The sequence below is a fragment of the Muscardinus avellanarius genome, assembly GCF_963383645.1.
Source record: "Muscardinus avellanarius genome assembly, chromosome: 21".
Taxonomy (NCBI): Eukaryota; Metazoa; Chordata; class Mammalia; order Rodentia; family Gliridae; genus Muscardinus; species Muscardinus avellanarius.
The window spans coordinates 7,925,616-7,983,802 of NC_137807.1; the positions used below are offsets into that span (position 1 = coordinate 7,925,616).

Sequence of the window (58,187 nt, forward strand, 5' to 3'; positions counted from 1 at the left end):
CTAATTGCCACACACATTCTGGTTTCTATTTACCAACATGTGATGATTTACAAGCTAAAGAATTCACACAGCCCAGGAAGGAGGGGGAGGAAGAGGAGGGGGAGGAGGGGGAGGGGGAGGGGGAGGGGGAGGGGGAGGGGAGGAGGGGGAAGGGGGGAGGGGAGGACGGTGAGGGGGAGGACGGGGAAGAGGGGGAGGGGGAAGAAGGAGAGGAAGAGGAGGAGAGGAGGGGAGGAGGGGGAGGAGAGGAGGAGAGGAGGAGGGGGAGGAAGAGGAGGAGGGGAGGAGGGGGAAGAGGGGGAGGAGGGAGGGGGAGGAGGGGAGGAGGAGGAGGAAATGAAACTGAAATCAGAAAGAAGGAAGAAAGAAGGAGGAGGGGAAGAGGAAGAAATGAAACCGACCGAGCTGGGAGGAGGCGCGGCCGCGGGGCGGCTCCCCTGCCCTCGGTCCTCGGTCCTCGCCCCCCCACCTGCCTCGCCCGGGCGCCATGGACGCGGCGCTGGCCCGCACCCCGGCGGCCGCGCTGGACGGGCTGGCATCGGGCCTGAAGCTGCCGGCCGGGTTCTCGGGCGCCGCGAGGCAAGCGCTGGGCGCCCTGGTGGCCGCCGCCCGGGAGCGCGGGGCGCGCAGGGGGGCCGCCGGGCCGGCACCAAGGGTGCTGAGGACGGCCAAGGTGAGGGGACAGCCCCGGGGTGCTGAGGACCACCAAGGTGGGGGGACAGCCCCGGGGTGCTGAGGATGGCCAAGGTGGGGGGACAGCCCCGGGGTGCTGAAGACCACCAAGGTGGGGGGACAGCCCCGGGGTGCTGAAGACCACCAAGGTGGGGGGACAGCCCCGGGGTGCTGAGGACGGCCAAGGTGGGGGGACAGCCCCGGGGTGCTGAGGACGGCCAAGGTGGGGGGACAGCCCCGGGGTGCTGAAGACCACCAAGGTGGGGGGACAGCCCCGGGGTGCTGAAGACCACCAAGGTGGGGGACAGCCCCGGGGTGCTGAGGACGGCCAAGGTGAGGGGACAGCCCCGGGGTGCTGAAGACCACCAAGGTGGGGGGACAGCCCCGGGGTGCTGACCGCCAAGGTGGGGGGACAGCCCCGGGGTGCTGAGGACGGCCAAGGTGGGGGGAGAGCCCCGGGGGCGGCCTGGTGCTGCTCGCCCACCCAGGCCAGGGCTGGGCACCCCAGGACACAAAGCTCCCCCTGAGCAGGAGCTGCTCTCAACTCCTGCTTGACAGGTGGGTAAACTGAGGCACGGGGAACGCAGCCCGGCCTGGAAGCAGTTCAGCAAAGACCCCAATCCAGGGAGGCTGATTCTTGGCCCTGTGCCAATAAATATTTATTTATTAATATTTATTTATTTATTTATTCGCGGTACTGGGGATGGAACCCAGGGCATTCTACCTCCGAGGGACACCCCCAGCCCTATTTCCCTATTTTTTATTCTTTATTTGGAGACAGGGTCTCACTGAGTTGCAGAGGGCCTCACTAAATAGTAGCTGAGGCTGTCCACAAACCGCGATCCTCCTGTCTCGGCCTCCCGAAAGCTGGGATGACAAGCGTGCCCACCACGCCCAGCTGTGATTTCTTTTTAAATCACGTAAAAAGAGGGAATGGGGGGGGGGCTGGAAAAATGGAGCAAAAGACGATCTTTTTACATTTATTTTTATGGTGCTACAGACTGAATCCAGGTGCATTCTATCTCTGAGCTACACCCGGCCCTGTTTATTTATTTAATTTGTGCGGTGCTGAGGATGGAACTCAGAGGCATTCTACCTTCAAGCTACACCCCCAGCCCTATTTTATTTGTTGTTTGGAAACAGGGTCTCGCTCACTTGATGAAAGTCTCACCACTTGCCAAGGCTGTCCTCAAACCTGCGATCCTCCTGTCTCGGCCTCCCAAGTACCGGGAGTCCCCCACGTGCCACCTCGCCTGGCCTCATTTTAAACTTGGAAACAGGGTATTGCTAAGTTGTTGGGGCTGGCCCCAAACCTGCGATCCTCTTGTCTCCTAAGTACCGGGATTACAGCCATGCACTGCCATGCCTAGTACCAAAAGACCTCTTAAACTCTTCTTTTGCGTAGATTTGAACATATTCCTGAAAAGTCTTTGAGCCGGGTGTGGTGGGGCACGCTTGTAACCCCAGCATTTGGGAGGCTGAGTCAGGAGGACCGCGGTTCATGGACAGCCTCAACTATTGAGGCCCTCTGCAACTTAGTGAGACCCTGTTACAAAATAAGGAATAAAAACTAGGGTTGGGGTACAACTCGGAGGTAGAATGATCCTAGGTTCAATCCCCCCCAAAAAAAAACCCCATGCGCTTGCATATTAAAATTGTTTCTCTTAAAAACCCAGACCTAGCTGCCCAGACCTGCCTTCCCGCATGGTGCTAAATGCCTAGAGCTTGCCGGAGATGGTGGCGCACGCCTGTAATCCCAGTACTTGGGAGGCTGAGACGGGAGGATCAAAGGTTCGAGGACAGCCTTAGCAACTTAGGCCCTCTGCAACTTAGTGAGGTCCTATTTCAGAATGAAAAATAAAATAGAGCTGGGGGTTGCAGCTCAGAGGGAGAAGGTCCCTGGGTTCCAATCCCCCGTAACACCTACACACACACACACACACACACACACACACACACACACGCCTAGAGCTGCGTGGCCACCGTCCCCACCCAGCCCAGCCGCCTGCCACTGACACTGGCGACAGCAGGATCCTGTTATGTTATTTTTCCTGCAGGGAGGCGCCTACGGCCGGGGCACGGCCCTCAGGGGCGGCTGCGATGCTGAGGTGGTCATCTTCCTTGACTGCTTCGAGAGGTTTGAAGACCAGAGGGCCCGCCGCGCGGAGGTCCTCGAGGACATGCGGGCGCTGCTGGAAGCCTGGCGGCGGGACCTGGACCCTGGCCTGAGCCTTCAGTTTCCTGGACAGGACGAGGCCGCGGACCTGCGGTTCCGACTGGCGTCCGTGGACCTGGAGAACTGGCTGGACGTCAGCCTGGTGCCCGCCTTTGACGTCCTGGGTGAGGCCCCGCCGGCCCGGGCTTGGGCAGGAGCCCTGGGAGCGAGGTGTCGTCGGGTCCTGGCCCGCGTCTGCCCGCCGTGTGGCCCGCCGAGCTCCGGCCCGCTCTGGGCTTCAATTTCTTGACTGAACATACTGGGCTCGGACGAGATACAGGCCAGGAAGACCAAGGTCCTGCTGTCCAGAGCCTTGGTCCCCAGCTAAGCATCTCCAGCCCAGCCTCCTCTCCCTCCTCCTCCCTCTTCCCTCTCCTCCTCCTTCCTCCTCCCCTCCTCCTCCTTCCCCTCTCCCTCCTCCTTCTCCTCCTCCTCCCTCTTCCCTCTCTCTCCTCCTCCTTCCCATCTTCCTCCTCCTCCCTCCTCCCTCTTCCTCCCTCCTCCCTCTCCTCCTCCTTCCTCCTTCTTCCTCCTCCTCCTCCTTCTTCTTCTCCTCCTCCTCCTCCCTCCTCCTCCTTCCCCTCCCGCCTGGCTAACCATCTTGGGCGCCCTCCCGCCTGGCTAACCATCTTGGGCGCCCTCCCATCTATCTGGCTAACCATCTTGGGCGCCCTCCCGCCTGGCTAACCATCTTGGGCGCCCTCCCATCTATCTGGCTAACCATCTTGGGCACCCTCCCGCCTGGCTAACCATCTTGGGCGCCCTCCCATCTATCTGGCTAACCATCTTGGAAGCCCTCCCATCTGGCTAACCATCTTGAGCGCCCTCCCATCTGGCTAACCATCTTGGAAGCCCTCCCACCTGGCTAACCATCTTGGGCGCCCTCCCATCTTGGGCTGCTGAGCTTCAGCCCTAGGGCCAGCTGGCCCCAGGAGGAAGGAGGGGCGCCCCCCTGTTCGGAAGCGGACTCTTCCCAGCCCCCCAAGTCCCAGGCTGAGCTCAGCTCCAGGCCGCCCCATGCTGCGACCTCAGCATCCTTCCTGACCCCCGTCTCTGCCCCCAGGGCAGCTCAGCCGCGGAGTCCGGCCGGAGCCCCCCGTCTACCGGGCGCTGCTGGGCAGCAGCTGCCAGGAGGGCGAGCACGCCGCCTGCTTCACCGAGCTGCGCAGGGACTTCGTGAACCAGCGCCCGGTCAAGCTCAAGAACCTGATCCTGCTGGTCAAACACTGGTTCCGCCAGGTGAGGCCGCTTGCGAGGGTCCTGGCCCCGGACATTTGACTGTTGGGTTTGTGCCTCATGAGAGTGAAAATATTTTCTCCTTGTTCTGCTCGATAGTGAAAATAATTTCTTATGTTTAGAAGCCCTGTGGGGCCTTTTCCTGGGAAGTGCCTGTGTATGGTCTTTTTCCTTTTTTTTTTTTTTTTTTTTTTTTTGGTGGTACTGGGGTTCCTGGAAACCCTTCTACCTCCAGGCTACATTCCCAGACCTATTTTATATTTTTATTTGGAAACAGGGTCTCACTAAGTAGCTGAGGCTGGCTTTGAACCTGCGTGATCCTCCTGTCTCTGCCTCCCAAGCGCGGGGATGACAAGCGTGCGCCACCACGCCGGCTGTCCGTTTTGTTTTTTTTTAACTCTCTTCTTGTTGTTGATTTGATGGGGCTCTTTATATATTGTGGATGCTAATTCTTATGGACGTGATAGAAGGCAGACGTGATCTCCCAGCCTGTAGCTTGAACTTCTGTTTTGTTAAAGCATTTGAATTTAGTGTGATCGCCTATGTTAATCTCCTCCAGTGATTTGTTCTTTGAGTCCCTTCAGAGGTCTTTCCCTATCCTGACTCCCTAGAATGAATTTTCCCATGTTGTCTTCTAAACCGTTTGCCTTTTATAGCCTGTGCTGTCTGCGATCGTTGATAGACTCTTGTGCATTCGGGGAGACGCGCCCAGCCTGTGCTTGGAGATGAGAAAGCAAGCCCCCCTCAGATCTCGGGGTGCAGAGCTTGGTCCTGCTGCTGGGCCGTGCGTCAGAGGCAGGCCTGGGAATGTGGAATTCTGAATTCCATTTCTGGCTCTGTACTGACTTGCTGTGTGACCCTGGACAAGTGTCTCGCCTTCTCTGGGCCTCTTCTTCCTCCAGTTGTATATAAAAGGAATATAAGAGTCTGTCTTCCTCTGGTTCTTCTCACATAGACAGGATTCTCCAGGGCAGGGAGTAGTAGTAGCTATTAAAAGGTCAAACTATGGAGCCAGGTGTCCTGGGTGCTAGGAGGATTCTGGCATGACGTTGTGCCGGGTACACATGGTGCCTGGGCTTGTTTCTCGTGCACACAGACGGGGGTGGGCAGCGTTAGAAGGGCTGCTGGCCCCTCATGCCAGCGGGCCACCTCTCCAGCCAAGGCGCCCCTTCCCGGCCAGCCCAGAGGCGGCGACTCTTGTCACGGCACAGAGTGATCCGTTCGCCACACGGAGCTGGGTATATGTTGCAGAAACTCGAGTTCATTTTGTGGGTGGGGGGCAGAGGCTGGAGGGAGGGAAAGAGCCCTGGTCGGCTGCCCCGCTCCCACTCCAGGGAAGAGAGGGCGACCCGGCCTTCGCCTTGCCTGGCGCTGTCCCATCTCCAGCCAGCCACCTGCCAGGGTGTCCCCCCTTTGCTAGGGGGTAGACAGTGGCTTCAGGTCTCCCCACCTCCCTCTCTGCCTCTGCCTCCTTGGGCTTGAGCTCCCCCTCCACTCTCTCAGAAAGTGAGCCCATCACTTTGCTGAAGCCATCGGCAGTGGGCACAGGTGAGAAATGCCAGGTTCCCCTGGGGCAGGTGTGAGCAAAGCATCTTGTCCCGGCCAGCCTGCGGGCTCCCCAGCTTGGAGCCCAAGATGGCCAGTGGAGTTGTACCGAGAGCAAGCTCTCTCCCGCTACCCGCTGACCCCTCCCATCCTCCCACAGGTGTGTCCACAGGAGGCCAGGAGGACGACGCTGCCTCTGGCCTACGCCCTGGAGCTGCTGACCATTTTTGCCTGGGAGCAGGGCTGCGGGAAGGAGGCCTTCAGCCTGGCCCGGGGCCTCCGCACTGTCCTGGGCTTGGTCCAGCAGTACCAGCACCTGTGCATTTTCTGGACCGTCAACTACAGCTTCGAGGACCCTGACATCAGGAAGTTCTTGCAGAGGCAGCTTGAGAGACCCAGGTACTTCCTAACGCCCACACCTGCTCTCCTTTCCTTTCCCCAGGCCACAGGGAGCTAATTGACAGCAATGAGGTAGGGCTCGGGCCGAGCTGCTGAGCGGTGATGAGGTAGGGGCTCGGGCAGAGCTGGTAAAAAGCGATGAGGTAGGGCTCGGACCAAGCTGCTGAGCGGCATGAGGTAGGGCTCAGGGAGAGCTAGTGAGCGGCCATGAGGTAGGGCTCAGGCAGAGCTGGTAAAGAGCGATGAGGTAGGGCTTGCGTACCTTAGAATCACCTGGTGAGTTAAAATTAATAACAGTGTTCAGGCCACACGTGTTTTGTGTGAGTGTTTTACTAATATATAATACATACATCTTGATGACTGTCTAGTAATGTCTGCAAAACTCAACCCAGAATGGCAGAGACTATTTCCAGCCTTCCCAGTCAGCGATGCAGCAAAGGCTCTGTTCTGTTCTGACTTTGGTCATCAGAGGTTCCCCTGATTTTAAATCTTACTTGAATGGGACCATAGAGAACGTCTGTTTGTGTCTGGCTTCTCTTTCTCAGCGTTCAGCCTCTGAGACCCATCTGTAGAGTCGGCATAGCTGTTGATTCTTTCTCATGGGTACATAGTATTCCTCTGGGTAGATTTATCATGGTATGATTTTCTTCCATCGATGATGGATCTTCGGATTGCTTCCGGTTTGGGGCTGTCACAAGTAGAAGAGTCTTTGTGTGTGGTTTTCTTCATCTGCGTCCGTGAAGGTAGAACCTGGGGATGAAATCGCCAGATCGCACGGTATAACTCGAGAGTCCCCAGAGCGAGTGACACCAGAGTCCCTGGTATCTCGTGATACCATCGTGCAGCCGGGATTCAGGACCACTGCTCACAGTTAACCTCTACAGTTCCCATCAATGTAGGCACTGTCGTCCTCATTTCGCAAGGGAGAAGTCTAGACCCAGAGCTCTCAAGTCATCCGGCCCAGGACACACAGCTGGCACGCAGCAGAGGCGGGACGGACCCAGAGCTGGGTCTGGAGCCCCGACCTCGACCTCCCTGCTCACCAGCACCTGTCGCTGTGCTGCAGGCCTGTCATCCTGGACCCAGCGGACCCCACCTGGGATGTGGGCAGCGGGGCAGCCCGGCTCTGGGGTGTGCTGGCCCGGGAGGCCGAGTCCTGCTATGACCAGCCGTGCTTTCTGCAAGCAAACAAGGACCCTGTGCAGCCCTGGGAGGGGCCGGTAAATTGGGGGAGGGGGGGGTCCCAGGGCCCTTGGATTTTGCATGGGGTGAGGGAGGGTCCTGGTCACCATTGAGACTGCCGGAGGAAGGAGCACCTTTGTCCGCAGCATCGTCTGCTTACCAGGCCCCTCCGCCCACCACAGGGGGCACCTTCTTGCACTTTACCTTCCTCCCCAAAAGGCTCCTTCTAATCTGCACAGAGCCGCCATGTCTCCCACTACCCCACCCTAAGCCTCAGTCTCCCCAGCTGCACAAAGGGCAGGGTGGCTGAGAAGAGGACTTGGGTGGGCGCAGAGACGTCTGCACCTGGTGACTCACCCCTTCAATGACCTTCCAGGGCCTTCCACGTGCTGGGTGCCCAGGTCTGGGCCACCCCATCCAGCGAGACCCTGAACAGGGGCCCCCCACTGACAGCCAGGGCCTCCAGGAGGGGCGCCCAAGGACAGGGAGCAAGCAGCCCTCCCGTCCTGCCCCCGGTCCCCCGAGGGCAGCCAGCATCGCTGCCTCTGTGCCGGAGACAGCCCTAGAGCTGTCTCATATCCCAAGCAAGGATCTGGACCGCTTCATCCAGGACCAGCTGAAGCCCAGCCCCAAGTTCCAGGAGCTGATGAAAAAGGCCACCGACGGCATCCTGCGCTGCCTCCAGCAGAGCTGCAAGCACAAGGCCTCCAGGGTCATTAAGGTGGGTCTGGAGCCGAGAATCCAGCACTTGGGAGGCTGAGATGGGAGGATCGCAGGGCTGGCCGCAGCAACTTAGTGAGACCCTCGGCAACTTGGCAAGACTCCCTCACAAATAAAAAAATAAGGAAATAAAGGTCTGGGAGTGTAGCCCAGAGGTAGAAAGCCCCTGAGTTCAACCTTCCGTATCACCAAAGGAAATGAATAAATAAAAATAAACATTTGATGGCCGGGCGTGGTGGCGCACGCTTGTAATCCCCGCGCTTGGGAGGCGGAGACAGGAGGATCGCGCTGGTTCGGAGCCAGCCACGCTGGCTTAAGAGACTATATATATATATATAATGTCTGGGAGTGAAGCCTGGAGGTAGAAGGGCTTCCAGGAACCCCAGTACCACCAAAAATAAAAAAATAAAAATAAACATTTGATGGGCAAACAGATCACTGAATCATTGAACCAATGGGTTGATTGGATGATAATTAAACAGACCCAAAGAACAAACCTGCAGGCCCACGGCCTCTGGGGCCTCAGTTTGCACCTCTTGATCCAGATGAGCGGGGGGGGCCACAGGTGGTAAAGGGCTTGGTCGTTGCCCAGACTCCCCACCCCAGGTATCAGCAGCTGCACATCTGTCTGCCTTTGCCCAGGCGCCGTGGACCAGAGGCGGGTACAGGCAGGTGCAGCCGTCTCTCAGCCAAGCCCCTACGACTCAGAGGTCACGGGGCTCACGCCCTCTGCCTCTTTCGAGGTGGCCCTGCGCCCTACATCAGCAAGAGAGACGTTTCCCAACCGCAGATGGGTCAGCGGTCCGAGCTGCTCCTCTCTCCTCAGGGCGGCTCCTTCGGCCGAGGCACAGAACTGAAGGGAGACAGCGACGCTGAATTTATCCTCTTCCTCAACTGCTTCTCCAACTTCAAGGACCAGGGGCCCCGCCAGGCCGAGATCCTCACGGAGATGCGGGCACAGCTGGACTCCTGGTGTCCCATCCCCGGCCTGAGCCTCACGTTTCCTGAGCAGGACACTCCTAAGACTTTGCATTTCCAGCTGGTGTCCAGCGCCCTAGGAAGCCGGATGGACGTTAGCCTGCTGCCCGCCTTTGATGCCGTGGGTGAGGGGCGCCCACTTGTGCCTTGGAGAGAGACAGGGATCTCAGGAGACCAGGGCACATGTTTAAAAAAAAAAAAAAGCCAGCCGGGCATGGTGGCGCACGCTTGTGGGAGGCGGAGACAGGAGGATCATGAAAGTTCGAAGCCAGCCTCGCTGGCATAAGAGACCCTGTTTCCAAATAAATAAATATATATAAAATAGGTCTGGGAGTGTAATCCAGAGAAGGGTTCTCAGGAACCTCAGTACCACCAAAAAAAATAATAATAATAAAAATTAAAAAAAAAAAGCCAGGCAGGGTGGTGCACACCTGTTATCCCAGTTCTTAGGAGGCTGAGACAGAAAGATCACAGGTTCAAGGCTACTTATCCAGACTCTTAGAAACTTAGCAGACCGTTTCCAAATAAAAAATAAACAAGTAAAATAAAAAGGGCTGAGGTAAGCCGGACAAGGTGGCGTCAGCCTGTAATCCCAGTACTTGGGAGACTGAGACAGGAGGATCATAAGTTCACGGCCAGCCTCAGCTATATTGAGTAAGACCCTCTGCAACTTAGTGAGACCCTGTTTCAAAATAATTTAAAAAAAAATAGAGCTGGGGGTGTAGCTCGGAGGTAGAACATCCCTAGGTTCCATCACCAGTTCTGGGGAAAAAAAAAAAAAAAAAAAAAGGCTGCGGGTGTAGCGTGGAGGTAGCATGACTCTGGGTTCAGTCCACAGCACCACAAATAACAATAATATAATAGCTCTGATCATTGCCCGATGTCCTAGTATATGATTGATTGCAGTGTTATGCAACTAATGTTGAAATTGATTACGCTAATGCATGTAATTAATGGCATTCCTGGTGCACGGAGGCATTGCTAAACGCTGCCGTCTTCACGCAGGGCTGCACACTCAGACTGTCTTTAAATGTCCACAGGGCCGCTGGGTCCTGGCGCCAAGCCTCAGCCCCAGGTGTACTCGACCCTCCTCGACAGCGGCTGCCGGGGGGGCCAGTACGCGGCCTGCTTCGCCGAGCTGCGCAGGAACTTCGTGAACACGCGCCCGGCCAAGCTCAAGAACCTGATCCTGCTGGTGAAGCGCTGGTACAGCCACGTGAGTGCCCCGTGGCGTCCCAGGAAGCCACATCGTCATGGCAACTGCCCCAGCCAATCAGCTCCTCCCTTACAAAGGCACTTTCCCTCCCTTGCATATCATTGGCCAGGCTGACGGGAAAACCCGCCTCCTCCACCCTGCACTCCCTGCCCAGTCCGGAAGTCGTTGTGTCTTTTTTTTCTCCATCCAGTCCAAAGTCCTAGTTTTCTGCAGCCGGGGGTCCGGGGCCCTGTGCAACTCATCTGTTTCTCCTTCCTTCTCAGTCCTAATGATTTCTCTGAACTTTTCCACCTCTGGGCCTTTTTGTCACTGCTGTTCCACAAATAACCATAATATAATAGTTCTTATCATTACCCGATGTCCTAGTATATGACTGATTGCAATGTTACGCAGCTAATGTTGAAATTGATTACGTTAATGTATGTAATTAATGGCATTCCTGGTGCACAGAGGCATTGCTAAACGCTGCCGTCTTCACGCAGATGAAACACGCTTCTTCGCAAGTTGTGCTAAGTCCTGAGTACCCCTTGGGGCTCCCTTACCGAACGTTTGAGTGTTTATGCACCAACAAACATCTGTGGAGCGCCCACTGTCGCTAACTGTCGGGATGGGTGTCGGGAAACCGAGATGGACACGCTGCTCTGGCTGTTCGTGTACAGCTCCTTGAGGAGAGACGCCAGACCAGCCGAGGTCTAAGCTCTCAGCCTCGCTGTGTGACCTAGGACAAGTCCCTGCCTCCTCTGGACCTCAGTTTAGCCGCCTGTAAAATGAAGCGTACTGCTGGGCACGGTGGTGCACGCCTGTAATCCCAGTGCTTGAGAGGCTGAGACGGGAGGGTCACAGGTTGGAGAAAACCCTCAGCAACTTAGAGACCGGTGTGGTGGCTCTTGTCATCCCAGCATCTGGGAGGCCAAGACGGGAGGCTGAGGGAGTTCAAGGCCAGCCTCAGCTACTTAGTGAGGCCCTTTGCAACTCAGTGAGACCTTGTTCCAAAATAAAGAATGAAAACTAGGGCTGCAGGTGTAGCTCAGAGGGAGAATGCCCCTGGGTTCCGTCCTCAGTACCGAAGGGGGGGCACTCAATCAATTTAATGAAATCCTGTTTTAAAGAAAAAAGAAAAAAAAAATAGGGCTGATGTAGGTCAGAGGCAGAATGCCGCTGGGTTCCATCTCCAGTACAACAACAGCAACAACAACAACAACAAAAAGAGTCTGAGCCGAGCATGACAGCGCACACTTGTAATCCCAGCATTTGGGAGGCTGAGACAGGAGGATTGTAGTTCACGGACAGCCTCAGCTACTTAGTGAGGCCCTTTGCAACAGTGAGACCCTGTTTCAAACTAAAAAAATAAACAATAGGGCTGGAGATGTAAGTCGGAGACAGAATGCCCCTCGGTTCCATCCCCAGTACTGGAAAAAAGAAGTCTGGAGGTGCAGTTCAGAGGTAAAATAGCCCTGGATTTACTCCCCATTGCCACCAAAAAAGAAAAGAAAGGAAAGAAAGAAAGGAAGGAAGGAAAAAAGAAGAAAAGTACCAGGCGGGCCATCGCTGTTGGGTCTTCCTGTGGCTCTGATTTACACATCCGTCCTCTTCCCCAGTGCTTAGGGGGGCCTTACACAGCGTGCAATGGCGCCCACTCACACTCATCCTTGTGTGGCCTTTGGTGACAGGTCGCAGCTCAAAACAAACATCAGCCAGCGCCCGCCTCTCTGCCCCCAGCCTACGCCCTGGAGCTTCTGACCATCTTCGCCTGGGAGCAGGGCTGTGCGAAGGACGGTTTCAACATGGCGCAAGGCCTCCGGACTGTCCTGGGGCTTGTCCAGCAGCACCGGCATCTCTGCGTGTACTGGACAGTGAACTACGGCATCGAGGAGCCGGCTCTGCGAACACACCTGCTCGGCCAGCTTCGGAAGCCCAGGTGCACCCCCACTTCCCCTACACCCCGCTGTCACCCGGGTGTCCCGGAGGGCCCAGGATGGAGTGTGAGTCCCCAGTCCCACCCCTCGTTTTGCTTGCCCCTGGACGCTGATGAGGAGATGTACCCACAGGAGCCCCAGGAAAAACCAGACCCAGTTTTATTAGCACAATAAAATGCCAGTTCTCAAAGTAAAGGGCCACCCAGTAGCTTTCTGAAAAGGCAGCCATTGGGAACTGAGTGACCTAGGGTGAGAAGGACCAACCCTGTGGGCCTGACACTCTTCCCAACACCCGTGCCCCTTCCCAGGCCAGCCGCCCATGGTCTTTTCACCCACTCTCCTGCCCACCCACTCTGCTCCTAGGCCCCTGGTCCTGGACCCTGCTGACCCCACCTGGAACGTGGGCCAGGGCAGCTGGGAGCTGCTGGCCCAGAGCGCGGCAGCCCTGGAGACACAGGCTTGCCTTATGAGTAAGGACGGGAGCCCTGTGCAGCCCTGGGATGTGATGGTAAGACGCGGGGCCCTCAGGCGGTGGCCCTGGTGGAGCCCTGCCAGGTGCCCGCTACCTGCCAGCTCGGGGTCTGCAGCTGCTAGGACTGTTGGCTGCTGATGGTTACGGGGTTGGCCTTCTTGGGGCTGGACCAATTCTAGGATGTGAGTCACACCCCCTGAGCTGCCCGAGGGACCAGGCACAAGCTCATCTCTTTTTCGCCCTCTGCTGCTGCCCTCTTGTCCCGTCTCCTGTGACCTCTGACCCCAGTTAATTTGGCTGCACAAGAACTCCCACATCAGGCTCTACTTCTAAGGAAACCAACTTGAGACATAGACCATTTGTATCTTATGAAAGGATACTGTATTAGTCCGTTTTCTGTTACTGTAACAAACTACCGGAGACTGGGAAAATTTATAAAGAAAGGAGGTGTGTTGGGCTCACATTTCAGGAGGTTCAAGGCTGTGGTGCCCAGATCAGCTCAGCTCTGTCGAGGACCCTGTGGGGAACAGCAGGAGGGTGTGGGGGGGGAAGAGACCACATCTGGGGACAGAAAGCCAGAGAACAATTTAGGGCTGGCCTCACTCTTACACCAGCTCCCTCTGAGGAAAACTATCTCAGGGTTCCCTTGAGGGTGGTGCCCCCAGGAGCCTCCCCCTAAGCTCCACCTCTTAAAGGACCCCCTGCCACCACCCTGAGAACCAAGCCTCCAACACATGAACCTTTGGGGACAAACCATGTCTAAATTATAGCAGATGAGATATGCTCACACTGGGCTATTTTTCGGTGAGAGCCTCGTAACCAGTGCCCAACCTTCAACAGTAGTCCAGTGAGACGTAAACCATGTGTATCTTCCAAAAGGATATTATTGTACCCATTTCATTGTACTCTATTGTACAATACAATATTGTATTATATTGTAACCATTTGTGTCTTCCAAACGGATATTGTATTGTACTCACTATTGCACCCGTTTCAAATCGAGAAACTGGCCAGCTGCAGCGGTGCAGGCCCGTCATCCCAGTCGTGGGTGATATCCAGCAGCGCCCTAGAGGACAATGATGACCCAGACACAGAGCAGATCGGAAGGGGCAGCCAGGGGCCTCACTCTGAGGCAAAGGCCCCGCTGGACACTGGTCCATCCGCAGCTTTTATTATCACCCTAAGTGGGAAGGTCATGGTTTGGATACTGCTGCGCACGCGCAGAGTCTAGGAGGGGATGTTTAACGGGTAAACATGCAGGGAGACCTTGAGGTAATAGTTAACTGGGCAAACTGCAGGACACCTGTAGAAAGTCCTTTTTTTCAGTACTGGGGATGGAATCCAGGATCATTCTACCTCTGAGCGACACCCCCAGCCCTATTTTTTATTCTTTATTTTGAAACAAGGTCTCACTGAGTTGCAGAGGGCCTCACTAAGTAGCTGAGGCTGTCCGCGAACCGCGATCCTCCGGTCTCAGCCTCCCGAATGCTGGGATGACGAGCGTGCGCCACCACGCCCACTCAGAAAGTCCTTGAGATAATGGGTAGAAAGAAAACTGCAGAGGGTGTGCAGAGGATTCTTAAGACATTTAATAAGCAGGATATTCAGGAACTGGCGCCAGCAAGAAACACAGGGAACAGGGTCGTGCTGAGTTGGTAAGAATCTCGCTGGTTGCTAAGACTGTCCTCGAACCTGTGACCCTCCTGTCTCAGCCTCCCAAGTACTGGGATTGCTGGAGGAACGGGCTCCTTTCAATCAGTTCAACAGTCCAGTCATGACTTTCCATGACCCTTAGATCTATCCTAGGCAAATATCAAACTGCCTCTGGCATTTGCATTCTCCACACACAATATTTGGGAGAAGGATCTTTCTGAGACAGAAGGATCCTTCTTTTATTTTATTTTATTTTATTTTATTTTATTTTATTTTATTTTATTTTATGGTACTGGGGTTCCTGGAAGCCCTTCTACCTCCAGGCTACACTCCCAGACCTATTTTTACATTTTTATTTGGAAACAGGGTCTCCTAAGCCAGCGCGCACGGCTGGCTTCGAACCTGTGCGATCCTCCTGTCTCTGCCTCCCAGCCCAGGAGGATCCTTCTGAGACAGAAGGATCACAGATTCAAGGCCAGCCTCCACAACTTAGCAATCCCCTCAACAACTTTGTGATACCCTGTTTTAAAATAAATTTTTTTTTTTTTTTTTTTTTTGCGGATCTGGGGATGGAACCCAGGGGCATTCGACCTCCGAGCTACACCCTCTGCCCTATTTTTTTTTTTTAATTTGAAACCGAGTCTCACTGAGTTGCAGAGGGCCTCACTGAGTAGCTGAGGCTGTCTGCGAACCGCGATCCTCCAGTCTCAGCCTCCCAAATGCTAGGATTACAAGCGTGAGCCACCACGCCCGGCTTAAAATAAAAATTAAAAAGGGACTGGAGGTGTAGCTCAGAGGTAGAATCACCCTGGGTTCAATCCCCAGTATGAAAAATAATGAAATGAAATGAAATGGGGAAACTGAGGCCGTGCATTACTGATGAAACCAGAACTCAAAAGTCAGATCCCTGCAGAACCTGCCAACCTGCTGAGAAGGAAAAGGGGGTGCTGGAGATGGGGCGGGGGGGGGGGGGCTTGTCCTCAGCAAACAACCAGGGGCCAGGGGTTAAGAGCTCAGTGGGAGTCTTGGCTTTAGCCGGCTTCCCTGGCTTCTCTCTGCAGCCGGCTCTTCTCCACCAAACCCCGGCCGGGGACCTCGACAAGTTCATCTGTGACTTTCTCCAGCCCAACCGCCAGTTCCTGACCCAGGTGAACAAAGCCGTGGACACCATCTGCTCCTTCCTGCGGGAAAACTGCTTCCAGAATTCTCCCACCAAAGTGCTCAAGGTGGTCAAGGTGAGGCCCACGGGAGCTGCCGGCCGGGCGGGCTCGGAGAAGGACCCAGAACATGGTCCAGGTGGGTGGCAGAGGCAGGAGCCGGATCCCGGGTCAGCCCAGCAGGTCTGGAACCTCTGACCGTCCTGTCTTGGCCTCCCAAGTACTGGGATCACGGCGTGCGCCACCAGGCCCAGATGTGTGTTAATAATATTAATAATGAAATATTATTATTTCATTTTCTTCCAATTATGCCATACTGAAGATGGGGGACAGAGAGGTCGGGCACCTTGCCCAAGGTCACACAGGAGGGCAGGATCCGGAGCCCTGGGGCGGGCGGAGGGCGTCCAGCCGCCCAGCCGCCTGCCGTGTCCTCCCCAGGGTGGCTCTTCGGCCAAGGGCACGGCCCTGCGCGGCCGCTCGGACGCTGACCTGGTGGTGTTCCTCAGCTGCTTCGGCCACTTCACGGAGCAGGGCGCCCGGCGGGCGGAGATCATCTCCGAGATCCGTGCGCAGCTCGAGGCCTGCCAGCAGCAGCGGCGCTTCGAGGTGAAGTTTGAGATCCCCAAGTGGGAGAACCCCCGCGTGCTGAGCTTCACGCTGACCTCGCGCACGATGCTGGACCAGAGCGTGGACTTCGACGTGCTGCCCGCCTTCGACGCCCTCGGTGAGGCGCGGGCCCAACGGGGGAGGACAGAGGCGGGACGCACACGGACAGTCGTCCAGGCGGCCTACTCACGCCCAGGCCTCCGTGCGTTTCATTCAGTACATGCACTTTAGCCGGGCCTGGTGACACAGGCTTGTCATCCCAGCGCTTGGGAGGCTGAGACAGGAGGACCGCAGGTTCGCAGCCAGCCTCGGCTACTTAGCAAGCCCCTTGGCAACTTGGCGAGACCCTGTTTCAAACCAAAAAGAGAGAGAGAGAAGGAGAAAGGATAAAGAAAGAGCTGAGCATGTAGCTCAGAGGTGGAATGGCCCGAGGTTCACTCCCCCGTACCACAAAGTAAAGAGGAATAATTAAATAAAAAATGCCTTTTTTTTTTTTCCTGTGCTTGGGACTCTTCAAGGACCAGGAGAAAAATCCTGAACACAGAGCCGGGCGTGGTGGCGCAGGGTTGTAATCCCCGTGCTTGGGAGGCTGAGACAGGAGGATCGCACAGGTTCGAAGCCAGCCTCAGCTACTTAGTGAGGCTCTCAGCAACTTAGTGAGACCCTGTTTCCAAATAAAATATAAAAAAGGTCTGGGAGTATAGCCTGGAGGTAGAAAGCCTCTGGGTTCCACCCCTAGTACCACAAAAAAAAAAAAAAAAAAAAAAAAAAGTCCTGAACAAAACAGATACAAATCTCTTTAGTTCTGAGTCTGGATTGGAGAGTTTGCAGATTGTGAGAATCGCCCGCCTCTAAATATATCTGGTCCCCAGTTGGGGAGAACAAGTAACAAAGGAGAGATTCATGCAGAAATGACTCTGACTCCCTTCAGCTCCTCAGGTCAGGGAGCCGGAGTGCTGATCCGGAGGAACGCCTTTAGCCGGGCATGGCGGCGCACGCCTGGGATCCCAGTGGCCCTGGAGGCTGAGGCAGGAGGGTCACGGGCTGGAGGCCACCTCTCAGCAACTTAGCAAGACTCTGTCTCAGTATGAAAAGAAGAGGGGCCAGGGATGTAGCCCAGTTCAGTTCCTGGGTTCAGTCCTTAGTCCCCTAGAAAAGAGAGGGGTGTCTGGGCATGAAGGTGCCCATCTATAATCCCAGTACTTGGAAGACTGAGCCAGGAGGGTCACAAGATCCAGGCCAGCCTCAGCAATTTAGCGAGCCCCTCAGCAACTGAGTGAGACCCTGTTTCTGAATAAAAAAAGAAAAAAGGGCTGGGAGTATAGCCTGGAGACAGAATGTCCCTGGGTTTAATTCCTAGTAGAAAAAAATTTTTTTTGGTACCAGAGATTGAACCCAGGGGCATTCTACCTCCAAACTACACTCCCAGCCCTATTTTTTATTCTTTATTTTGAAACAGGTTCTCACTGAGTTACAAACAGCTTCACTAACCCAGTAGATTTTTTTTTTTTTGGTGGTACTGGGGTTCCTGGAAGCCCTTCTACCTTCCCAGACCTATTTTTATATTTTTATTTGGAAACAGGGTCTCCTAAGCCAGCACGTGGCTGGCTTCGAACCTGCGCGATCCTCCTGTCTCCGCCTCCCAAGCTTGGGGATTACAAGCGTGCGCCACCACGCCCAGCCTTAGAATTTTTTTTTTTAAGGCAGAAAAGAGAGAATATTATTCTCAGTGGGGATTTATTGCTGGGCTGGGCTACATCTAAGTTCCCTCTAAAAACACCCGCTGGCCTCCCAGTGGGTCTCAGACCACCCTTCGAGAAGGGCCCACCGGGGTCTTAGCCCTTCCGAGGCTGGTCCCACTGGGGTCCTGTGGGTCGCGGTGACTGTCACCTTCTCCTGCGCGCTAGGCCAGCTGGTCTCCGGCTCCAGGCCCGACCCTCAAGTCTACGCGGACCTGATCCGCAGTTACAACAGCGCGGGCGAGTTCTCCACCTGCTTCACGGAGCTGCAGCGGGATTTCATCGTCTCTCGGCCCACCAAGCTGAAGAGCCTCATCCGCCTGGTGAAGCACTGGTACCGGCAGGTGCGGCGCGGGCACGGGCTCCCGCTGCCAACCGGCGGGCTGCCTCTGCCTCCCGGGCACTGTGCCAGGCTGGCCGGAACCCTGGGTTGACGGAGCAAAATACAGTCACACCGTAGCCCTGGGATGTGAATTGGGGATGATACAACCAGGCCCCAGAGTCCGATGGGGTAACGGGCAGCAGGCTGCCGGGCACATGTAGATGTTTGTTAAAAGTTTGCCAACATGGGCCGGGCACGGTGGCGCACACCTGTCATCCCAGTACTTGGGAGGCTGAAGCAGGAGGATCGCAGGTTGGAGGACAGCCTCAGAAAGTAGTGAGACACTCCTCAACCTAGCAGGAATCTGTTACAAAATAAAAAGTAAAATAGATCTGGGGGTGTATCTTGGAGGTAGAGTACCCCTGTGTTCAATCACTGGTATGTAACACACACACACACGCACACACACGAGTTTGCCAGTGTGGACCAACACATCTCTCTCCTCGTCCCCCAGTGCTACAAGATGCCCAAGGGGAAAGGCTCCCTGCCCCCCCAGCATGGGCTGGAGCTCCTGACGGTGTACGCCTGGGAGCAGGGCGGCCGGGACCCCCAGTTCAACATGGCCGAGGGCTTCCGCACAGTCCTGGAGCTGGTCAGTCAGTACCGCCAGCTCCGCGTCTACTGGACCGTCAACTACAGCGCCGAGGACGCGGCCGTCGGGGACTTCCTGAAGAGGCAGCTTCAGAAGCCCAGGTTCAAGTCCAGCCCCGTCCCGGGGTCTGGGGCTGGGCCGCGCCCCCCCTCCCCGCCTCCCAGGGCACAGCGCTGCTTTCTAGAAGCCATCTTTTTATTTATTTATTTATTTTTGGTACTGGGGTTCCTGGAAGCCCTTCTACCTCCGGGCTACACTCCCAGACCTATTTTTTAATATTTTTTATTTTTGGAAGCAGGGTCTCCTAAGCCAGGGCGGCTGGCTCCGAACCTGCGCGATCCTCCTGTCTCTGCCTCCCAAGCACGGGGATTACAAGCGTGCGCCACCACACCCGGCTTTATTTTTATTTTTTATATTTACTTTTTGGTGGTACTGGGGATGGAACCCAAGGGCCTTCTACCTCCGGGCTACACTCCCAGACCAATTTTTTTTTTTTTAATTTGGAAACAGGGTCTCAAGCCAACTGAGGCAAGCCAGCCGTGTGCGCTGGCTTAAGAGACCCTGTTTCCAAATAAAATATTTAAAAAATAGGTCTGGGAGTGTAGCCCAGAGGTAGAAGGGCTTCCAGGAACCCCAGTACCACCAAAAAATAAAAAGAAAGAAAAGAAAAAGAAAAAGACTATGACACTGTGATTCCCCTGATGTAAAGAGTAGCCCACGCAGTTTCCACTCAGCAGGGGAAGTGGTAGGACCGTCTCTGTGATTGATTAACAATGCCTGTTTTCCCTGTGAGAGGTGAGCATTAGCTCAGGGGTTGATTAGTAATGTCTGCCTGGCGCAGCATGGAAGTTGTTCTGTGTGTAGAGGGTGGGCCTTGAGCACTGGGGCATCGCCCCGGGTGAGGAGTGGCCCGCCGATGCCGCGGGTGGACACCTAGGTGTCCTCAGGAGCAAGGCTGACCCTGGATGGAATTGCAGGCCTATCATCCTGGATCCAGCCGACCCCACAGGGAACCTGGGTCACAGCGCCCGCTGGGACCTGCTGGCCAAGGAGGCGGTGGCCTGCTCCTCCGCCCTGTGCTGCCTGGGCCGCGACGGTACCCCCATCCAACCCTGGCCCGTGAAGGTGAGGGGACGCGGGCTGCAGGGAGGGCTGAGCCTCGGTGGGTGCTTTGTGGCTGGAGAGGGCCCGGGCAGGCCCCTGGTGTGTTCCCAGGCCTCGGCACCCTGTCCGGTGCCAGCGCCTCCCATGTTACCCTTTCCCCAGGCTGCCCTGTGAAATCTGAAAGAGCGGTGGTCGATCTGGTTGGACAGATGTGGACACCAGCCGCCTGCACGGAGCAACTCGGGGTGCCCTGCGCCTGTGTGGGAGATCCACCGTCATCCTCAGACCATCTGACACCTGGTCTCCCACCTCCCGCTCTCCCAACCTCCCCCTGCCCTCCTGCTTCCTACGCAGCACCTGGCATCAGCCAGGCACGCCCCTGCCTCCTGCAGCCCGAGCCCGGGGTCCAGGCCACGGCGTGCGGCTCCAGCCTGCACTTCCAGCCTCTCCACAGCCCCCACTCTGCGGCTGCACCCAGGCCTCGTCCCTCATCCCATCCAGCCAGGGACGCCCGTGCCTCCCCGCCTTCCTCTGACCACCCAAAGGAACGCACATCGCCTTCTTGCCCAAACCATCCCTGCCTTCCAGTGGCCTCTCTGTCTTCCCAAGCCCAAGCACGTTCCCTGGCAAAGAGTCTGTAATCGATGAGTGATGTCTGCCGTGGATGAAGTGCCCTGAAGGAAAGCAGTGGTCTGGGTGCCATGATTGATTAGCAATGTCTGGCCTGGGCACCGAGAGGAAAAGATGGATCCTGGCGTGGTGGGGCGTCCCCGCGTTCCCGGCAGCTCGGGAGGCTGAGGCAGGAGGATTGCAAGTTTGGCAGCTAGCAACTCCATGTCTCAAAAATAAAGTCTCCCAGTACATGGGAGACTGAGACTGGAGGATCTCAGGGTCACAGCCAGCCCCAGCTACTTAGGCCCTCCGCAACTCAGTGAGACCGTGTTTCAAAAATAAAGAATAAAAATCGGGCTGGGGGTGTAGCTCAGAGGTAGAATGTCCCTGGTTCTCGCTAGTATTGGAAAAAAAAAAAAAGGCTACGGGTACAACTCAGTACAACACATATGCCTAACACGTGTGAGGCCCTGGGTTCTGTTTCCAGTACTGAGCAATAATAATAATAATAATAATAATAATAATAATAATAATAATAATAATGTATAATTCAGTGTGCAGTTTTAGTGTGTTCCCGAGGTTTGTAGTTGGAATACTTGCAAAATTTACACCAGCCATACACCCTGCCGTAGACCCTGGTGTCACAGACGTTTTCATTTTCCTGAAAGGAGCCTGAAACTTATTAGCGTCCTCTCCTCATTCCTTCACTGACCCCACCCCTCGCCAGCTGATTCCTGGAAACCACCGATCCTACTGTGTGTCTATTGCAAACATTTCCTACAAACGGCAGCGGGAGATGTGCAGCTTTTCTTTTTATGGTACGGATGGAACCCAGGGGCCTTCTCCCTCTGAGCTACACCCCCAGCCCTTTTATATTTCTCTTTTAGAAACAGGATTTTGCTAAGTTGAGGAGGCTGGCCTCGAACCCGCAATCCCCCTGCTTCCGCCTCCTCAGTCCTGGGATGACAGTGTAACGTTAGATTTTCAAGGTCCGTCTGCGTTGGAGCGTGAGCTGGCGCCGCCGCCCTTGTTACTGCTAACCATGGGCCACTGTATGGAGAAGCGCGCTCCGCTGGCCCCTTCGCCCGCTGATAGGGGCCGGATTGAGCACCGAGGGGATGATCCCAGGAACAAAGTCACCACCCCCTTCCGAGCGGACTTCCTGGAGCTCACCTGTGACCTTGGATGACTTAACATTGTAACCGCTGGGGGATTCTAACATCTGAATGGATACAATGTACACAGAATGACAGGTGGTAACACTGTCACTGCTATGTTCCAAATTGGTCTTGGTTCTGTGTTTATGTAACAAAGTATCTATTTTCTTCTTCTTCAGGAATATAGGTTAAGGTACTTCCCAGGAAGGGTGTATAATATCGGGCAGTCTGCACCCCCCACCGGGTCAAGAATGAGACAACTGGTCGACCTCCCTCCCCTTTCCTTTTTTATTTTCATCTTCAGGGGATGTGTGGGATGGGGGAGCATCAAATATTCTAGGTGAAGAAACTCAGGGAAATCTTTATGTTCAGCTTGCTGGCTTTCTTGGCATTTCACATGATTTTTAAATAAAAATTTTTTTAAATATCACATGAAGCATGAGCTTTGAAATCTGCCCGTGTTTAAGTCAGAAATTAGCCAGATAGGCCGGGCGTGGTGGCGCACGCTCGTAATCCCCACGCTTGGGAGGCAGAGACAGGAGGATCGCACAGGTTCGAAGCCAGCCGCGTGCGCTGGCTTAGTAGACCCTGTTTCCAAATTTAAAAACAAAAAATGTAAAAAGAGGTCTGGGAGTGTAGCCCGGAGGTAGAAGGGCTTCCAGGAACCCCAGTACCACAAAAAAAGAAAGAAAGAAAGAAAGAAAGAAAGAAAGAAAGAAAGAAAGAAAGAAAGAAAGAAAGAAAGAAAGAAAGAAGAATTAGCCAGATAACATGCTAGCCGTGTAACCTTGGGAAAAATGTCTCCACTTCTCTGAGTTTCCTGTTCTCTGAAAAATAAGTTTTATAAACTGGGTGTGGTGGCGCACATGCTTGTAATCACAGTACTTGGGAGGCTGAGATGGTAGGATTGCAGGTTGGAGGCCAGCCTCAGCAAGAAGTGAGACTCTCATCAACCTAGTGAAATCATTTCAAAATAAAAATAAATTAGGGCTGGGGGTATAGCTTGGAGGTAGAATACCCCTGGGTTTAACCCCCAGTAACCCCCACCAAAAAAAAAAGTCTTAGCCAGGCGTAGTGGCGCACGCTTGTAATCCTAGCATTTGGGAGGCTGAGACTGGAGGACCCCGGTTTTCTGACAGCCTCAGCTACTTAGGGAGGCCCTTTGCAACTCAGTGAGACCCTGTTTTAAAATAAAGAATAAAAAATAGGTGTTCCTGGAAGCCTTTCTACCTCCGGGCTACACTCCCAGGCCTATTTTTTTTTAATATATATTTTTATTTGGAAACAGGGTCTCTGAAGCCAGCGCGGCTGGCTTCGAACCTGCGCGATCCTCCTGTCTCCGCCTCCCAAGCGCGGGGATGACAAGTGTGCGCCACCACGCCCGGCTAAATTCTGAGATTTTGTTAAAAAGAGAATTGGCTTATGTGATTTCTTCTCACTGGCAAGCCCGGAATCTGCAGGGTGGCTGGCAGGTTAGAGGCCCGGGGGAAGAGCTGGTATTTATCTACAACTCCAGCTGACAAGCAAGGGGTGTGCTGGCGAGGCCGCTCCCTTAAGGAAGCTCAGGCTCCGGCTGTTCTTCTAGTAAGGCAATCAACTGATTAGATAAGGCCCATCACAGTTGGTGGGCCATTTACTGTACTCCACGTCTACTGATTTAAATGTTTTTGTATGAGAGGCTGAGCCTGGAGGATCGGGATTCTCGGACAGCCTCAGCTCCTTAGGCCCTGCGAAACTTAGTGAGACCCTGCCTCTAAACAAAGAATAAATGTCTTTGTGTGGTTGGTTTTTGTGGCACTGGGGATTGAACCCAGGGACATTCTTCCTGCAAGCTACACCTTCATCCCTATCTTATGTTTATTTGGAAACAGGATCTCTCTAGGTTAATGAGAGTCTGCTACTCACTGAAGCTGTCCTCACACCCGCAATCTCAGCTTCCCAAGTACTAAGAGTACGGGCCTGTGCCCCCAACCCAACAACTCTGATACAAATGTTAATCTCATCTTACAATACCAGAAAGATCTAGAACAAAAGCAAGTATCTGGAGACCTTGACTCATTCAAACTGATTTATTTACTTTTTTTTGGGGGGGGGGCACCAAAGATGGAACCCAGGGGCATTCTACCTCCGAGCTACGCCCCAGCCCTATTTTTTATTCTTTATTTTGAAACAGGGTCTCACTGAGTTGCCAAGGGCGTCACTAAGTAGCTGGGTCTGGCCTCGAACCTACGATCCTCCTGTCTCAGCCTCCCAACACGCCCAGCAGCCAAGCTGATTTATAAAATGGACCATCGCAGCCCGCAAGAGCCCTGTTTCCCGTGCCTTGGGAATCCCGGCCTGCGGGGTGAATTATCACTGGGGCAAAGGGAGCCAGCTGGCAAATCCGTCAAGTTTCATTTTCCTGATTCTGGGTACAGGAAGTTGCTCACCTGCCTCCCTTCTGTCCTGTGCACCCCACGACCCGTTTTCTGCCCTTGCTGGGCAGCGTGCCAGCAGGCGCCGATGTGTGCCAGGAACCCAGGAACCCGCCGAGGCCCACCCAAGCCCCGGGCCATCTGGGCCCTGCGTGCCGTGCGGCCTTGGCCAGCCAGTCTCCTCCCTGGGTCCGAGCTCCCTGGTCACTGGAGACGAGAGAACGAACCCTCCAAAGACAACCTCACGCCGGGCGTGGGGCGCACACCTGTAATCCCGGTACTGGGGAGGCTGAGGCGGGAGGGTCACAGGTTCGAGGCCAGCCTCAGCCAGTAGTGAGACTCTGTTTCCAAATAAATATAAATCAGGCTGAGGGTGGAGCTCAGGGGTAGAAAGCCCCTGGGTTCCATCCCCAGTAACACACACACACACACACACACACACACACACACACACACACACAATCTCAAAGACATCTCCAGGGGATGGTGAAGAAGCAGGCAGAACTTGGAGGGAAATGTTTCAGGAGTCCTGAGCATGTATATTACTATATTACCCCTCTGTGCCTCAGTGTGGTGGATAATTACAATGCACCAATTTTATTTTATTTTTATTTATTTATTTATTTTTGGTGGTACTGGGGATGGAACCCAGGGGCTTTTCTACCTCCGGACTATACTCCCAGACCTAGTACATATATATATATATATATATATATATATATATATATATATATATATATATATTGGAAACAGGGTCTCACTAAGTTGCTGAGAGCCTCACTAAGTAGCTGAGGCTGACCTCGAACCTGTGCGATCCTCCTGTCTCAGCCTCCCAAGCGCAGGGATTACAAGTGTGCGCCACCACGCCCAGTTAATGCACCAATTTTAAGAATAAATAAGTAAAGACAGCCTTCACACTCTATGCAGTAGTACCAGGCGTGGTGGTACCTACCTGTCATCCCAGTACCCGGGAGGCTGAGACAGGAGGAGTGCAGGCTCAAGGCCAGCCTCAGTAACTTAGTGAGACCCTGTTTCAAAATATAAAATAAAATAGGGCTGGGGAAGTAGAATGCTACTGAGCTCGATTTCCAGTTCCCAAAAACAACAACAACAACAACAAAAATGTGTATTTCCTCAGCACTTAAATAGCATTCCCCGTGGGCAGTGCTGGGTTCTTTTCCGGTATTACTGAACCTTTTGAGGAAGGTACTGCTTCTTTTATTTATTATTTATTTTTTTATTTTTTATTTTTATTTTGGGGGGGGAAGTACTGGGGATTGTACCTGTTACAGATTGGGGAGAATATGGTTATGGGGAAACTGTTCCCCGGGGACCCCTGTTAGGGTCCCGGACACACTTTTCCTCAAACCACAACAAAACCCAAAATGAGCAAAAACAGAAAAAAAAAAAAAACGCGGGTTCTTGTCCTGAGCTAAGAATAAATATGCAGAGCTCGGACGGTTGCTGAGTGTTAGATGAATTAGGTTCATATTTCAGACCCCCCCCCCATAAGCCAAGTCTCCTGAAAGGCCCAGGTCTGACCGGCTAAGCTGCCGCCCCCCTCTGACCGCACCTGTCACTCACCTGGGAGACCCGCCCCCTTCTGGTGCCCTGGGCCAATCAGTGAAAGGGACATTCCCCGCTGACTACAGACAATTACCGACCCCCTCCCGTGGGACTCTAGCCAATCAGCTCAAAGGGCATTTCTCCTAGCCTATGAGCTCGCAAGCCGTAAGCCCAAGCCCTATATAACCCTGACCCCAGCAGCTCCCTCTCCTCCGGATTCTTCTTTCTCTCTCCCCCTCTCTCTCTCTCTCTCTCTCTCTCTCTCTCTCTCTCTCTCTCTCTCTCTCTCTCTCTCTCTCTCTCTCTCTCTCTCTCTCTCTCTCTCTCTCTCTCTCTCTCTTTCATTCCGGCCCCTCCTCTGGTGTGGTCAAACTTTGTCCTTTCACTGAGGGTTTAAAGAAGTTTATTAAAAAGTTAGAAATACAGAAAATAGAGACCCGTGACAAAATGGCATGGGGGGGGGGGGTCCGGGCCGACTCATCACCCCCCAAGATACAGCACGTGGACCCGACTTTTTACACCTGTGGCCTCCATCTTGTTTGCGTGATTCTGACGTAGGGAGGCCCTGTAAGGTGCCTCCCCCGGCAAGGCGTGGCAGGTGTCTCCTTCCAGGAAGGTGGAAGGCCACCCCTGCCCCCTCCTCCCTGGATCACCATGTAGATCTGTCTTGGAAAGCGGGAGCCCCAGCTCTCCTCTATTGACTTGTTAATTACTTTTAGCTAGGTTAATCTACACCGGAATAGCTGCCTGCTTTTAGCCAGAAATCCAGTCCTTTCTTTACCCAGGTCTGCCGCCATCTTGACACAATTATTTTTGAAATATATTAATAATCAGAGCTTTCTCAAATCTTCCTAGGCCATTCCCATACAGTACCCAGGGGGCATTCTACCTCTGAGCTACACCCCCAACCCTATTTTATTTTATTATTTTATTTTATTTTTTACAGTACTGGGGATGGAACCCCGGGGCATTCTACCTCCGAGCTACACCTCCAGCCCTATTTTTTATTCTTTTATTTTGAAACAGGGTCTCACCGAGCTGCAGAGGGCCTCGCTAAGTAGCTGAGGCCGGCAGCAAACCTGGGATTACTTTTCGGCTCCTATTTTATTTTTATTCGAAAACAGGGTCTCACCGGGTTGCCCGGACTCTCACTACTTGCTGAGGCTGGCCTCAACCCTGCGATCCTGCCATCCTCCTGCCCCGGCCTCCCAAGTCCTAGGATTACAAACTTGAACCACCACGCCTCTCCCCACTCCACAAATGGGAAAGCTTGGGCGCCTAGAGGGGGCCGCGCTGGGGACACCCTGGCCCTGGGGCAGCTGTGGAGGCTGCGCGGATGCCCGGGCTCCCGAATTTCAGGAGTTTTCGGTTTCCCATCTTGAGAGTTTCGGTTTCCCCGGCTGTGGGGGGCGGGACGAGCCCTGGGCCGGGCTTTCGGTTTCCCGGGCGAGGTGTCCCGGGGCGGGCCGGGCCGCAGCTATTTATTTAGTGCCCCCTGGGAGCAGCGGCACCCGCAGCCATGGGCAACTGGGAGTCGCAGGTGTCCGCGGTCCCCGCCCCGCAGCTGGGCGAGTTCGTGCAGAAGAACCTGAAACCCCACGAAGACTGTCGGCTGCAGATCGAGCGCAAGGTGGCCGACGTCTGCCGCGCCCTGCAGCGAGCGCCCGGGGTGCAGAGCGTGGCCAAGGTGAGCCGGGCGCGGTCGGTCCAGAGCCCCCCCACCCCGGGCAGGCAGGGCTCGCCAGCCCGCCGCCCCTCAGGCCCCGGGCTGGACAGCAGGTGCCCCCCGCCCCGGGCAGGGCGAGGTGGGAGGCGGTGTCCAGGCCCTGCAGCCAGCTCTTCCCCGGCCTGGCTGCCTGACCCCCTCTCTGTGCCTACTGTATATATATATATATATATATATATATATATATATATATATATATATATATATATTTTTTTTTTTTTTTTTTTTTTTTTTTTAGAACTGAGAATGGAACCCAGGGGCATTCTACTCCCCAAGCTACACCCACCCCTGGCCCCCTGTATTTTAGTCTTTATTTTGAAACAGGGTCTCGCTAAGTTGCAGAGGGCCTCGCTAAGTAGCTGAGGCTGTCCGCGAACCCGCGGTCCTCCCGAGTACTGGGATTAGGAGCGTGCGCCACCACGCCCGGCCTGTTTCTTGACTTTGTAAAAGTGTAAGGTAAGCTGGGTGTGGTGGCGCAGGCCTGTGATTCCGGTACCTGGGAGGCTGAAACAGAAGGCTCTCAGGTTTGATGACAGCCTCAGCAGGTAGTAACATTCTCATAAAAATAAAATATGACGAGGGGCATGGCTTGAAGTTAGAGTGCCCCTGGGTTCAAGCCCCAGCACCACACACACGAAATAAATAAATAAATAAATAAATAAATAAATAAATAAATAAATAATAGTGTAAAGTAGCCAACTATCCCAGTTTGCCCAGGATTAGGTTTTTCCTATAATGTGAGACTTTCACCTAGAAATGCCCTGGGTGAACCAGGATGGCTTGGTCACCCTCCGTAAGCGACATCGCACACAGCTTTGGCCTGTGATTTCTTTGACCCGCCATTTTTATGAAACGCACGCTGTTATACACAGTAAGTGTTTACCCTTTTCATTGCGGTGTAGCATTCCACCGTGTGAATCTACCACGTGTGTGTGTGCGTGTGTGTTGGTTGGAGTTTAACTCGGTCTCCTGCATGCTCCGTGAGCGCTGTACCCCTGAGCCGCACCCCAACCCCACTTGCAATTATCTTATTACTGGTGACCAGCTGAATTACCACCACCAGCAGGTCAATATAAAAAAAGCTAGTGAGCCTCTCCCGTCGGGATTTGGGGTGGACGGATGGATCCCAGAGCCATTTCATTTTAAGGCTGTGGTTACATGTTTGGCTTTTTGCGTGAGTTGAAAAAGACCACCGTCCGGTGGAGTGCCCTGAGAGCCAGCCCAGAGACACACCTGCTCCTGTGTCCCTGGCAGGGCGGCCCCTACGGCCGGGAGACCGTGCTGAGGGGCAGCTCCTGTGGCACCCTCGTCGTCTTCCTCGAGCACCTGCAGCAGTTCCAGGATCTGAAGGGGAGCCAGAGGAGCATCCTGGACACGCTCGAGCAGCGGCTGCGGGAGTGCCAGCCCGCGATGGGGGAGATCAGGCGCGGGCCCAGTGAGCTCTTCATCCAGGTGTCCACGTGGTACCAGGCCGTGCTCTTCAGAGTGGTGCCGGCCTTCAAGGCTCTGGGTGAGTGAGGGCCAGAACCAGCTCTTCCCACAATGGGGGCCAGAGCCTCGGGACTTACTCTCCTCTCGGGATCTCCTCCCCTTCTTCTTCTTGACTTTGGAAAAAATAAAAAAATGTTTCAGACTCCTGAATCGATAGCAGAGCTTATCCAACTGCGGTGTGCGTGCGGATGGGCCTCGGGTTTGTTTCTGTGGGGGAGGGGAAGCTGCTGGGGACTGAACCCAGGGGACATCCTGCCTCTGAGCTAGACCCGCAGTCTTCTTTTAGTTTTATTTATTCATTCATTTATGTTTTCTAACTCACTTATTTTTACTTTTTTTTTTTTTTTTTTTTTTTGGTGGTACTAGGGGTGGAACCCAGAGGCTTTCTACCTCCAGGCTATACTCCCAGGCCTTTTTATATTCTATTTAGAAACAGGGTCTCACTAAGTTGCTGAGAGCCTCACTAAGTAGCTGAGGCTGGCTTCGAACCTGTGTGATCCTCCTGTCTCAGCCTCCCAAGCGCAGGGATTACAAGTGTGCGCCACCACGCCCGGCTATACTCACTTATTTACTTAAGGTACTGGGGATTGACCCCAGGGGCACTCTACCTCTGAGCTACACCCGCAGCCCAATTTTACAATTTTATTTGTATTTATTTATTTATTTATTTATCTTTGTGGTGCTGGGGATGGAACCCAGGGGCATTCTACCTCTGAGTGACACCCCCAGCCTTATTTTTTATTCTTTATTTTGAAACAGGGTCTCACTGAGTTGCAAAGGGCCTCGCTAAGTAGCTGAGACTGTTTGCAAACCGCCATCTTTTGGTCTCAACCTCCCAAATTCTGAGATTACAAGCGTGCGCCACCACGCCCAGCTTCCCCAGTCTGAATTTTAATTCTTCATTTGGAAACAGGGTCTCACAAAGTTGCAGAGGGCCTCACTAAGGACCTGAGGCTTTCTGTGAACCTGGGTCCCTCTGTCTCAGCCTCCCAAGTTCTGGGATCTGCCACCATGCCCAGCGTTACCTTTTTTTTTTTTTTTTTTTTTGTGGTACTGGGGTTCCTGGAAACCCTTCTACCTCCGGGCTACACTTTCAGACCTATTTTATATTTTTATTTGGAAACAGGGTTTCTTAAGCCAGCAAGGTTGGCTTCGAACCAGCGCGATCCTCCTGTCTCCACCTCCCTAGCACGGGGATTACAAGTCTGCGCCACCACGCCCGGCAATTTTACTTTTTATTTTGAAACAGGATCTTGCTAAGTTTTGAAACAGGATCTTGCTAAGGGCCTCACTAAATTACTGAGACTGGTCTCTGTTTAAAAATAAAAATAAAAAAATAGAGCCGGGCGTGGTGGTGCACGCTTGTAATCCCAGCCTCAGCTACTTAGTGGGGCTCTCAGCAACTTAGTGAGACCCTGTTTCCAAATATATATATATATATATATATATATATATATATATATATATATATATATATATATATATATATATATATATATATATTTGGTCTGAGGGTGTAGCCTGGAGGTAGAAAAGCCCCTGGGTTCCATCCTCAGTACCACAAAATAAATATAAAAATAACTGGGCAGGTTAGAACACACCTGTAATCCTGGGACTTGGGAGGCTGAGACGGGCAGATCTGGGTTCACAGCCAGCCTCAGCTACTCCGCGAGGCTCTGGGCAAAGTAGCCAAGACCCAGCTGCACCCACCCACCAGGTCGGGCCAGTTGGCCTAAGACCCAGAAATCAATGCTTCCTCGCATGTAGTACCCAGATACTACCACCAGATGGCGGTAGAGCTATACATTCCAATTCCGATCCCTGCCTAGGCTAAAAGCTAGGGACTGAGCTGGGCGTGGGCGCACAACTGTCATCCCCGTACTTGGGAGGCTGAGGCAGGAGGATCGCGAGTTCGCAGCCAGCCTCAGCTACTTAGTGAGGCCCTCTGCAACTTAGACCCTGTTTCAAAATAAAAATAAAATATAGGTCTGGGCGTGTAGCTCGGAGGTAGAGTGCCCCTGGGTTTAACCCCTAATACCACAGGCACACATGCGCGTACACACACACACACCACACACCACACACACACAAGAATATAGCTTTCTTTTCTTCCAGATGTATGCCAACATGCCAAGGCCAGTTTTTTTTTTTGGGGGGGGTTGTTTTTTGTTTGTTTGTATATTTGGGGTTTTTTGCGGGTCTGGGGATGGAACCCAGGGGCATTTGACCTCTGAGCTACACCCCCAGCGCTATTTTTTATTCTTTATTTTGAAACCGGGCCTCACTAAGTAGCTGAGGCTGTCCAGGAACCGTGATCGTCCGGTCTCAGCCTCCCGAATGCTGGGATCACAAGCGTGCGCCACCACGCCCGGCTTTTTTTTTTTTTAACCACCTTTTCCCTACTAATTTGGAGGCTGACCCTCTTTCTCCCTCACTCTCTGTTTCTTCGGTACTGGTTTTTTTCTTTTATGACACTAGGGATGGAACTCAGAGGCAGTGTACCTCCAAGCCACGCACCACCCCCCAGAAAGAAAAAGAAAAAAAAAAAAAGCTACACCCCCAGCCTGACTTTTTTCTTATTCGGAAACAAGGTCTCACTCCCTGAGGGCCGAGGTTGCTGGGGCTGGCTTCGAACCTGCGATCCTCCTGTCTCAGCCTCCCAAGTACTGGGATGACAAGCGTGTGCCACCATGCCCGGCTTGTTTTGTTTGGGTACTGAAAGCTAAACCCAGGGACATTCTACCTCCAAGTTATACCCCAGCCCCATTTTATTGTCTAATTTGAAACAGGGTCTCACTAAGTTGCCGAGAGCCTCACTCAGTAGCCGAGGCTGGCTTCGAACCCGTGCCATCCTCCTGTCTCAGCCTCCCGAGCGCGGGGATGACAAGCGCGCGCCGCCACGCCCGCTCATTATGGCGGTTTTAGACTACGCTTTGTTACCCAGTAAAGCAACCCCGTCGCCATTGCCCTCGATGGACACCACCAGCCCCTTGCAGATGAAGCCACGGACGGAGCTCCCGACCCTCGGTTCCCCCGCACGTGGGCCGCCCTGGCTCTGCGGCCAGGCGCAAACGCCAGGACTCCTGCTCCTCTCTCCCGTCAGGCCCCGGCGAGGAGCCCAGTCCCTGGACCTATCGCGACCTCAAAAGAGCCATGGACGAGACCGGAGCCTCCCCGGGCGAGTTCGCAGTCTGCTTCGTGGAACTCCAGAAGAAGTTTTTTGACAAGTATCCCAGAAAACTAAAGGATTTGATCCTCCTCATAAAGTACTGGTATCAACAGGTAATTTCAAATTGGATACTGTTTTCACTTGGTGTGTGTGTGTGTGTGTGTGTGTGTGTGTGTGTGTGTGTGTGTTACTGGGGATTGAACTCAGGAGTATTCTACTTCTAAACTACACTCTCAGCCCTTTTTGTTATTTTGTTTTGAAACAAGTTCTCGCTAAGTTACTGAGGGTCTGGTCTTGCTAAATTGCTGAGGCCGGCCTTGAACCTGCGATCCTTCTGTCTCAGCCTCCCAAGTACTGGGAGATTATAGGTGTGCACCACAATGCCCAGCTTTCGTTTGCTTATTTTATTTATTTATTTGATTGTTTGTGGTACTGATGACTGAATCCAGGGGCATTCTAACTGATCTACACCCCAGCCCTAGTTTAGCTTTTTTTTTTTTTTTAATTTGGTCTCACTAGGTTGATGAGAGCCTCCCTACTTGCCGAGGCTGTCCTCGAACCTGCGATCCTCCTGTCTCAGCTTCCCAAGTACTGGGATCACAGGCGTGCACTACCACACCTGGCTTTAGTTTGCTTTATGAGTGTGTGTGTGTGTGTGTGTGTGTGTGTGTGTGGTACTGGGGGTGGAACCCAGGCACTTTTCTACCTCCGGGCTACACTCCCAGACCTAATTTTATACTTTATTTGGAAACAGGGTCTCACTAAGTTGCTGAGAGCCTCACTAAGTAGCTGAGGCTTGAGGCTGGCTTCGAATCTGCGCGATCCTCCTGTCTCAGCCTCCCAAGCATGGGGATTACAAGCGTGCACCACCATGCCTGGCTAGTTTGCTTGCTTGCTTGCTTATTTATTTATTTATTTGTTTGTTGGTTGGTTGGTTTATTTATTTTGAGGTACTGGGGATGCAACCTAGGGGCATTCTACCTCCAAGCTGCACCTCCAGCCCTTTTTTTTTTTTTTTTTTATGGTACTGGGGTTCCTGGAAGCCCTTCTATCTCCAGTATCCACTCCCACGGGCTATACTCCCAGACCTATTTTTTTTAAACATTTTTATGTGGAAACAGAGTCTCTTAAGCCAAAGAGGCTGGCTCCGAACCAGCGCGATCCTCCTGTCTCCGCCTACCAAGCGCGGGGATGACAAGATGCGCCACCACGCCCGGCCTCCAGCCCTAATTTTTAGTCTTTATTTTGAAACAGGGTCTCACTGAGTTGCAGAGGGCCTCACTTAGTAGCTGAGGCTGGCCGCGAACCGCGATCCTTCTGTGTCAGCCTCGGGATGCTGGGATGACAAGTGTGCGCCGCCATGCCCCGCTTTCTGTGGGTTTTAAAGGGACGGTGACTGCCGGGCGTGGTGGGCACGCTTGTCATCCCCGCGCTTGGGAGGCGGAGACAGGAGGATCGCGCAGGTTCGAAGCCAGCCACGCGCGCTGGCTTAGGAGACCCTGTTTCCAAAATGAAAATGTAAAAATAGGTCTGGGAGTGTAGCCCGGAGGTAGAAGGGCTTCCAGGAACCCCAGTACCACCAAAAAAATAAATAAATAAATAAATAAATAAATAAATAAATAAATAAAAAATAAAGGGACGGTGACATCTTAGAGACTTCTGGTTCCTTGATTTCAAGCCCCTGGCATAGGAGGAGCCAGGCCTCAGATTTAGCCTCCGTCTTCATTCCTTCCCACAGTGCAAGAGAAATCGGGAGGGTGCCACCCAGGTGTCTTCGTTCGCCCCGTATGCCCTGGAGCTGCTGACGGTGTACGCCTGGGAGCAGGGGTGCAGAGCCGAAGACTTCGACCTCGCCGAGGGCGTCAGGACCGTGCTGGGGCTGCTCCGGGAGCCAGATCAGCTGTGCGTCTACTGGACGCTCAACTACGACTTCGAGGATGTGACCGTCAGGAATGTCCTTCTGTCCCAGCTCAGATCTCAGAGGTACCTGGCATCCACGCCCTGTGACCTCCATCAGCAGCCTGGGGTCTCCCCTGCCCCGTGCAGCCCCCGGTGCCCCGCGGTGGGAGGGAGCGGACGGGAGGCTGAAAAGGGAGGCTCGGGTGAGGCTCTGAACTCAGGGGCATTCTACCTCTGAGCCACACCCTCACCTGATATTATTATTATTATTATTATTATTGCTATTATTTGGAAACAGGGTCTTCTTAAATTGCTGAGGCTGCCCTCAAACCTGTGATCCTCCTGTCTCAGCCTCCCAAGTACTGGGATTACAGGTGGGTGCTACCTGTAATCAAAACAGCTTTGGCTGTTCTCGTGAATGGAGCATCTCAGGCCAGGCACGGTGGCGCACCCCCATAATCCCAGGACCTGGAAGACTGAGATAGGAGGATGGCAGGTTGAAGCCCGACTCGGCAATTTAGCAAGACCCTGTTTCAGAATTTAAAAGTAGGCCAGGCATGGTGGAGCACGCCTGGAATCCCAGTCCTTGGGAGGCTGGGACAGGCAGATCGAGGCCAGCCTCAGCTAGTCAGCGAGCCCTTCCACAAGCTAGCAAGGCCCTGTTTCAAAATTTTTTAAAAAAAGAAATAGAACTGAGGCGTGGCTCGGAGGTAAAATGCCCCTGGGTTCCATCCCCAGGATTCCTTCCTCAAATTTAAAAAAAAAAAAACCAGCCGGGCGCGGTGGCGCACACTTGTCATCCCCGCGCTTGGGAGGCAGAGACAGGAGGATGGCTCAAGTTCAAAGCCAGCCACGCGCGTTGGCTTAGGAGACCCTGTTTCCAAATAAAAATATAAAAAAAATAGGTCTGGGAGTGTAGCCCGGAGGTAGAAGGGCTTCCAGGAACCCCAGTACCGCAAACAAACAAACGAACAAACAAAAAACAAAACGGTGCGTGTCTGAGAAGCAAAGAACGCAGGCTCAAAGCAGGGGTATCTCAGAGCCCGGGCAGCTTGGAGGAACCCGGGCCTGGGGGTCCAGGCCCCCTCTCCCCACACGCTCGCTGAGTGGTCTTCAGCTAACGCAATCCATAGGCCCGTCATCCTGGACCCAACCGACCCCACCAATAACGTCAGCAAAGGTGTCCCCTCCTGGGAGATGCTGAAAGGAGACGCCCAAGCCTGGCTGTCTTCGCCCACCCTGAGCAGCGACCCGTCCGCGAAATGGAACGTTCTGGTGAGTGGGTTTCCCAGACACAGCCGCGGGCGCCGCAGGGAGTCTTTCCCGACACCGGGACGTTCCGGGCCAGCGTGGCTCAGCCCCCCTTGACTCCGGAACCCAGCCCCACAAACTGGGCAGCTCAGCACAGCAAAAATGCTCCCTCTCCGTAGCCGGCGTGATGGTGCACACTTGCAAACCCCAGTACCCGGGAGGCGGAGACGGGAGGACTGTAGGTTTGGGACCAGCCTTCGCAATGTAGTGAGACACTCAACAACCTAGTGAGACCTTGTTTTTTAAAAAGAAAAAGAAAAAAGAGCCAGGCGTGTAATCTCTGCACTTGGGAGACGGAGACAGGAGGATCGTGCAGGTTTGAAGCCAGCCTCTCTGGCTTAAGAGACCCTGTTTCTAAATAAAATATAAAATAGGTCTGGGAGTGTAGCCCGTAGGTAAAAGGGTTCCATCCCCAGTACCGTTAAAAAAAAAAAAAAAAAAAAAAAGCCGGGCGTGGTGGCGCATGCTTGTAATCCTAGCATTCAGGAGGCTGAGACCAGAGTATCATGGTTCACAGCCAGCCTCAGCTACATAGGAAGGCCCTTTGCAACTTAGTGAGACCCTGTTTCAAAATAAAGAATACAAAATAGGGCAGGGGGGTCAAATGCCCCTGGATTCCATCCCCAGGCCTATAAAAAAATTGAAAAAAAAATTGAAAAAGGGCTGGGGATGTAGCTCTGGGGTAGAATGCCCCAGCACCAAAATAAAATAAGTTCCCTCTCACTGTTCTGGGTGCCAGACTTCCAAACGCGGGCGGCCGCGAGGTGGCGCTGTCCCGCGGGCTCTTGAAGGGATCCCTCCGCCTCTTCAGCTTCCGAGGTCGCTGGCACCCAGGGCTTGTGGCAGCATCACTTAAGTGGCTGCCTCGTTGCCATGGTTACTGCCCTGGTCCCTAGAGGCATTCTACCTCTGAGCTACACCCTCGACCCTTTAAAAAAAATTTTTTTTTTGGTGCATGGGTGGGGGATTGAACCTAGGGGCATTCTACCTCCGAGGTATATTCCCAGGGCTATTTTTTGTTGTTGTTATTTTTTATTTTGAAACAGTTTCACCAGTGGCTGAGGCTGGCTGCAAACCTGTGATCCTCCTTCTAAAGTTGAAGCGCTGAGATTACAGGGCGGCCACCGAGCCGTTTAACTGGTCGGCTCTTAGTGTCAGACTCGCGGGTGTATCGGCTTAGGACCCGCCCTAAGGACCTCATCTTAACCTGCTCACATCTGTAAAGACCCCAGTTCCAAGGAATATCACCTTTGGGGGTGCTCCAGGGCAGACCTGTGGGGTCCACACCACTAAGGGCCTCCCGTTCCCACTAAAGGACTGTGGCGTGGAAAAAGAAAAAGCAGGTTCTCACAGCAAAGAGATTTTCATTAACTTCTGCAAGAAAGACATGAACCTGGGAGCGGTGGCACATGCCTCTAATCCCGGTACTTGGGAGGCTGAGACAGGAGGATCACAGGTTTGAGGTCAGCCTCTTCGACGTAACAATACCCTCAGCAATGTACGAGAACTTGTTTTAAAACAGGAAATAAATAGGGCTGCCTCCGAGGTAGGATATCCCTGGGTTCCAACTCCAAGGCCACACACACACACACACACACTGAAAAGGTTTCCAATTATATAATACTCGGAAAAAATGATTGAATGAACTTCCCCGTGTCTTCCCAGAGCCCCACAAACCTGCGACAGGTCACCGCATCCGCCATGTCCCAGGCTGTGTGTGTGGGGAGGGGTCTCGGGTACCGTTCTTGGGCCCAATTGGTCCAAGGTCTAAGGGAGGTGTCTGCCCAGGGGTTGGGGGCAGGGGAGCAGGCGCAGACGCCCGGCTCGGGAAGGGAAGGGAGCTGGCTCACACCTGGGTCTCCGCCTGTCCTAGCCTGCCCCGCTCTTTGTGACCCCGGGCCATCTTCTGGACAAGTTCATCAAGGACTTCCTCCAGCCCAACAAAGACTTCCTGGAGCCCATGCAGAGGGCTATCGATGAGATCTGCACGTTCCTGAAGAACGACTGCTTTCGACATTCGACTACCAAGGTCCAGAAGGTCGTCAAGGTGAGCCCCCCCCTCCCCTCTGGCTTCTGGAAGGAGCTGGGCAGTGACTACAATTCTCCAGGGCTCTGCCAGCAACAAAGAAAGGAAGCTGGCAGCCCGGTGACGGGGACGCTGGCCTTCAGTGGGGCCGCCGAGGGCCGCCTGCGTCACTCACACACGTGACTGGTTCTGTTACGTGTTTCCTGGGGCAGCTGGCCGTCCTCTCTGTCCTAGGATTCGTACGCGTGTGGCTCCAATCTCTGCCTTGCTCCTCATATCCCCGACTCCCGTGTATGTCTCCTCCCCTTCTCTGCTAAGGACATTTTTTCCTTGGATTTAGGGGCCACCCTAATCCAGAAAGAGCCCATCTTGAGATCCTTAATTAAATTACATCTGCAAGACCCTCTTTTCAAATAAGGTCATGTGCTGGTCTGCTTTCCGCTACTGTCACAAAGTACCTGAGATAAATCACCTTATAAAGAGAAAAGATTTGTTCTGCCCATAGTTCCAGAGGTTTGGATGCACACTTTTCTGGCTCTCTTGACTGGGGGCGGGGACATGAGGGAGAACAAAGCCACTCAACTTGAGGCTGGGAATCCAAAGAGAGATAGGCCCAGGCTTAGGGGTACACGCCTGTAATGCCGGCCCCTGGGAGGCTGAGGCAGGGGGGTCACAGGTTCGCAGCCAGCCTCAGCTACTTAGTGAGGCCTCTCCAACTTAGTGAGACCCTGTTTCAAAAGAAAGAATAAAATAGGACTGAGGGTGTGGCTCAGAGATACAATGTCTCTGGGTTCAGTCTCCAGTATCACCAGAGTCAGAGCATCACCAAGCTGGGGCCCAAGCCCGTAACACAGGGACCTTTAGGGGTGCTCCAGAGGGACACTGTAGTCACACTCATGAGTTTCCTGCAGACAGACCCTTTTGGGGGGTTCCAGCATTCAATCCATCGCAGATTCTAAGCTTGGTGCCTGCAGCCAGAAAGATGACCTCCCTCTCGGGTTTCCATGACGGAGTCAAGCTCAGCACAGGAGCCGGCCGGGTTTGCAGGACTGACAGGCTCCGTCTAGGGCTGACACGCTGACCTCTGCCCATCCCAGGATCAGAGAAGCGGGTGCTCACGGTCACGGGGGTGCGGGAGGGGCTCCCAAGGGTGTAAAAACGACGCCCGCCACGCCGCAAAGCAGACCCAAGCGCACGCTAAGCTGAGACCCTGCACCAGGAGCCGGGGCCAATGGCTGTTCCCCTAGTTCACGACTAGAGCCCGACTTGACTTGTCAGAACGTGACTAGAATTGTGGGGGGCTCCTTTCCTTCTGGACCCCATAACATGAAGAGAAGGTCTACAGCACTTAGAAAGAGAAGGTACGGAGACAGCCATTGGCAGTTAAGAAATTGCTTTCTGCCCGGGATGGGGACACATGGCTGCAATCCCAGTACTTGGGAGGCTGAGATGGGAGGATCGCAGGTTCAAGGCCAGCCCCAGCAACTTAGTGAGGCCCTCAACAACTTAGCAAGACCCAGTTTCAAAATTAAAATGAAAAAAAGGGCCCGGGCGTGGTGGCACGCGCTTGTCATCCCAGCATATGGGAGGCTGAGACAGGAGGATCGCGGTTCGCGGACAGCCTCAGCTACTTAGTGAGGCCCTCTGCAACTCAGTGAGACCCTGTTTCAAAATAAAGAAAATAAAATAGGGCTGGGGTGTAGCTCAGAGGTAGAATGCCCCTGGGTTCCACTCCCAGTACTGCAAAAAAATGTTAAAAAAATTTAAAGAAATATCCGGTCATGGTGGTACATGCTTGTAATTCAAAAAGCTGAGACAGGAGGATCATGGTTTGTGGCCAACCTCAGCTACTCAGTGAGGCCCTTCACAACTCAATGAGGCCCTGTTTCAAAAGTAAAACGACTAAAAAATAGGGCTGGGGATGTAGTTCAGAGGTAGAAGGCCCCTGGGTTCCATCCCAGTACCACACAAAGAAAAAGAAAGAAAGAAAGAAAGAAAGAAAGAAAGAAAGAAAGAAAGAAAGAAAGAAAGAAAGAAAGAAAGAAAGATGGATATAAGGAATAGAATATTAAAGTTTTAAATATTAAAGTTTTTATCTGTATATGAGTAGGGGATCTTAGGTACCCTATTAAAGTTTTCACCTGTGGGAACATGGTATCTGCTTATAAAATGAAACACTGTAGCCAGGCATGGTGGCACATGCCTGCAATCCCCGTACTTGGGAGGCTAAGGCGGGAGGATTGTAGGTTCGAGGCCAGCCTCAACAACTAAGTGAAACCCTCTTTTCCAGACAAAAAATAAAATAGGGATGGGGTGGTAGGTTGGAAGTAAAAAGGCCTCTGGGTTAAACCTGTAATATGAACAAACATCTCCGCCCCCCCTTCCCCAGGGAGGGTCAGCGGCCAAGGGCACGGCCCTGAAGACGGGCTCCGACGCTGACCTCGTGGTGTTCACCAGTTCCCTGAGAAGCTACACCGCCCAGAAGCAGGAGCGCGGCAGAATCGTCCGGGAGATCCGGGAGCAGCTGGGGGCCTGGGCGCAGGGCAAGCACTTCGAAGTCAAGTTTGAGATGTCGAAATGGAAGGAGCCCCGGGTATTGAGCTTCTCCCTGAAGTCCAGACACGGCCCCGAGAAGGTGGACTTCGATGTGCTGCCCGCGTTTAACGCGCTCGGTGAGAGCCCGGACCCCAGCTCTGGAGGAGAAAGACTTTTTTAATGGCAGTGCTGGGGATTAAGCCCATTCTACCTCCGAGCTACACCTTCGGCCCTATTTTTTTATTCTTTTTTTTTTGGTGGTACTGGGGGTGGAACCCAGGGGCTTTTCTACCTCCAGGCTATACTCCTAGACCTATTTTATACTTTATTTGGAAACAGGGTCTCACTGAGTTGCCGAGAGCCTCACTAAGTAGCTGAGGCTGGCTTCGAACCCGCGCGATCCTCCTGTCTCAGCCTCCCAAGCGCGGGGATGACAAGCGTGCGCCACCACACCCGGCCTTACTCTTTATTTTGAATCAGGGTCTCGCTGAGTTGCGGAGGGCCTCGCTAAGTAGCTGAGGCTGGCCACAACCTGCGGTCCTCCTGTCTCGGCCTCCAGAAAGCTGGGATGACAAGCTTGCGCCACCGTGCTTGGTGAGGAAGATTCTGGAAGCTGGAAGTGATGGAGTCCAGGGGTGGAGAGGAAGTCAGGGAGCAGAGCTGGGCGCGGGGGCGCACGCTTGCGATCCCAGCATTCGGGAGGCTGAGACCGGAGGATCGCGGTTTACAGACAGCCTCAGCTACTTAGTGAGGCCCTCTGCAACTCAGTGAGACCCTGTTTCCAAGTAAAATATAAAAAATAGGCCCGGGGGTATATCTCAGAGGCAGAATGTCCCTGGGTCCTATCCCCAGTACCACCAAAAAAAAAAAAAGTTTTTATGCTGTTTCTTGCTATGCGTATTAACACAGGTCCATCTCTGCCCCTGGCCAGGTCAGCTGAATTCAGGCGCCACACCCCACGCCGGGGACTACTCGGAGCTCATTGACCTGTATCAGTCCTCTGACATCCTGGAGGGAGAGTTTTCTACGTGTTTTACGGAGCTTCAGCGTAACTTCATTGTCTCCAAACCTACCAAGCTGAAGGATCTAATCCGCCTGGTGAAACACTGGTACAAACAGGTACGATAGGTAACAGTCCTCATGCCAGCCATCTGCCAGGCTAGGGATATCCTACCTCCAGGCTACACGCCTAATCCCTAATTTTATTTTATTTATTTATTTATTTATTGTGGTACTGGGAGGAACCCAGGGGCATTCGACCTCTGAGCTACATCCCCAGCCCTATTTTTTATTTCTTTATTTGGAAACAGGGTCTCACTGAGTTGCGGAGGGCCTCGTTAAGTAGCTGAGGCTGTCGTCGAACCATGAACCTCCTGTCTCTGCCTCCTGAATGCAGGGCTTACAAGTGTGCGCCACCACCCTCGGCTCCTATTTTTATTTTTTATTTGGAAACAGAGTCTCACTAAGTTGCTGAGGGGCTCGCTAAATTGCTGAGGCTGGCTTCGATCCTGTGATCCTCCTATCTCAGCCTCCCAAGTACTGGGATTACAGACATGAGCCAGTACACCTGGCCCTGGTTATATTTTATTTTATTTTATTTTATTTTATTTTATTTTATTGCAGTACTGGAGATCAAATCCAGGGGCATTCTATCACTGAGCTACACCCCCAGCCCTATTTTTCATTTTTTATTTTGAAACAGGGTCTCACTAAACTGTGGAGGGTCTCACTAAGTAGCTAAGGCTGGCTGTGAACCTGGCTCTTGTTTATTATTTTCACCAGTATGATGTGGTCATAAAACCAAAACCAACACTTACCAAGTTCCCTGTGCGTTCGAATTTCCCGTGCTGAGGGGCCCGGCGCTCTAGGGAACCTGCCCCCTGCTCAAGCCCTGGGTATTTTTTTTTTTTTTTTTTTTTTTTTTTTTTGGTGGTACTGGGGGTGGAACCCAGAGGCTTTCTACCTCTGGGCTAAACTCCCAGACCTTTTTTTATACTTTATTTGGAAACAGGGTCTCACTAAGTTGCCGAGAGCCTCACTAAGTAGCTGAGGCTGGCTTCGAACCTGTGCTATCCTCCTGTCTCAGCCTCCCAAGCGCGGGGATGACAAGCGTGCGCCACCACGCCCGGCTGAGCCCTGGGTATCTTTGAAGAGTACCTGTCTCTACCCCTGTTCACTTGGGTCAGGCATGCAGTTTGGGTCCGGGGCAGTTTGACCTCCTACAGTCAAACTGCCCCGGAAATGTCAGTACTTGGCTGAGACAGGAGGATGGTAGGTTCGAAGCCTGCCTCAGCCATTTAGTGAGACCCGCAACTTAGTGAGATCAGAATAAAAAATAAAACAGGGCCAGGGGTGTAGCTCAGAGGTCGAATGCCCCTGAGCTCAACCTCTAGTACCTAAATAAATAAATTCATTGGTTAAATTAATTTAAAAGGGGCTGGGGATGCCGGGCGTCGTGGCACACGCTTGCAATCCCAGTACTTGGGAGGCTGAGACAGGAGGATCGCGCAGGTTCGAAGCCAGCCTCAGCAGCTTAGTGAGGTTCTCAGCAACCTAGTGAGACCCTGTTTCCAAATAAAAGGAAAACAGGGAGTGTAGCCCAGAGGTAGAAAGCCCCTGGGTTCCATCCCCAGTACAAAAAATAAAAAAATTTTAGCTCAGAGGTAGAAAGCCCCTGAGTTCAATTCCCAGTACCACAAAACAAAACAAACAAATAAAACAAAACAACAACAATAACCCAAAAAAGCTGCTACATGTGGTTTATTTTGTCCTTACCCTGCCCAAAGGACCCAGCAGTAGGCATCCGCGCTCCCTGGGGACCCTGATTTACAGGCCCACAGGCCGCCAGGAGGGCTTAGCTGCTGCTCAGTTGCCATGGTTACTGGATGGCGATGCCAGCCCTTGGAAGGCAGGTTAAACTGCCATGTTTCCCCCTCAGCCTCTGCAGGCTCTCATCTCCTGCCCTGTAGAGACAGCTTGGGGCTTTGGGGGCCTCACCAGCTGCTCACTCCCGCAGCCCCCCGTATCCACTCACAATGGAGATCCCAGCTAGGCGTGGTGGCGCACGCTTGTAATCCCCGCGCTTGGGAGGCAGCGACAGGAGGATCGCGCAGGTTCGAAGCCAGCCGCACGCGCTGGCTTAGGAGACCCTGTTTCCAAATAAAAATGTAAAAGTAGGTCTGGGAGTGTAGCCCGGAGGTAGAAGGGCTTCCAGGAACCCCAGTACCACCAAAAAAGAAAAAAAAAGAATAAAAAAAAGAATAGGACGGGGGGGAGGTGTAGCTTGGAGGCACAATGCCCCGAGATTCCATCCTCATTACTGCAAGACAGACAGACAGACAGACAGACAGACAGACAGAGAATAAGTGCTGAGGGGTGTAGCTCAGAGGTAGAGTGCCCCTGGGTTCAATTCCTAGTACTGCAACAAAATAATTAATAATAATAATAATAATAATAATAAATACAATGGAGACCCTCTATGCCAGGTGTGGTGGCACACGCTTGTAATCCCAATACTTGGGAGGCTGAGACAGGAGGACCGCAGGTTCACGGGCAGCCTCAGCTACTTAGGCCCTCTGCAATTTAGTGAGACTCTGTTTCATAATAAAGAATTTAGGCCGGGCGTAGTGGCGCACGCTTGTAATCCCCGTACTTGGGAGGCGAAGACAGGAGGATCGCGCAGTTCGAAGCCAGCCACGCTGGCTTAAGAGACCCTGTTTCCACATAAAAAAGTATAAAAATAGGTCTGGGAGTGTAGCCCGTGGGAGTGTAGCCGGAGGTAGAAGGGCTTCCAGGAACCCCAGTACCACCAAAATAAATAAATAAATAAATAAATAAATAAATAAATAAATTTTTAAAAATAGGGCTGGGGTGTGTAGCTCGCATGTTTGAGACCAGCCTCAGCAATTTACTGAGACTCTCAGCCACTTAGGGAGACCTGTTTTAAGAATAAAATAAAATAAAAAGGACCTGGGGGTGTAGCTCAGGAGTAGAGTGCCCCGGGCTTCAATCCTAGTGCTTAAACAAAATTTAATTAAAAAGTACAATGAAATGGAACCTTTGTGCCGCTCTGCAGGGTCCTTGGTAGGCTGAGGGGATGACACAGGTGAAATGCCTGAGCCCACGTCAGCACGCAGTGGGGTGCCAGCAAACCGTGGCTGGGTGTGAGCGTCTAGAACCCAAAACCCAACAGAGAAGCCTGCGCGTGGTGTAGACGGCCGCCGGGCGGACTCCTGCGAACCCGCGTAGCCCTCTGCCGGCGTCTGGACTCGGTTGCCCAGCCTTGGCCCCAGCCATCACGGGGCTCCCACTCGGCTCCCGGGGCCCCCTCTCTCACCACGGTCTTCTGGTCTCCTCCCTCTTCCCTCAGTGCGAAAGGAAAATGAGCTCCAAGGGGTCTTTGCCCCCTAAGTATGCCCTGGAGCTGCTCACCGTCTACGCCTGGGAGCACGGGAGCGGAATGAGCAATTTCTCCACCGCCGAAGGTTTCCGCACGGTCCTGGAGCTGATCATGCAGTACCAGGACCTCTGCATCTTCTGGACCATCAATTACAACCTCAAAGATGACAAGATGAGGAAATTCTTGCTGTCCCAGATGCAGAAAACCAGGTGCCCACCCCACCCCCTTGCCTAGCGAACGGATTCCCTTCGGCACCATCTGGTGACCTGGATTCCCCTCCCCTGGCACCCTGCCTCATTCCCGGGGAGGAAAGTGCCCAAGGACTCCAGGGGCTGACCCTGACGGAGGGAGATGGAGGGACGTGTCGTCCAGAAGGCGTGGAGGAGGGACCAGGCACTCGGAAGATTGCAAGTTCAAGGCCAGCCTCGGCAATGTAGTTGAGCCCTGTTTCCCACTTTTATAGATATAACTGGGTTGAGGGTGTAGCACAGAGGTAGAATGCCCCTGAGTTCAGTCCCTGGTACCACAAAAACATAAAAAAAGAGCCGGGGGTCTAGCTCAGAGGTAGAATGCCCCCCCCCGGTTCAAGCCCCAGTAACAAACAAACAAACAAAAAACAGGAAAGAGAGAAAGCAAAGGAGTCTGGAGAAAAAAATAGAGGAAAAGAAAAAAAACAGCTCCGGCCACTGCACCGCCCCCTGCTTGGCAACACTGTATTTGATGACCTGCTGTATCAGGTTCCCCAGTAACTAGAGAGAAGGGCTACAGTGTGTGTCGTTTGCGGCTAGTATGTAACAGCTTCTCAAACATTGTTTACAAGTTTAACTTAATTCTAGGAAGTTACTCTGAACTGTATTTGCACACTTAAGTTGCTACTATCTAAGCTCTAAAGGGGAATGTTTCACTGCTGAAAGTAGGTCAGCCCCAAATTCTTTGTGGGGGGCCAGCAGGAGCCCTGGGAATTAAACCCAGGAGTATTCCACCTCTGATCTACACCCCCCCCCAGCCCGTTTTATGTTTTGCTTTGAAACAGGCAGGGTCTGAGAGCCTGGCTAAGTTGCTGAGTCTAGCCTCAAACCTGCAATCCTCCCGTGTCAGCCTCCCAAATATTGGGACTGCAGATGTGTGCCAGTGTGCTGTGCTCAGGCTCCGAATTCTGAAGCCACCAATTTTGTTTGTTTGTGGTACCGGGGGCATTCTACCTCCGAGCTACACCCCCAGCCCTATTTTATTTTTACTTTGAAACAGGACCTCACTAGGTTGATGAAAGTCTCACTACTTGGGTGAGGCTGGCCTGGAACCTGCGATCCTCCTGTCTCAGCCTCCCAAGTACTGGGATGACAGGTGTGCGCCACCGTGCCTGGCTGAAGCCACCAATTTTGGACATGATCCTTCAGTTCCTCCTCCTCCTCCTCCGCCACCTTCTCCTCTTCCTCCTCCTCGTCCTCCTCGTCCTCCTCCTCCTCCTTGTCCTCATCCTCAGGTCCTGGGATATTGAACCCAATCTCTTCTCTCTCTCATTTAGGCCTCTGATCTTGGACCCAGCAGAACCCACTGGCGACGTGGGTGGAGGAGACCGTTGGTGTTGGCATTTTCTGGCAAAAGAAGCCAAGGAATGGTTGTCCTCCTCCTGCTTCAAAGATGGGGCCGGTTACCCCATAAAGCCATGGCGGGTGCCAGTACGTGTCGTAATGTAAAAGTGGTGCCATCGGGAGAGAGCCCTGTTAGCAGGCTGGAACCCGAGAACGGCTGCCCGTAGCAGCCACACTGAAAGCCCGACTCAGAAACCTGGGGAGACCTAAAACACGGGCTCCCCTGCCCCACCCCGCCACAAGTAGCCTTCCCAAGAGAGGTGGGCGGGGCTCTGAAGGTGCTGAGCCGAGTCTTTGGTCTCTGGCCATTACATGCCAGAGGCACCCACCTCCCCAACCAGAAATGTCCGCCATTATCAAAGTCCCCTGCCGGGCCACGGCCCTTTCTGGCTTTGGGTTCCAGAACCCCCTCTGTCGGTGCTGAATTTTCCCTCCAAACAGCACCTCTGCCTACGGAGGGCAGGCTCACCAGAAGAGCGGAAAGGGAAAAGAAACCAAGGTCCCAAACACGGGGACTCAAGAGCATCGTCCCGTGAGTTGGATTATATTTCACATGTGGGTAGAGTCAGTTGGGCTGCAGAGGAGGAGGGTGCGGGTGATTGTGGACGTGGCTTGGGTCGGTCCCCACGAGTGTCGACCACAGCTGTGCAAAGCTCGTCCCCCCTCCAAGATGCGCTCGGTACGCCCCACCAGGGCACGTCTCCACTGCTGCTGCTGCTGCTGCTGCTGCTGCTGTGTGTGTGTGTGTGTGTGTGTGTGTGTGTGTGTGTGTGTGTGTGTTACTGAAGACTGAAACCCAGGGGCATTCCGCCTCTGAGCAACACCCCAGGCCCTTGTTTTAAATATTTTGTTTTAAAAATCAGTCTCGCTAAGCCGGGCGTGGTGGCACACGCTTGTGATCCAGTGCTTGGGAGGCTGAGACAGGAGGATGGCGCAGGTTCGAAGCCAGCCTTAGCTACTTAGTGAGGCTCTAAGCAACTTAGTGAGACCCTGTTTCCAAATAAAGTATAAAATAGGTCTGGGAGTGTAGCCCGGAGGTAGAAAAAAAACCTGGGTTCAAAAAAAAAAAAAAGTTTCACCAGATAGCTGAAAGTCTCACTAGGTTGCGGAGACCAGGTTTGAAACTGTGGTCCTCCTGTCTCAGCCTCCCAAGCGCTGGGATTGCAAGCGTGCAGCCCCACACCCGCCCGGCTCCAGCTTCTTTCTTTAAGGCAGTTTCTCAGCCTGAGCAGCGCTCACGTCTGGGGGCAGGCCAGCGTTGTGCAGGGGGCTGTCCTGCGCCTTGTCAGATGGAGAGCAGGGCCCCGTCTGTCTGACTAGATGCACCCTGGAGCAAACCATTAAAAATGTCTCTGGGCCTTGTCATTGTTCCCCGGCGAGTAAAACTGTCCCCGGCTGGAGGACCCCTATGTTAAATAAATCCCTAGACCTTCAACTACAGGGTCTCCTCTATCTAGTCATCAGGAGCTGCTCTGTTAAAGAAAAATTGTATCTCTGGCCCAGTTTCCTTCCTAGACACAGCGTGCGTGCACGCACGCGTGCACACACACACACACACACACACACACACACACCTACCTTTTTTTCTTTTCTTTTTTGTGTGTGGCATTGGGAATTGAACCCAGGGGCATTCTACCTCTGAGCTACATCCCCAGCCCATCTGTAACCCCCTAGCTCAGCTTTCCAAGTCCTGGGATTACCGGCTCGCAAGTCCATGCCCACCCCCCTCTTTCTTTTAATTTTTGAAACAGCGTATCACTAAATTGCCGAGGGCCTCACTAACTTCTGAGAGCCTCACTAAGTTGCTGAGGCCGGCCTTGAACCTGTGATCCCCCTGGCTCAGCCTCCCAAGAACGGGGGTTACGGGCAGGCACCACCACACCTGGCTTTTCCAGACCCTTTCAACCACCGGTTAAGAAACACTGCCCATATATCTGTTCGTTTCTAGACAGTGCAGACACCGGGAAGTTGTGGAGCCAGGATCGATCCCATTGTGAACAAGATGTTCTCGGTCCTGGGATGATCTTGCTTGGAGAAACTTCTAGAGGGCTCCCAGCAATGGCTCTTCATCCTCCACCGCCCCCCAGGAGCAGCCTTTTGCCAAGTCTAGAGGCCTCTTCCTGGGCTCTAGCTTCCAAGAGACTTGAAGGTCCCGCGTTTTAAGCCCATCTCCCCTCACTTAAAGATTTATATCGGTTGCCTCAACCCAGGGTGACATGGTAAAAAAAAAAAAAAAAAAAAAGTATAGCTGGCCTTTTGCCCAGTTCTTGGCACAACGGCATGGAATTTCAGCCGGGCGTGGCGGCGCACGCTCGTCATCCCAGCACTCCGGAGGCTGAGACAGGAGGATCGCGGTTTCCTAACAGCCTCGGCTACTTAGCCAGGCCCTCTGCAACTTAGTGAGACTCTGTTTCAAAATAAAGAATAAAAAATAGGGCAGGGGGTGTAGCTGGGAGGTCGAATGCCCCTGGGTTCCATCCCCAGACCCGCAAAAAAAAAAAAAAAAAAAGTCATGGAATTTCCCAGCGAAGGCTCTGGTATATTCACAAGCCCCTCTCAACCCTGGGTCTAGGCTCGCCAGGCGCCCCCCGACCCCTCCGGGTTTCAAGGGAGGGGTTGGCCGTGAACAGTGTTGAGCGTGGGACCCCCAGCCCTTGGCTCCAGTGCGCAGGGAGGGGGAAGGTGCTGGAGACTGAGCTGGGTCCTGTGGCCAATGATTTAATCAGTTCTCCTCCATAATGGGGCCCAGTAGAAACTCCGGCCGTGCGGCTCGGCCCCCCTGGCGGCCGGGGCTGCGCTGTCTTGGGGAGGTGGCAGAAGCTCCAAAGCTCAAGTCACCACAATGTGTCTCTGAAGCCACATTGCTTTTTACCTTTTATAATAAAATGGCAATTTCATGCAAAAAACCAAATCTTTCTTGTGTTCCATGATTCCTTCTAGTGGGTTATCAGCCCTGAAGAGGGTCATGGAAACCCTTGAATTTAGCCGGGCGTGGTGGCGCACCCTTATAATCTCCGTGCCTGGGAGGCTGAGACAGGAGAATCACACGGGTTCGAAGCCAGCCTCAGCTACTGAGTGAGGCTCTCAGCAACTTAGTGAGACCCTGTTTCTAAATAAAATATAAAATAGGTCTGGGAGTATAGCCCAGAGGTAGAAAGCCCCTGGGTTCCACCCCCAGTACCAAATGCTGGAATGACAAGGTGCCACCGTGCCAGCCTAAGACCCTGTTTCAAAATAAAAAAATACAAAGGTCTGGGGGTATAGCACAGAGACAGAGTGCCTCAGGGTTCAATCTCCAGCAGGACACACACACACACACACACACACACACACACACACACAGTAGCCAAGTTGAACAGAGGAGGGGCCTGGGGACCCCACTGCAGCCAGCAGTGTCTGTAGCAAGGACAGACGGGCGGCCATCTTGCTCTGGAATTTGCGTGTCCACTCGAGGCAGTTAGTGCTGAACTCGGGTTGCAGGATGGTCAGCAGGATGGTCAGTTGAAAACTGAAAGACTAGCCAGGCGCAGAGGCGCACACCTGTGATCCCAGCACCTGAGAGGCTGAGACACAAGTGTCCCAGGTTTAAGACCGGCCGCAGCAACTCACTGAGACTCTCGGCTACCTGGGGAGACCCTGTTTATAAACAAAAACCTTAAAACAAGGGCCTGGGGTTGTAGCTCAGAAGTAGAACACCCTTGGGTTCAATCCCCAGTACCACCAAAAAAGAAAAAAATCTCTGATAAATGACTTAGAGATTATCTTCAGACAGCCACTAGCTGAAGCACAGACGGGGAGCTCTGCAACGGCTGGGGCCGTGTCCTCCCAAAGCCGCAGAGCACGGCGTCAAGAGGAGAGAGACCACGGGGCCGGGGGCACGGCTCGGCGGACCGGCCTGTGCCGCGCAGGCCCAAGGCCCTGGCTTCCATCCCCAGCTGAAAAGAAAAAGGAAGAAAGGAAGGGGCGAAGGCAGGCGGGCAGGAGAGATACAGGCGTGGTACACCTCCAGGCGTCAATCTGTAGATGTGGGATTTGGCATTGAATATTTTAAAATGTAATCGGAGCCAGGCGTGATGGCACACGCGTGTAATCCCAGCATTTGGGAGGCTGAGACAGGAGGATCACGGTTTGAGGCTCAGTGAGACCTTGCTTTCAAAATAAAAAAATAAAAAAATAGGGCCGGGGGTGTAGCTCGTAAATAGAATGCCCCTAGATTCAATCCCCAGCACCACACGCACGCACACACGCACGCACACACGCACGCGCACACACACACGCGCACACGCACGCACACACACGCACACACGCACGCGCACACACATACACACACGCACACGCGCATACGCGCGCACACACATACACACGCGCACGCGCACACGCACACACACGCGCGCGCACACACACACACACACACACACACCTTTAAATCTTGCTGCTGATAAGTACGGAAATTCTCTTCAGTGGTAAAAGCCAAACGCCAGCCCGGGCCTCGTTAAAGTTTGAGTATTCTCTTTGGAGGGAGGGATCCCCTCCGTGTCTCAGCCGCCCAAGCATGGAGAGTACAGGCGCGCGCCACCATGATGGCCTTAATTTGCGTTTCTTTTTTCTGGTTACGGGTGAGGGAGAATCTTCGTGAAGAAGGCCAAATTGGCAAGCAGAAAATATAAGCTGCAAGCCTTTCTGCACAATCAAGTGTAGGATGAGAAAGAAATCTGTTCTTCTGCTGAAGATGTAGAATCCTCCTCTCTCCCCCGCCCACACCCTCTGGACTGTGCAAACTTCCCGGTGAAGAAACCAAGACTCAGAAACCGCATGGCTCACCTGGCGGGGTGGCGCACGCCTGCAAGTCCAGTACTTGGGAGGCTGAGACAGGAGGTTTGCAGGTTTGAGGTCAGCCTCAGCAATTTAGCAAGACCTTGTTTTTTGTTTGTTTGTTTGTTTTTTGTTTTTTGTTTTTCATGAAGAGCTGAGGGTGTAGTTCAGAGGTGGAATGTCCCTGGGTTCTATTCCTGCATCAAAAAAAGGAATAAAAATCCTAAGAGCAAGAAACGAAAGCATAAATCACTAGAAAAACATACGGTGAATTCATTCCTAACATGAACGTAGAGAGAGGCTTCCTAGCTCTGGCTCACAATCAAGACAGGAGAAAAAATAAGCACTGATAAATTTGACTTCACAAAAATTCAAAACTATTGCATGTAAAAAAAAAAAGACCATAAACAGCCAGGCGGTGCGCACCTGTACTCCCCGCGCTTCGGAGGCTGAGACGGGAGGATCACAGGTTCGACGCCAGCCTCAGCAACTTAGTGAGGCCCTGTTTCAAAAATAAAAGAATAAAATAGGGCTGGGGGTGGGTTGTTTGGTTTGATCTGGTTTGCGGTACTGAGGATTGAGCCCAGCAGCATTCTACCTCCGAGCTACACCCCCAGCCCTTTTGTTTTTTTTAAAGCAGGGTCTCTCTAAGCTGCTGAGGCTGGCCTCGCACCTGCAGTCCTCCTGTCTCAGCCTCCCAAGTCCTGGGATTACAGGTGCGGTCATCCCAGGATTACCACGTAGCCTACACCACGCCCGGCAAGACGCTGTCCCTCGGCCTTGTGCACAGTCAGCCTCGGCGGCGGCGTCCAGGCCTCAGGCCTCCCAGTCCTTCGCCATCCTCCCGAACCGCGCCCCCTCCTCCCGGGACCCCCGTCCTCCGCCTCGCTCTTGGCGGGTGCTTTTGCTGCCATCTGGTGGCCGTCGAGAGAAATAAATTAGCCCGAGCAAGAAGCCGGGAGTCCTTAGAAAATGGTAGAAGTGGGAAAGCTGGCATTAATTAGGAAGCGGAGTAGGGGAGCTGAACCCAGTCACCCCCTGTGACAGCGCGTGCGTGCATGCGTGTGGTGCTGGGGGGTCTACATCCGAGCGACACCCCCAGCCCTATTTTATTTTTTATTTGGAAGCAGGAGGGTCTCGTCGAGTTGCCAGGGCCCTGCTAACTTGCCCAGGCTGGTCTCCGTCCCACCCGCGGCCCTCCCAAGTGCCGGGATGATGGAGGACAGGTGTGCGGCGCCACGCCCGGGCTGGGGAAAGACAAACGTCAAAACCCGCCGTGTTCAGTGCGGTGGCCACACGTGTGATACTTAGGAGGCCGAGACAGGAGGATCGCGGGTTCGAGGTCAGCCTCAGCTACTTAGTGAGGTCCTGAGCTGGGGGTAAACCGCGGAGGTAGAATGGCCGGGGTTCAATCCCCAGAACCAGTCACTCAGTAGCTGAGGCTGGCTTCGAACCTGCGCGATCCTCCTGTCTCCGCCTCCCAAGCGCGGGGATGACAAGCGTGCGCCACCACGCCCGGCTTTAGTGGTATATTTGGTCCCCATTTTATTTTTTATTTTGAAACAGGGTCTCACAAAATTGCCTCGAGTCTCAGCAAACTACTGAGGCTGGCCTCACATCCGCCATCCTGTCTCAGCCTCCCACGTCCTGGGCTAACAGGTGTGCACCGCTGTGCCTGGCTAAAACCTATGTTCTTTATACCACTGAACTTGGGGTCATGTGTTATAGCAGCAAGAAAAGACTGATACAGTGGTCTGGGTTTCGGGGCCTGGGGCCTTGGCCTCTGCTGCCCTTTCTGTTAGAGGAAAAGGAGAATTCTGCCTCCCTCACCTCTGGGGGAGACTTGATGACTTGATAAACTGGAGGCTTGGCGGGGGTCCTGCGAGTGAGATGGATTCCTTGGTCCTTCTCAGCGCGTCCTTGGTCTCCCCCTGGGGGTTCTGGGGCTCATTTGTCTCCTCCCTGCTGGGGGGCTCCCCCCCGCCCCCGCTGCGGCCCCCCACGGCCTCCTCGGACACAGTCAGCTCTTGCTGGTCAGCAGATGGCTGACCAGGTGTCACCCACTTGGCCAGAGCCCAGACTGGGAGGCCGAGGGAGCGCGGAGAGCCCGCAGCCGCTGTTGCTGGATCCTCCCCACCTCAGCAGGGGGAGGCCGCGCACCGCGCACGCTTGTCATCCCAGCGCTTGGGAGCCCGAGACAGGAGGATCGTGGTTCTGGGACAGCCTCGGCTACTCAGTGAGGCCCTTTGCAACTCAGTGAGGCCCTGTTTCAAAATAAAGAATAAAAAATTGGGCTGGGGGTGTTGCTCGGAGGTAGAATGCCCCTGGGTTCCATTCCCAGTAATGAAAAAAAAAATTAAATCAAAGGGCCCGCTAGCCCTCAGTGGCACTGAGCAAGCCAGCCTGAGGGCCAGTCCAGTGAGGGAGACCCGGCTGGCCCTCCATGCCCAACCTTGGGGGATGCTTGTCTCCACCCAGCTCGCTCCCAACCCCTGTTTGGTTGCTCCTTGGATATTTTACCAGCATCTGCCAGTGCTGCTCTGCGCCTACCTACCCTGCAGTCATTAAAGTCTCCGCCCAAGCTGGGCGTGGTGGCACACGCTTGTCATCCCAGTACTTGGGAGGCTGAGACAGGAGGATCGCCTCAGCCACTTAGTGAGGCCCTCTGCAGCTTAGTGAGACTCTGGTTAGTACACCTGCTTTTTTTTTTTTTTTTTTTTTTTTTTTTTTTGTGGTACTGGGGGTGGAACCCAGAGGCTTTCTACCTCCGGGCTACGCTCCCAGACCTATTTTCTATTTTATTTGGAAACAGGGTCTCACTGAGTTGCTGAGAGCCTCACTAAGTAGCTGAGGCTGGCTTCGAACCCGTGCGATCCTCCTGTCTCAGCCTCCCAAGCGCGGGGATTACAAGCGTGCGCCACCGCGCCCGGCAACAGTACACCTGCTTTACTGGCTCTGTTGCTGCAAGAAAAACCAACTCTAGGTAACTTACAGCAACAGCCAGGCATGGTTTCCCATAAGCCCCTGCGTGTGCAGGGCAGCTGGGCCCACTTTTACAGCTGTGGGTTGGCCCCGGTCAATGGTCCGGGGCTGTACATGATCCCGGGCTTCTTATCTGTTTATTTTGCTATCTATCGAGGACAGTGTTGGGGCAACTGGCAAGCTGGGAATAAGGGCTGCAGATTAGATAATAGCGTGGCATCGATTTCCTGACTGTGAACATTATGCTGTGGTTAGGTAAAAGAATCCCCTTGTATTAGGATGTATTTATCAAGCTACTTAGAGGTGAATGCATACCAGGTGCAAAGTTTATTCTCAAATGTTCCAGAAAAAAAAATCATGTGTGAGGAGTGGATGTGGTGGTGCGGGCCTGTTATCTCAGGACTGGGGAGGCTGAGGCAGGAGGATTGCAAGTTGGAGGCTCATCTCAGCAGCTCAGCGATACCCTGATTCAAAATAAAAAGGGCGACCCATAAGGACCCGGATGGCCCCGACCCGGGCGGGTGGGCGGGCACGGGCAGAACACCCTTAGGCAACCCCCCCCCACACCGGGAAGGGTCTGGAGGTCCGGGCCTCATGGCCCCAAACCTGGGTGGGTGGGCGGGCACGGGCGGGGCACCCTTAGGTGACCCCCTCCCACCCAGAAGGGCCCGGAGATCCGGGACACAAGGCCCCGACCCCGGGCGGGTAGGCGGGCATGGGCAGGGCACTCTTAGGCAACCCACACACACACACACACCCGGAAGGGCCTGGAGGTCCGGGCTGCAAGGCCCTGACCCAGACAGGATTGGTGGGCACCCTTAGGAGACCCTCCTCCCACCCAGAAAGAAAAAAATTTTTTTCATTGCTATGGAGTGCCTGATCCCACATCCTCCCCAAACCACACATACTCTCTTCTCTTATTTAAAAAGGAAAAAAGGGAAACGAGAAAAGAAAAATATTCGAGAGGGGTTAAGTTGGCTGCGGATGCAGCTAGAATATTGGAGATGCAGACTAAACATATCCATCTGAACTGGAACTTTTGGAAAAATTGCCCGTGAAGGAGGACTGAGGCTTCTCTACATCGTTAAAAATCCTGAACATCATCTGTAAGGAGAGAGTCTAGCGGAGACCTAGGAGGAAGGTGGTGGTGGCAGCACTGGCCGAGATGGCGGTGGAGACTTGGATTTGGGAGAGGCAGACATCTGACCCAACCCACCCTGATCCTCTGAAGAAATTACCCCAAAGGTCGAATGTTACTGTTGTGCATGCTTAGGAACACGGACATTATGCGGTATTGGAGCTTGGGAAAGATTTGAAATGGTGGAGGCAGTCGCATTGGCAGCAGCAAGTACTCAGGGGAGGCAGAGATCTGACTTAATACACCTGGGACTTTTGAAGAAATTACCTCAGAGGCAGAATACTACCACCACGCACCCTTGGGAACGTGGGATAACCTGCTGGGTGAAGAGGGTGTTTGGATCGGAGCCTGCCGTGAGACAAGGTCGGTGCTGGGGCCTCCAAGGCCGGGACTGGAGTCTGCCGAGGGGTTAGGCCAGTGCCGGGGTCAGCAAGACCGGGATCGGAGCCAGCCATGAGGCAAGGCCGGTACTGGGGCCTCCGAGGTCAGGATCAGAGCCAGATGATGCATTAGGCCAGTGCCAGAGCCAGCGAGGCTGGGATCGGAGCCTGCCAAGGGGTTAGGCCAGTGTCGGGGCCATTGAGGCCGGGATCGGAGCCTGCTGTCAGGCAAGGCCAGTGCTGGGGCCTCTGAGGCCTGGATAGGAGCCTGCTGAGGGGTTAGGCTGGTGCCGGGGCCAGCGAGGCCGGGATCGGAGCCTGCCTTGAGGTATGGCCGGTGCTGGGGCCTCCGAGGCTGGGATTGGAGCCTGCCGAGGGGTGAGGTCAGTGTTGGGGCCAACAAGGCCGGGATCAGAGCCTGCTGTGAGGCAAGGCCACTACTGAGGCCTCCGAGGCAGGGATTGGTGCCAGCCGAGGGGTTTAGCTGGTGCCGGGACCAGCAAGGTCGGGATCAGAGCCTGCTATGAGGCAAGACCGGTGCTGGGGCCTCCAAGGCCAGGATCAGACTCTGCCAAGGGATAAGGCCAGTGCCGGGGCCAGCAAGGCCAGGATTAGAAACTGCCGTGAGGCAAGGACGGAGCTGGGACTTGCGAGACCAGGATAGGAGCCTGCCAAGGGGTTAGGCCAGTACCAGTGTCAGCGAGGCTGGGATTGGAGCCTGTCGTGAGGCTAGGCCGGTGCTGGGGTCTCTGAGGCCAGGAGAGGAGCCAGCTGAGGGGTTACTTCGGTGCGGGGGCCAGCAAGGCCAGGATCGGGGCCGCCCATAAGACAAAGCTAGTGCTGGAGCCAGCGAGGTCGGGATCAGAGTCCTCCAGGTGGCCAGGCCTCTACTGGGGCTGTCAAGAGTGGGACTGGAACTTGCAATGCGGCATGCACAGAGAAACAGCACAGAAAATAAAATCCAGATGCTTCCCCTAATTAGCAAGAACTAGGAGGAAAGGGGTAACAGGAGGATGTTGAGTAGTAGAAAGTGCCCTCTAGAGAAGCAACTAAGGCGACCAATCAGAGGGGAGGGGATGGGGGAGGATGGAATCTCTTTAAAACCCATGAGGTGCGTAAACAAATATATCAAAGATAATCACCAATTAAGCATGGGATCGAGGGAGGGGGAGGGAATGGATGGGGATTGGGTGAGGGCTTATTGGATGATGTGTGCTTGTATATCCTCTCAAGTCTTGTATTCCAAAGTGATGTATGATTACAAAAAAAAGAAAAAGAAAAAAAAGAAAATATATAAATAAAATAAAAATAAAAAAGGGTTGGGGATGGAGGTTCGAGGTAGAATCCCCTTGGGTTAAATCCCCAGTGCCCCCCTACGCAAATATGCATGGTATGGGAGTGGAGAAAAATATAAAACAAAAACAGGTGTGCTGTTCAAAGGACCCGTAAGATTTCACTGTGGCCGGGCGTGGTGACGCGCGCTTGCAATCCCAGTACCTGGGGAGGCCGAGGCAGGAGGATCACAGGTTCCAGGCCAACCTCAGCAACTTAGACTCTGTTTTCAATATAAAAACATATGAAAGGGCTGGAGGTGTGGCTTGGAGGCAGAACGCCCCAGGGTTTGATCCCCAGGACCACAAGATAAATGAAATAAAAATCTTAATGACAGCAACCTGCAGGGGTTCACACTGGCTTATCCGATGCAAATGCCTGGGCTTCCCCTGGGAGACCAGAGTGAGGACACTGGCTCCGGGTCCCAGAGTGACCTCCTATGCGCCCGAGCTGCCCGGGGGAAGCCTGCCCACCGGATGTTCAATGAAATAGGCCAGTTACGGAAGGCCCCACACTGCACGATCCCCCTTACGTGAAGTAGTACAGAATCAATTCATAGAGATAGAAAACAGAATGGTGGTTTTCAGGGACTGGGAAGGAGGGGAGTGTGGCTTTCTTGTTTGGTTTTGGGGTTTTTTGTTTGTTTTTTAGTTTTGTACGCAGGGTTGATCCCTGGGGCATTCTACCTCTGAGCTACATCTCTGGCCCTATTTTATTTTTTTTATTTTGAAACAGAGTTTTGCTAAGTTGCTTAGGGTCTTGCTAAATTACTGAGGCTGTCCTCGAGGCTGCGATCCTCCTGTCTCAGCCTCCCAAGTACCTGGATTACAAGCGTGCGCCGCCACGCCCGGCGAATATGAATTTTTGCGATGATGGGGCATTCTACCTCCGGGTTACACCCCCGGCCCTGTTTTTTTTTATTATTTATTTGTAAACAGGGTCTCACTAAGTTGCGGAGGACCTCACTAAGTAGCGGAGGCTGGCCGTGAACCCGGATCCTCCTGTTTCAGCCTCCCAAGTCCTGGGATTACAAGCGTGCGCCAGCACACCTGGCTGAATATGGGTCCTTTAATAGGTATGGCTTCGGGATTGCAAGATGAGCAGTTTCTGGAGCTCGGCTGCACGACGGTGGGGTTCTACTACCGAACTTCACACTTAGACGTGATTAAGACGATGAACCTTATGCTAGGCATTTTTGCCTCAATAAAAAAAAATTAAAATACCTAAAAATCACCTTGGAAACGCCTCCAGCCAGAGAACCAGGCACCAAAACCCGCCACCAGGGGGCGCGCCGCACACGCTCCCATCTCATCCCACATCTCCAGGGGACCTGAGCCCCGATTTCCAGAGGGGGAAAAAGACGGGGTGCTCCAGTCGCACCACGTCCAGCCGCAGCCCGGGGCCCCCTCCAAGCCGCGCTCTTTCTCCAGGCCCTTGCTTCTTGGGTGTTGGAGACTGGGGGCCCCAGGTCGGGTGCCCGCTGGCCAGGGACGAGAGGAGAGGCCCACAAAGACGCAGGGACACCTCAAACCCAGGGTCGCATCCCGGGAGATTGAACAGCCAGTGGTGGAGAGGGGCAGAGTCCAGACCCAGAGCCCGGAATGCCCTCCCTCTCTGCCCCTCCTGGAGGGGCCAAGCACTCTGTGCCCCAGGGCCTTTGCGCTTCCCGTCCCCACCGGCCACAGTCCTTCCCAGATCTCCCTGCGGGTGTCTCTCTCTGTCCCTCCTTCCAGTCGGGGGCTCAGAGGTCACCTCCATGGTGCCTTTCCTGAGCAACGATAAAAAATTGCAAACCCTACGTTCCCTCTTCTGCCTGCTTGGTTTTTATCCTTAACGTTGGTTCACAAAGAGATGGGTTAACC

At 53.6% G+C, this 58,187-nt stretch overlaps 2 protein-coding genes across 2 annotated transcripts; both read left to right on the forward strand.

The window, feature by feature from the left end:
* Positions 1–487: 487 nt before the first annotated feature.
* Positions 488–20,319, forward strand: OAS3 (2'-5'-oligoadenylate synthetase 3; the record flags this gene model as incomplete). The annotated part of the gene is made up of 16 exons (XM_080717766.1): positions 488–673; positions 2,730–3,012; positions 3,951–4,126; positions 5,829–6,067; positions 7,134–7,287; positions 7,626–7,970; positions 8,796–9,072; positions 9,988–10,163; positions 11,834–12,081; positions 12,443–12,587; positions 15,266–15,439; positions 15,800–16,085; positions 17,875–18,050; positions 18,543–18,781; positions 19,658–19,805; positions 19,969–20,319. The coding sequence occupies 16 exons, from the start codon at positions 488–490 to the stop codon at positions 20,317–20,319; spliced, it is 3,603 nt and encodes a 1,200-aa protein (XP_080573892.1).
* Positions 20,320–27,052: 6,733 nt separating this feature from the next.
* Positions 27,053–47,828, forward strand: OAS2 (2'-5'-oligoadenylate synthetase 2; the record flags this gene model as incomplete). The annotated part of the gene is made up of 12 exons (XM_080717767.1): positions 27,053–27,220; positions 28,514–28,769; positions 31,854–32,032; positions 33,658–33,902; positions 34,952–35,093; positions 37,003–37,176; positions 39,545–39,827; positions 40,622–40,809; positions 44,060–44,298; positions 45,615–45,768; positions 47,630–47,692; positions 47,769–47,828. 12 exons carry the CDS (start codon positions 27,053–27,055, stop codon positions 47,826–47,828), a joined length of 2,151 nt encoding a protein of 716 aa, XP_080573893.1.
* Between the last annotated feature and the right edge of the window lie 10,359 nt (positions 47,829–58,187).